The sequence below is a fragment of the Sapajus apella genome, unplaced genomic scaffold (genome assembly GCF_009761245.1).
Source record: "Sapajus apella isolate SASKATOON/1434 unplaced genomic scaffold, GSC_monkey_1.0 scaffold22, whole genome shotgun sequence".
Taxonomy (NCBI): Eukaryota; Metazoa; Chordata; class Mammalia; order Primates; family Cebidae; genus Sapajus; species Sapajus apella.
The window spans coordinates 7,396,627-7,467,700 of record NW_022436962.1 but is presented as its reverse complement, the minus strand read 5'-3'; the positions used below and the strand labels follow the sequence as shown (position 1 = coordinate 7,467,700).

Here is a 71,074-nt window from a genome sequence, read left to right as displayed (position 1 = left end):
GGCTGAGGCAGGAGAATTGCCTGAACCCAGGAGGTGGAGGTTACAGTGAGCCAAGATCGTGCCACTGCGTTCCAGCCTGGCAACAGAGTGAGACTCTGTCTCCAAAAAAAAAAAAAAAAAATTACTAAGGGTATCCTGCTATCCCCAGGAGCCTTATTTAACTAATCCCACTGAGCTCTATTCAGGCACCACCTAACCCACAACAAATAACTCCATTAGTCCCCGCCCTCCCTAATTTCATTTCTTTTGTCCCCTCTCTCTATACTAACATTGTTGCTCAAATTATGTTTTTTCAAATAATTTTTACAAGTTAGTTTTCAGCCAGGCATTGTGGCTCATGCCTGTAATCCCAAGACTTTGAGAGGCTGAGGCTGGAGAATCATTTGAGCCTAGGAGTTTCAGACCCGCTTGGGCAACACAGTGAAAACTCATCTCTATAAAAAAATCAAAATTTAGTGGGCTGTGATGGTGCACACTTGTGGTCCTAGCTACTTGTGAGGCTGAGGCAGGAGGACTGCCTGAGCCCATGAGGTCGAGGCCTCAATGAGCCATGATTGTACAATTGCACTCCAGCCTGAGCAACAGAACAAGACCCTCTCAAAAAATAAATACAAAATCTCTTCTCAACATAGACAGAGGAAAGAAAATGAATTAAAAGTTAATTTTCCCTGTCTTTTTAAAATTACCCAAAATTAAATTACTTTCTGTGAAGTCTTTTTCTATGACCAAACTGCTATGCGATACAATTGCCTGTATACTCACAATGATACAGCCTTCTATCCGCATATTCACTTGCTCATAGAGCCACACCTGAATCCGAGATCTCTGAAATAATCATAAAAATGGAAACATTAACAAAAGAAAAATAGGGCCAGACACGATGGCTCAAGCCTGTAATCTCAGCACTTTGGAAGGCCGAGGCAGGTGGATCACGAGGTCAAGAGATTGAGACCACCCTGGCCAACATGGTGAAACCCCGTCTTTCCTAAAAATACAAAAAAAAAAAACAAAAAACTTAGCGGGGCATGGTGGCACGCGCCTGTAGTTCCAGCTACTCAGGAGGCTGAGGCAGAAGAATTGCTTGAACCTGAGAGGTGGAGGTTGCACTGAGGTGAAATCGCGCCACTGCACACTCCAGCCTGGTGACAGAGCGAGACTCTGTCTCAAGGAGAAAAAAAAAGAAAAGAAAAACAGGCCAGGTGCCTTGATTCTCACCTGTAATTCCAGTACTTTGGGATGCCAAAGTGGAATAATTTGTTTGAGGCCAGGTGTTCAAGATAAACCTGCACAACATTAAGCAAGATCTTGTCTCCAAAAAAAAAAAAAAAAAAAACTTGAAACAAAACCTAACCATTATGGTAAAATGACAGAGAAATATGGCTCCTAAAAAAACTGTAATAAATGTAAGTCAAGAGTTTTAATTAGCCCATATCTAAGAATTATTCACCAAGAACAATTACCTCAAAGAAAATTCTCTTTTTTCTTTTTTTTAAAGATGGGGTTTTGCCATGATGGCCAGGCTGGTCTTGAACTCCTGACCTCAGGTGATCCACCCACCTCGGCCTCCCAAAGTGCTAGGATTACAGGCGTGAGCCACCGCGCCCGGCCTAGAAAATTTTCATTTAATAAGTGCTATATTGGAACTGTAAAAGCTAATAATTTTCCTGTGATCTTGGGACTCAATATTTCCTACTGCTTCTGGTCTCAATATATTTAGAGTGAAAGTTTTTGACAGTATAGCACAAAGCTGTAATTTCCAATGACCAAGGGCTTATCTCCTTCAGCAAAATCCAGCTCCAAAACAAAGCTTTCCTATATCACACACCTAACAACGAGGATAGGAACCCTCAATTCAGGTGGTTAAAAATTATAATCACTTGAAATTAATGTTTTTCAGTTGCGTTGTCACAGTATAAAATTTAAGTTGCTAAAAATTCCCTGAAATGAAAGCAGCTGCCACTAAACTCCTCTGAAGCTACACGTTCTCTCTTCCTTTATTCGTGTCTTTTAGTTTTCCCACAGGTACTAAACACAAAACCTCTTGACATGGTTTAAGTTGGGTTTTTCTTCCAATGTTTCATCCTAAAGGGGAGAGATTCCAATGTTCTAGCCATAATCACTACTAACAAAAGTACTGATGCCCAAATACCATGGTCAAGTCTGCTAATAATACTTTTTGGAAATAAAAAGGACTTTTGATCTTGCAAAGTAATGATACAATTCTTTGCATGCTGGGAAGTGGCATGGATAACACTACTTCATCACATTAGTGCTTTCTCTGTACTCCTTCCCCTCAATTACTCTCCAATCTCCAGTTCCATCTGTTTTTAAACTCTAGAACATAGCGATCGCTCGGGTTAACACAAAACTAAATCAATTCACCTCTTATTTAAAAACCAGTTACGAAACAATTAACAAGCAACTTACGTACATTTTGTAAGTATCTGAAGATGAGGTTCTGCACCGCAGTGGTTAAGGAAAAAATACAAAAGCAGCATAGACTCTATTCCCTAAAACAACTGGACGACTGTGCGCCGGTCTCACCTTTTTTTACTGAACACGAAGTCTGGTGCTTACATAAAGAAGAAGTGCCCAGCTGGGCACTCATTAGGGGTCTTGAACATCCCTCCCACTCTCATTCCCCTGGAGTTTCCCGAAACCATTAACTCCCGTTTTCATTCAGCACCTACTTGAAGTTCTCTTCCCTCCTTTCGCCGCCTCCACTCCAGCATTCCCCACTGCAGGGGTCCACCCAAGACCCCCTCCCCACCATCACGGTTCTTCAACTACCCGCGCTTTCTTCCCGTCTTGATCGCCCCGGGGGCTCATGGGATGTGGGTCCGTAGTCCGCTCCCCCAGGCCTGCTCTCAGCCTGCGCCTTGGCCCCCCCTATTCTGGCCCGACCCTCCTAGTCCTGACATCCTGCGTAGGATACGATGGGCTGCACCATAACCTTCTGCACTTTCTGGCCCTGGCCACGGTACGCCATGGTGGAATTTCACAAAGAGCACACCCGCACGCTGCCTCTGAGAGCAACTTCCGGAATAAAGAACAGGAAGCGGAAGTGCGTGAGGTCACGTGGCGATCTGGGCGGCTCTTGGGAAATGCCCCACTAGCCAAGAAGTCTCTTTTCTCCACTGCACACCTCCGAGGGAGGCTAAACTGAGGCTTCCGCGCTGTGGAAATTGGGCCGGTCCTACAGCGCCACCTGGAGGGAGGCTGGCGGAGGCGCCTTCGGTTGTAGGGTGGCCGTGGCGGGAGGAGTGCCGTTGTGTCTCCATTTTCTTTTCTTTTTTTTTTGAGAGTCTCGCTCTGTCGCCCAGGCTGGAGCAGTGGCGCGTGCAACCTCCGACTCCCGGGTTCAAGCGTTTCTCCGGCCTCAGCCTCCCAAGTAGCTGGGACTACAGGCGTGCCCGCCACCACGCCTGGCTAATTTTTGTGTTTTTAGTAGAGACGGGGTGTCACCGTGTTACCCAGGCTGGTCTCGATCTGCTGACCTCGTGATCCGCCCGCCTCGGCCTCCCAAAGTGCTGGTATTAACCGGCGTGAGCCACCGCGCCCGGCCCGGGTCTCCATTTTCTGAGTTAAAGAGCCAAAATTAGGCCGGGCGCGGTGGCTCACGCCTGTAATCCCAGCACTTTGGGAGGCTGAGGCGGGTGGATCACGAGGTCAAGAGATCGAGACCATCCTAGTCAACATGGTGAAACCCCGTCTCTACTAAAAATACAAAAAAAATTAGCTGAGCATGGTGGCGCGTGCCTGTAATCCCAGCTACTCAGGAGGCTGAGGCAGGAGAATTGCTTGAACCCAGGAGGCGGAGGTTGCGGTGAGCCGAGATCGCGCCATTGCACTCCAGCCTGGGTAACAAGAGCGAAACTCCGTCTCAAAATAAATAAATAAATAAATAAATAAATAAAGAGCCAAAATTGTCCCACTGCATCTCTGTGTGTAAAATGAGTTAATTTCGTGCCTTTCCTGAAGCCTGTTTTGCTGGAGTTTAGGCTTGATAGCAGCGTTGTGGTGGAAAGGGTAGGGCAGCAAGAAGCCCAAACGTCAGGCCTCCCACTTCTGGCAGTCGGCCAGGGGCAGCCTGCATTCCAAAGCCAAACGCCTGGTTCGCTCCAGTGACGGATTCAAGATTCAATTCTCAGCCACTTCGTGGACAGGTGTTCAGGTGGCAGCTGAGGGTGGCCATTTTCCATGAAGACGCTGAAATCCACATGCTGGGCGTAAATCCAGCTCTTTTAGAGTTGTGTGACCAAGGATAAATTACTCAGCTCCCCGTGTCTTCGCTTAGTTTCCAAAACGAAGATTAAGATGTATTTTCCTCAGGGTCTTGAAGATTCAACGAAAGAATTGTCTGTGTGTGCACACAGGCGTCAGCCAGTGTCAGAACATGTCCATCCCTGGGTAACACAGCTACTAAGTGGAGGAGCTGGAATTGGTAGGCGTGCGTGACCCCCGAGCCCACCTCCTTCCCATTGTGTCATAGCTTGTGGCCTGGCAGAGATTTCATTTAGTTGGCATACCCATTTTTTGGAGGAAGAAACTTAAGTTCGGAGTTTTGAAAGCACTTGCCTACGGGAGCACGGATTGGGGCAAATGGCAGAATCAAAATTAGCTTTTCTGAGGTCTTCTGTTTAATGGGGATAATAGTAATAACGACCTCAAAAAGGGGTTGGGTTGAAAGTGATTTTTAAACTACACAAAGCGGCCGGGGGCAGTGGCTCACGCCTATAATCCCAGCATTTTGGGAGGCTGAGGCAGGTGGATCACCTGAGGTCAGGAGTTCAAGACCAGCCTGGCCAACATGGTGAAACTCCATCTCGACTAAAAATACAAAACTTAGCCAGGTGTGGTAGCACACACGAATGTAATCCCAGCTACTCGGGAGGCTGAGACAGGAGGATCCCTTGAACCGTGGAGGCAGAGGTTGTAGCGAGCCACGATCGCACTCCAGCCTGGGCAACAGAGTGAGACTCTCTCCAAAAAAAATAAATAAATAAAAATAAATAAACTACACAAAGCTAGCAAATGCTTGGGTTAACTATTTCCTTTAAAAAATTTCAGCTGGGTGTGCTAGCTCATGCCTGTAATCCCAGCATTTTGAGAGGCAGTCAGTAGGCTTGCTTGAGCCCGGGAGTTCAAGACCAGCCTGAGCAATATAATGAGACCTTGGCCCTACAAAAAAAAATTTTTAAATTAGCCAAGCATGGTGGTGCCCATCTGTAGTCCCAGCTACTCTGGAGGCTGTGGCAGGAGAATCGCTTAAACCCAGGAGGTAGACGTTGCAGTGAGCAGAAATCATGCCACTGCACTCCAGCCTGAGCAACAGAACTAGACCCTGTCAAAAAAAAAAAAAAAAAAAAATTCCCTAGTTAGGCTTGGTGGCATGGCCTGTAGTCCCAAGTACTAGGGGAGGCTGAGGTGGCAGGACTGCTTGAGCCCAGCAGTTCAAGAGTGCAATGAGCTGTAATGGCACCTATAAATAGCCACTGCACTCCAGCCTGGGAAACATAGTGAGACCTAGTCTTAAAAAAAAAGTTCCCCCACCCAAACCCAGTAGAGTGTCATGTTGTCTGACTTCAAGACAGCATGTTTATTTATCCCGCCCCCCTTTTTTTAGACAGGATCTCCTACTGTGGCCCAGGCTGACGTGCAGTGTGCGGTGGTCCAATCTTGGCTCACTGCAACCTCCCCACCAGGGCTCAAGTGATTCTCCCACCTCAGCCTCCTGAATAGCTAGGACCACAAGTGTGCATCACCACACCTGGCTAGTTTTTTTGTATTTTTAGTAGAGACAAGGTTTTGCCATGTTCGCCAGGCTGGTCTTGAACTCCCAGCCTCAAGTGATCCTCCTGCCTCAGCCTCCCAAAGTGCTAGGATTACAGGCATTAGCTGCACCCGGCCAGGATTACTTTTTTTTTTTTTTTTTTTTTTTTTTTTTTGAGACGGAGTTTCACTCATGTTACCCAGGCTGGAGTGCAATGGCGCGATCTCGGCTCACCGCAACCTCCGCCTCCTGGGTTTAGGCAATTCTCCTGCCTCAGCCTCCTGAGTAGCTGGGATTACAGGCACGCGCCACCATGCCCAGCTGATTTTTTGTATTTTTAGTAGAGACAGGGTTTCACCATGTTGACCAGGATGGTCTCGATCTCTTGACCTGGTGATCCACCCGCCTCGGTCTCCCAAAGTGCTGGGATTACAGGCTTGAGCCACCGCGCCCGGCCATGTGATGTCTTTTTATTTGTTCAAACTTTCCTTTGACTTTTTCCTAAGTTTTTGGTTTTCTTCATATAGGCCTTGTGATTTCTTAAGTTTAACCCTAGACATTTCATCTCTCTTCTTCTCAAAAATTGTATCTTTTCCTGAATTGTATGCACCAGCTGGTTTTTAGGGGAAAAAAGAATGATAAATGAAACTACATAAAAATGATAAAATTCTGCATGACTAACAAGTGAAAATAACAAGTCAAAGGATCTGGGAAAAATATGTTTGCATTCCATCTGAAAAATGACTAGTTTTTATGTAAAGAGTTCCTGAAAAAGAATGCTATTCTGGTTCTCTACTGATGTGTAAGAAATATTCCAAAACTTAGTAGCTTAAAACCACCACCATTTTAATTCGTGACTTCATGGGTCAGGAGTTTGGGCCGGCTCTCAGCTGAGTGATTCTTCTACTCCACAAGACATATCTAAGGCTTTGGTGTTTATCTTTGGAAGACTAGCCTCAGCTAGGTTACTATCTCTATGTAGCCTCAGCCCTCACCACATGGTCTCTCTAGAAGGGTAGTATGCTTTCTTATATGGGGGATTAAGGGTCTAGGAAACCAAGGTTGAAGCTACTAGCACTTTTAAAAGCCAAGCCTAGACAGGCGTGGTGGCTCACGCCTGTAATCCCAGAACTTTGGGAGGCCAAGGTGGGCAGATCATCTGAGGTCAGGAGTTTGAGACCAGCCTGACCAACATGGTGAAACCCCATGTCTACTAAAAATACAAAAACTAGCCGAGCGTGGTGGCGGGCACCTATAATCCCAGCTACTTGGGGGGCTGAGGCAGGAGAATTGCTTGAACCTGGGAGGCAGAGGTTGCAGTGAGCGGAAATCACACCACTGCACTCCGGTCTGGGTGACAGAGTGAGACACCATCTCAAAAAAAAAAAAAAAAAAAAAGACCGAAAATTGGTGATGGATGATGTGAACAATTAGTTTGTAACAAAGGAAAGAGGAATGGTCTTTAAACGCCCAGCTTCACTCATAAGAGAAAGGCTACATTCAGAATGTCTGTCATAAAAGAAAAAAAGAGAAAGGCAAACCAAACTCTACTGAAGTACTATGTCCCTTATTAGATTGGCAATGATGAAAACATAGTGGTAAATTATGAAGCTCTATTTCTAGGTACTTATCCTCCATATAAACTTACATATGTGGTATAACGTAATCATTACAGCATTGTTTAAAACACCAGGATGGGAAGCAACCTAAATGTCTATCAGTAGGGATTAGCTATTGTAAATCACTCCATCTTCATAGGGTGTAATTCTATGCAAATGTTAAGAAGATTAAAGGTCTTTGTGTCCTGATATGAAATGATATTGAATATACATTATGAGAAAAAAGCAAGTTATAATATGCTTGAGATTTACTTCAGAATAACTCAGTGGAGCCAGCAGGGCCAGATCTCAGATAAGGTAAGCCTAAGGATTCAGCATTTTAGGAATCCCAATCACAGGTTCAAGTACAATCCTTGAAAGTTAGTGCCTCCTTAAATTGTGCCCAAGTACCTTGCTTGCCTCACCGTCGGCCCAGCCAAGGTCAGAATAGTGGGTGATGGATAGTTGGTATGGTAAAGATGAAATAGGATTTGCCATGAATTTGTAATTGTTGAAGATGGGTGACTACGTGGAGTTTATTATACTTTATTCTAAATATATTTGATATTTTCTTTAATAAAAAAGGCAGGGTTCAGAATGTCATGTGTTTTACTAATGATATTGCATGGAAGTGTATTCACTTTTACATGCCTAAGTATCTCTTGAAGAATACCTGAGACATTGATAGGGGAAGTAAAATGAAACATTTGTTTCCTTTTGTTACTGCAACTACTCATAACGTTCTCCTAAAACTCATGACACCCCTAAGGTATCCGCAAACTGGGCTTGAGAATCACTGCCCCAAATAAACATACCCCTGAGAAAGGAGTCTGCCAAGCATCCCAAATATTTCAGAACATTCTTCCTCTCAGCTTGAAGTTTCTTTCTTCCCAACCAGAAGCTTCACAACTTACTGAATGGCTGTGATGATTCTTTACCATGCCATAGATTCAGACTCTGCAACATTTTAGCAGTAAAATCCAACCAACTCTAAATCTTTTGGTAAAAAATACAAAGAATACTTTAGTAATAGACTTTGGTAAATATGAATCCAAAATGATTATTTTTTGAGATGGAGTCTTGCTCTGTTGATCAAACTGGAGCGCAGAACTGTGATCTCGGCATCTCAGCTCACTGCAACTTCCGCCTTGAGGGTTCACATGATTCTCCTGCTTCAGCCTCCCAAGTAGCTGGGATTACAGGTGCATGCTGCCATGCCTGGTTAATTCTTTGCATTTTTAGTAAAGATGGGGCTTTGCCATGTTGGCCAGGCTGGCAGGTGATCCACCCACCTCAGCCTTCCAAAGTGCTGGGATTACAGGTGTGAGCCGCTGTGCCCAGCCAAAATTACACTTTAATGTAAAATTAAATTCTGGATTGCTGTTCTTATTTAGGGTCATTACGGGTTTTTTTCCCCCATTTTATTGTACAATGTTAAGAGAATAGTCAAGGATTTTCATTGTGCTCAAGCCCCCTTAATATCATTTTGCAAATCCAAAATAAATTGCAGTTTGGAGATTCATGCAGTTAAATGTCTGGACTGTAGGAATTTTCAGATTTATTGAGCAGCTTCATAACATCAGGTTAAAAAAAACTCTTGAAAAGATCTACTAATCAAGACCAATGGCGCATAATACATAAACATACTGACCTTGAAACTACAGTGCGGGGATAAAGTAGTCATCTTTAATGTACTGCAGAATTTAGTGTCAAAATGAGTCTGTGAATTAAAGGTACACAATAAGTACTCAATAAATGTTAGCTAATTTAAAAGTGTTACCTACTAAGCAGTTACAACTGGAGACCAGGTATTTACTGTTGCTACAGCCAAATTCAAAGCAATCAGATACTTTACAGAACTGCAGGCTTGTTGGCTGGGCATGGTGGTTCACACCTGTAATCCCAGCACTTTGGGGGACCAGGGCAGGCAGATCATTTGAGTTTTTTTTTTTTGTTTGTTTGTTTGTTTGTTTTTGAGACGGAGTTTCGCTCGTTACCCAGGCTGGAGTGCAATGGCGCGATCTCGGCTCACCGCAACCTCCGTCTCCTGGGTTCAAGCAATTCTCCTGCCTCAGCCTCCCGAGTAGCTGGGACTACAGGCGTGCGCCACCATGCCCAGCTAATTTTTGTATTTTTAGTAGAGACGGGGTTTCACCATGTTGACCAGGATGGTCTTGATCTCTTGACCTTGTGATCCACCCGCCTCGGCCTCCCAAAGTGCTGGGATTACAGGCGTGAGCCACTGCGCCCGGCTCATTTGAGGTTAATGGGTTCTAGACCAGCCTGGCCAACATGGTGAAATCCTGTCTACTAAAAATACAAAAATTAGGCCAGGCGCAGTGGCTCATGCTTGTAATCCCAGCACTTTGGGAGGTTGAGGGGGGAGGATCACCTGAGATCAAGAGTTCAAGACCAGCCTGGCCAACATGGTGAAACGTTGTCTCTACTAAAAATACAAAAAATGAGCCAGGCATGGTGCCAGGTGCCTGTAATCCCACCTACTTGGGAGGCTGAGGCAGGAGAATCACTTGAACCTGGGAGGCGGAGGTTGCAGTGAGCCGAGATTTATTGCATCACTGCACTCCAGCTTGGGCAACAGTAAGACCATCTCAATAAAAACAAAAACAAACAAAATATATATATATAAATTAGCCAGATTTGGTGGTGCACCCCTGTAATCCCAACTACTGCAAATGCTGAGGTAAAAGAATCACTTAAAACAGGGAGGCAGAGGTTGCAGTGAGCCGAGATCATGCCATTCACTGCATTCCAGCCTGGGCAACAGAGTAAGACTCTCTCAAACAAAAAACGAACAAAAAAACACCCTGCAGAATTATTCTGACAAAATAAAGTCACCATTTTAGAAAAGGATCATGGAACTCTGGATCAATATACTAATAAATCGAACTCTGTTCCTGCAAATGCAATTATTAAACATTAGTCTTATCTTTCAAATACTGATCAAGATGAAAACACACTATGTTCTGGCTTTATAATACGAACCACTGAGATTTAGGGTAAGGCCAGAACTTTAGGAATTACTCATGTTGAGATAAAATATATGGCCAAGTGTGGTGGCTCATGCCTGTCATCCCAGCACTTTGGAAGGCCAAGGCAGGTGGATCATCTGAGGTCAGGGTTCAAGATCAGCCTGACCAATATGGTGAAACCTGATCTCTACTAAAAATACAAATATTAGCTGGGTGTGGTGGCGGGTGCCTGCAGTCCCTGCTACTCAGGAGGCAGAGACAGGAGAATTGTTTGAACCTGGGAGGCAAAGGTTGCAGTGAGCCGAGATTGTGCCATTGCACTCCAGCCTGGGCGACAGAGCAAGACTGCATCTCAAAAAAACAAACAAACAACAAAATAATATATATATAAACGTAAAACTATCTTCCTATTTCTGGCTATAACCAAGCTGGAGCATTTGGGCCTTTTTCTTACTGTTAAAATGAAAAACCATCACTCAAAACTATAGTCTTTTGCTTTTTGTGAAAAGTTGACTCAACTTGTTGGGATGACTTTTAGACTAATACAAAAAATCTATGTTCTTTGGTAGCTAACGAAGATATGTATTCCCACAACAATTTTAAAAATTGGCACACATATTAAGAAACCTGGACTTCTGTAAATTCAATTTCTTATCTGCTGCATCTTCATGCTTGAAAATTCTAAATCATTGACTCTAAAGATCACGTTTATTCATTTATTTTTTATCAGCCTCTTGAGCCACAGTAGGCCCAGAGAGACTCTCTAAAATCACTTTTAAACCCTCCCTCCTTTGAAAAAATTAATGGCATTGCCTGAGTTACAACACTAAGGATAAGTATATGTCAGAAAAAAATCCTCACATATAACAATATGAATTCTTACCTAAAGCATATGCAGCTAAAACTGAGCACACCTGTAAATTTGGCAGTATGTCCAGGTGGAAGGTTTCTAAGCCAAATAACTGAAATTGGGGCACTTACATGAAAGGCCAACAGCATTCTGATTGGGGTCTCAAGGTGGATCCTAGGCTGATATGATGATGTACAATGACTCAGCTCACAACATCAAGACTTTCCTACATCAGTTTTATTTAAAACACAAACAAGTATTTCTCTTTCTGTAAGGGCAAATGGTTCAAATAATGCGGAACACGAAACACTGACTAATACAAGTGCTTTAAATACGAACAAAATTATTTTTTTTTTTTAAAAAAAGCAAAAGAATAAAGAATATATACAAAAGGGACCTGGAATCTGTAAGCTGATTCCAAAAATGAAATAAGTAGAAAATCTGTGGTGAAACCTGAACACTCTACTCCTGCTTTGGAGAAGGGCTATCATACAACATTCAGTCAGCTGAAGATGGATTGGCAGAGGTGTGTCTATACATGAATTTCAAGTCTTTTTTGCTGTGCAGAATCATCCAGGTCTTCCCAAGACTGAATGGGCAGTCCTGTGGCTTTCTTCCTTTTCCATATTCCCAACAAAGCTACGTGAAGTTCAACTCTTGATGAGCCGCTTACAACAGCAGTTCCTTAGGAGCCAACATGACAGGTGGGTCAGATTTCCCTATGAGAAACAAAACTGGCCACCTAGAGCAAAATATCAAAACGGACAAGTCCTTCCTTCCTCCTTCTTCTGATTATATACAACATATCTCCTTTCAAGACTATTATTCCCGTCGTGCTTATTCCTTCACAAATCTAAACCTTGAGGTGATATGAAGGAAACCAACATCAAGAAAAGAAAACTCAATTCAGAAATGAAGAAAACTGGCAGGTATACAATACACCCCCAGAACATCTCAATATCCCTGGCACAGTACAATTCAGTGTACTGCTACAGCCCACAGATAAATATTGGCAGCTTGAATAAGCTCATTTTTTCCCTCAGGTGGTCAAAGGCCACCAAATAAATACTGGGCAACAGGAGTTTGTTGGGAGAGTTAGAAATAAAAAATTAACCAAATTTTGTCCCTGTGTTAATTCAATGCCAGTAAGGAGGCAGTACTGAAGAGGGGACAAGGAATACTAAAAAAGAATTCCTCTAATCATGTCACCATCTCATATAATGAATCCAGGGAATCCCAGAAATAGAAAATTAGTTTCAGGGGACCCCTGAGGCACTTTAAAGCCTTTTAAAAAATTACAGTAATAATAAATTAGATATTGCTCTTCAGAGGCTAAGAGAGCAGCAGAAGCATCAAAATCAGGTCCAAAGAGTTATGCCCACATTATAGGCTTCCTGAGCTGCTCAGCCCTCTTTAAAGCTTAGTTGAATCTCTAAATACCTTTAAAAAGACATACAATTTCACACAGACTGAGTGGGTATTTTTGTTTAGTGGTAGCATAAAATTTGGTCCTTAATGGTAGCAGCCGTCTTCATCCATTTCAAACTCAGGTAATATTAAGTACATCAAGACAATACATAAAGAATACAACAAAGGAGAAAAAAGCCAAAACTGACAAACACCTCAAGGAGTCACTAAATTCGCTTGTACCCTTTCACGTGGATCTCCTTCTCAGTCTCTTTTTTGTGGAGAGAAGGGTATGACAGAACTTTTTTCTCAAAAGATGATAAACAATGGCATCAAATGGACAAAATGGTTATAAAGTAACTTTAAAAATCTGACCCCAAGGAATCCAGGACACGTACAGATAATTCAGAGGTATACTTCTGATTTGGGGCAAATTCTAGACTAAAGAAATGATCATCTCAGGTAAATGTTATAATAGAGGAAACTAAGTCCAGTTTTTTGGTGAGTTTTTTTTTTTTTTTTAAGTGTCCTCACTGCCACCTTCAGCTATCAATCATTTCTGAAAGCTCAAGCAGAAGGTCATCTTCATCCTTCCCAGGATCCAGGTCAATCTCGGCTTCCAATTTGCCTCCTGAAATCTCCCATATTAGTTTCTCAAAATCATCCTCCACAGAGAGTGGGGGCTTTCCTGTTGAGGCAGAGCTGAGTCGGCGAGTTTTCATGCTCATTTGGGATGAGGAAGGGCCAGATACCTCCGGGGGCGAGGGATCTGAAGAGGACTGGGTTGGAGGCCGCGCAAGACTGTAAAAAAAAAAAAAAAAGATTAGAAAACTGCCCTTTTTTCAATAGTTGGCTGAATTACCTAGTCTCATGGACACAAAGAGGGAGCAAAAAACTGTTTCTAAGAACATACATAAAGAAAGAATTCTTGCTCTTTTTCTTCAGCAAGGCAGCTGAGTTGGTTGGTGGCGGAAGTCATGAGGCAGATGCAGAAGCAGATCTTTGTGAAGACCCTCACGGGCAAGACTATCACCCTTGAGGTCAAGCCCAGTGACATCGCTGAGAATGTCAAAGCCAAAATTCAAGACAAGGAGGAACCTGACCAGCAGCGTCTGATATGTGCTAGCAAACAACTGGAGGATGGCCGCACTCTCTCAGACTAAAACATCCTGCAACAGTCCACCTTGCACCTGGTGCTGCGCCTGGGAGGTGGCATTATTGAGCCTTCCCTCCACCAGCTTGCCCAGAAATATAACTGTGACAAGATGATCTGCCAAAAGTGCTATGATCACCTGTACCCCGTGCTGTCAACTGCTGCAAGAAGTGTGGCCACACCAACAACCTACTCCCCCAAGAAAGTCAAATAAGCCTCTGCCTTCCTCAAAGGACAGCCTCCTGCCCAGGACCCATGGCCCTGGAGCCTCAATAAAGTGTCCCTTTTGTTAAACATATAAATAGTTATTTTACTGATTTGGGACCAAGCATTTTTTTTTTTTTTTGAGGCAGGGTTTCCCTTTGTTACCCAGGCTGGAGTGCAGTGGTACAATGACGGGTCACTGCAGCCTTGACCTCCTGGGCTCAACTGATCATTCCGCCTCAGCCTCCCAAGTAGCCGGGTCTACAGGTGTGTCACCATGCCAGGCTAACTTTTTGGATTTCTATTAGAGAGAAGATCTCACTATGTTGTCCAGGCTGGTCCTGAACTCCTGAGCTCAAGCGATTCTCCAGCCTCAGTCTCCTAAAGTGTTAGGACTACAGGCATAAGCCACCTTGCCAGGCCAGCACCAAGCATTTTTATAACTCAAAGTAGGTGTTAAATCTTTTAGGGGCTGGGCATGGTAGCTAACACCTGTAATCCCAGCACTTTGGGAGGCTGAGGAAGGCAGATCACTTGAGATCAGGAGTTTGAGACCACCCTGAACAATGTGGCAAAACCCTGTCACTACTAAAAATATAAAAATTAGCCAGGCCTCATGGCAGGCACCTGTAATCCCAGCTACTTGGGAGGCTGAGGCAGGAGAATCACGTGAACCCAGGAGGCAGAGGTTGCAGTGAGCCGAGATTGCGTCACTGCACTCCAGTCTGGGTGACACAGTGAGACCCTGTCTCAAACAAAAAAACAAAAAACATCTTTTAGGTAATATAGACAAATGTAAACAGTAGCGCCAAAGGAGAAAAGCAACCCTGTATTTTCATACTTTTTTGCAATTAATTTTAAGTGCAGCAGATTTATTTAGATGTTGCTAAACTGTTTAAAGTTATTTGTCAGTGTTATTCTCTAGAGAGCCTAAACTGTAACAGGGACCTGGAGTTTGTTTACAAAGAATTAAAAAGTATTACCTGTCTCTAGGATTTTCTGCTTCAGGCACAGTGGCTGATTTGTCCTCAGAGACGAGCGGGACAACAGCCTACAAAAGGAAGAGTCAGGTAATTCAGCGAGAGTCAGCCTTTTTAATTTCAGCATATTCATTTTCTTTTGCTGCCTTCTTAGAATCAAGGCTATCCTTCTTAGATTCAGAATCAATAATCTTAGGCTGAGTGTATAAATAAGCAAAACATCTTGCCACCTAAAACTTGGCTTTCAAAAAATCCTGCCCTGCTACTTTACAAACATCCAACTTTAAGTGTAAAATACAGTAATGACCCAAACTACTAAAATGCTAGGAAATGCCAGGAAGTGATATACACAGGTATAGAGTGCTAGTAGAGAGTTACAGTCTTTCCTGCTTTTCTACCACATAGAATAAAGCACCATGGAAGTGAATATACTTCTTACCACAGCTGCTTTTTTGGCTGGGATTTCCTGTAGGACACTGCTAGAGCTCAGTGGCTTCACAGCGGCAATGACAGCAGGGTGCATCTCCACTGCCTTACGTTTTGGGGCCAATTTGGGGGATGACACAACTTTAACCACAGATGGCTTCACATTCACTTTGGGTTTAGCTACAAGGGCAGAAAACACCTGATTAACAGCTAAACTCTCTTTTACATGGAGAATAATTTAGAATAAAATACCAAAACTCTTTCAGTACTTGAAATACCACAAATAATTTATTAAAAAAGAGACTGAAAATGATCCTAAGGCAATTTGTGGTCACCACGGTGGTCACTATGTAGACATAATCCCTCTTAAATTTGTTACCATTCCTTTATTCCTTTTCTTCAATACCAGCGGAAAGATGCAACACGAAGTTTTACATTAAGCTTTTTAAACAGCAATTTAAAATCCTGAGAAAGGAACTTATCTAGCTTTGCCTTTGTAAAATAATATCAGAAACATTACTATCTACTTGTGGACATAAGGCAAATGAAACTCAAACCAATCGTTGCCAGTAACTTCCTGGCAATGATTGGTTTGAATTTGGTAATTTTGATAAGCTAAAGCAATATAGAGTATAGCAAATACTTGCCTTTACCCCTTTTTTCCAAGGTCTGTGCTGCACATTTCACATTCAATACTGAGTCTCCAATCCCTGAGGTTTCTACCTCTACCTTCTGGGATGACTTTGTGGGAAGCCGCTTGGTCAGGTGCCGTGTGACTCCCGGCATAGCAGTGAGCACTGGTTTCTCTGCCACTTGTGTATTGCAAGAGGCTACATCTCCCCAAAGAGGCGTCAAGACGGATTTTTCCCTCTCCTGCTGTTTCTGTATGTGCTTCTCCCTCACGGTCTCACATCTCTTGACTTGAATTTTAGTAATGTCAACTCCTGTGGTCTCACCTGAAGGCTGTAAATAAATTTAAATGACAGAATTAAAATATGGTACCTCTAATAACCTGTATGATGTAAGTACCAGACTACATCTAAGTTAAGCAGAGTCTGCCATGACTTAGAAACTGAGAGAAAAGCTCTTTATTTGATGCTACACGATACCATTAAAGAGGAAAGATCATAAAAAAACCCAGATTCTACGAACTAGACAACCATGACTCTAAGTCAAATACTAATGATTCCTAAATAATCAAATACTTGCACAAAGATTTACATACAAAGATACTTTATTTATAATTGTGTAAAACTAAATCTAAATGTCCAGAAAAAGACTATATTTATATAATGGAGAATCATATGGAATCATATGGCCAGTAAAAACAAACTTCTTCTTTTTTTTTTTTTTTGAAATGGATTCTCACTCTGACGCCCAGGCTGAAGTACAGTGGCATGATCATGGCTCACTGCAACCTCCGCCTCCTGGGTTCAAGCGATTTTCCTGCCTCAGCCTCCTGAGTAGCTAGGACTACAAGCGCACAGCACCACATCCGGCTAATTCTGTTTCACCATATTGGTCAGGCTGGTCTTGAACTCCTGGCCTCGTGATCCACTGGCCTCAGCCTCCCAAAGTGCTGGGATTACAGGTGTGGGCCACCATGCCCAGTCAAAGCAAACTTCTTGAAGGATTATTAACATGGTAAAGTTAAAGCAGGCTGTAAAGTTCTCAATTATGTTCTAAACATGGGTTTAACGTTAAACAAGTTCACATGCATGCATATATAAACAAAACGGTTGAAGAAGGCCAGGTGCGGTGGCTCACACATGTAATCCCAGCACTTTGGGCAGCCAAGGCAGGTGGATCACTTGAGGCCAGAAGTTGGAGACCACTCTGGACAACATGGCAAAACCCTGTCTCTACTGAAAAAATACAAAAATTAGCCAGGTGTGGTGGTGCATGCCTGTGATCCCAGCTATGTAGGAGGCTGAGGCATAAGAATAGTTTGAAGCGCCGGGCGCGGTGGCTCACGCCTGTAATCCCAGCACTTTGGGAGGCCGAGGCAGGTGGATCACGAAGTCAAGAGATCGAGACCATCCTTGTCAACATGGTGAAACCCCGTCTCTACTAAAAATACAAAAAATTAGCTGGGCATGGTGGCGCGTGCCTGTAATCCCAGCTACTCGGGAGGCTGAGGCAGGAGAATTGCCTGAACCCAGGAGGCGGAGGTTGCGGTGAGCCGAGATCCCGCCATTGCACTCCAGCCTGGGTAACATGAGTGAAACTCCGTCTCAAAAAAAAAAAAAAAAAAAAGAATAGTTTGAAGCTAGGAGGCAAAGGTTGCAGTGAACCGATATTGTGCCACTGTACTCCAGCCTGGGCAACAGAGAAAGACTGAAAAAGCTCAAAGCAATCCATGAAAAGGATAATGATGGTTACATCTGAGTTGTACATTTTTAGGGTTTGTTCATTTTTTAAAAAATAAAATTTCCAACTTTTACATGATGGATAGCATTAGGAAAACTCAGTTTAAAAAATTAATGGCCAATTAGACCGGGCACAGTGGCTCACACCTGTAATCCCAGCACTTTGGGAGGCTGAGGCAGGCAGATCACCTGAGGTCGGGAGTTCGAGACCAACCTGACCAACATGGTGAAACCCCTGTCTCTACTAAAAACACAAAAAAATTAGCCAAGCGTGGTGGTGCGTGCCTGTAATCCCAGCTACTCAGGAGGCTAAGAAAGGAGAATCATTTGAACCCGGGAGGTGGAGGTTGTGGTGAGCTGAGATTGTGCCATTGCACTCCAGCCTGGGCAACAAGAGCAAATCTCTGTCTCAAAAAAAAAAAAAAAAAGCCAATTAAACAAAAAACTTTAAAAGGGCAGTGTATACTGATATACGCAGAACTACAGGAAATTCTCATAAGAAATTATAAGTAGGCTGGGCACAGTGGCTCACACCTGTAATCCCAGCACTTCAGGAGGCCAAGGCGGGCGGATCACAAGGTGAAGAGATTGAGACCATCCTGGCCAACATGGTGAAACGCCATCTCTACTAAAAATACAAAAACTAGCTGGGTGTGGTGGTGTGCGCCTGTAGTCCCAGCTACTTGGGAGGCTGTGGCAGGGGAACCACTGGACCGGGGAGGTGGAGGTTGCAATGAGCCGAGATAGCACCACTGCACTCCAGCCTGGCAACTGAGTGAGACTTTGTCTCAAAAAAAAAAAAAAAAAAAAGAAATTATTATAAGTAAAAAGAAAGACTGTTTACCTAATATATCAGTGAAGTATTTAGAAATTTACTGATTTACTGTAAGGTAAAACTAGCAATTATCTAGCCTTTGTTTGCCATGAACAAAACCATACAATGATCTTAAACAAATTTACCTCTTTAACTTCTGTTCTAATACTGCTCTGAGAATCAGCTTCATTTCCTTCCTGAAATTTCTTCTCTTCTTTTATTCCTGTATTCACATTAAAGACATCATTAGTTTACTTTATTTAAGCTGCAACTTCATGATAGAGATGTTAAACAAAACTTTATTTAATGAAAGTAGTAAGACAGGACAAATAAAATTATAGACAAAGCCCACTTGTGCTAATTAAGTCTCAAAATACACATTAAAATAACAAAGATTTGGCCAGTCGTGGTGGCTCACGCCTGTAATCCCAGCACTTTGGTCTGAGGTCAGGAGCTTAAGTCTAGTTTGGCCAACATGGTGAATGAAATCCCATCTCTGCTAAAAATACAAAAATTTGCTGGGTGTGGTGGTGCATGCCTGTGGTCCCAGCTACTTGGGAGGCTGAGGCAGGAGAATTGCTTGAACCCAGGAGGTGGAGGCTACAGTGAGCCAAGATCACGCCACTGCACTCTAGCCTGGGTTACAAGAGTGAGACTCTATCTCAAAAATAAAATAAAATAGCAGAGGTCTACATAGCGCTGCTGAAAAGCTTCATTTAATTCAGTGTTTTCAATGTTATCTGAGTAAAGAAAAGTTGTCCAAGAACTCCTATGAAGACCCCATGGAACACTCCTCTAGAATATTATTTGGGGACGTGGTACTAGGGACCAAGTTCTCTTGTTACCTGTTTTTTTGGTGATTCGCAGCAGCCGCCTTGCCCCTGGAGTGGCCTCATGTTGAGACGGAGAGCTGGTGCTGCCCTCAGAGCTCTGCTGCACCCTCAGTGCCTTCTCCAGTTTAATTTCCTCCAGCGTCTTGATGTGCACCTCCTGCATAGACTTTGTTTTACCTGCAGGCTCCTCTGATTGTCCTTTGCTGGCAACAATGGGTGGGAAAACTACTGTTTTTTTAATTTCATTATCAGTCTTTAGCTTGATGCAAGTTGCATCCTTTTTGCTTTTTTGTCTCTCTGCTTCCTGCTGCCGATGTTTTTTTTCAGCCAGGACCTCAGAGAAGGTTTTGATACGGACAGTGGAGGAGCTTCTTGTACCTGAAGTAGAATCATCAGTTTTTGAAGGTCCTTCTGTCTTGAGTTTAGTTTGCAATTCTCCACGTTTCTGACTGGCTCTTTCAAGAAGAATTTCTTCTAATGTCTTCACATGGATCTCACCAACTTTATTAACTTTCTCTGTTTTCATAAGAGAAAAACATCTCATTATATTTGAAGTTCATCTCTTACTGACTTATGATCTCTCTAGTCTTGGATCAAGACGGTCCAATAGAGAGCTATCATTCAAGCAGGCAATTAAAAGGATCAAAAGGGTAACATTCATTTCTTCTTTTTTTTTTTGAGACAGAGTCTCACTCTGTCACCCAGGGTGGAGTGCAGTGGTACAATCTCAGCTCACTACAACCTCCGCTTCCCAGGGTTCAAGTGATTCTCTCACCTGAGCCTCCCGAGTAGCTGGGACTACAGGAACCCGCCACCAAACCCAGATAACTGTTTCTACTTCAATTTTAGATTACTGCCAGTTTCAGGCAGTGGTCCTCAAGGAAAACCTTTTGCAGGCAAAAATTGATTTGCAGGCTATTCAGAAACTGAAAGCCATTTACTATAGTTGGATAAATCTGTCATTATAAATCTTAACAGAAATAGCAATAAATTCTTCCATTCACTTATGGCTATAAATGTGATAAACACTGTGCTAGAGATACAATGGGAGGCAAAAATACAATCTCTGTCCACAAGTAGTTTACAGTCTAACAGATAAGCTATCGCAGAGTATAGTAATGATGACTGCTTTGATAAGGAAGCATAATGCTATAAAAGGATACAGCAGAAACCCCTACCCTTGTCTACAAGGAAGTGATATTAAAGATACTTAAAGGATAAAAAGAGGGTAAAACAGGTGACAAAGCAGAAGAAAAATGCAAAAGGCACAGAAATTGGCATGCCACTGAAGAGCTATTTTCAATGATAACACCATTCTGTATCTGTCTAAACTGAAGAGCAAATGTCACACTTCAGATAGAACCAATCTCATGACTGAAGGGTTAAGAAAAATGAGAGAGTGCCATGAAATGAACGATAATTTGGAGATCATACACATATGTATGTAATCACTGAAAAGCAGCTTTTAATGAAATCCCCCACACCCCAAAAAATATCCTTTAAAAAATCTTTCTTTTTTTTGGTAGAGACAAGATCTTGCTATGTGGCCCAGACTGATCTCTCAACTCCTGGCTTGAAGCAATCCTTCTGCTCCAGCCTCCCAAAGCGCTGGAATTATAGGTATGAGCCACCATACCCAGTCTGATATCTTAAACAATATACCATGTTCTGTCTCACTTTCTGAACTCCAGTACGCTATCCCTCTCCTTGGAATATTCCCTGCTGATCTCTTTTCTCTTGCTACCTGGCATTTTTTTTTTCTTTTTCTGAGACAGAGTCTTGCTCTGTCGCCCAGGCTGGAGTATACAGTGGTCGTCCTGACTCACTGCAACCTCCACCTCTCAGGTTCAAGTGATTCTCTGCTTCAGCCTCCTGAGTAGCTGTGCCTAAGGTGCCCACCACCGCAACTGGCTAATTTTTGCATTTTTCGTAGAGACAGAGTTTTGCCATGTTGGCCAGGCTGGTCTCAAACTCCTGGCTTCAAGAGATTTGCCTGCCTTGGCCTCCCAAAGTCCTGGGATTACAGGAGTGAGCCACCACCCCGGGCCTGGCTAGTTTCAGCTGAGTTCAGCTTAGAACCTGATTTAGTTTTTTGGATCACAGCCCTGAATATATCATTACTTTTTTGGATCACAGCCCTCAATATGCAGTACTGTAATTGCCTGTATCTTCAACCACACTAAAAACTTCATGAGACCAATGACTATATTGAGTTACCTGCGATATTACAAAGAAAGTACTCACTTATGGAATATTTCTTCAAGCTCTTTAATAAAAATTGCAAATACTTGCTGGGTGCAGTGGCTTACGCCTGTAATCCCAGCACTTTGGGAGGCTGAGGCATTGCCTGAGGGTGGGAGTTTGAGACCATCCTGGCCAATATGGTGAAACCCCATCTCTACTAAAAATATAAAAATTAGCCGGGCATGGTGGCGGGCACCTGTAATCCCAGCTACTCGGGAAGCTGAGGCAGGAAAATCGCTTGAACCCGGGAGGTGGAGGTTGCAGTGAGCCAAGATCGCACCATTGTAGCCCGGGCAAAAGAGCAAAATTTCACCTCCAGATGTATGAAAAAAAAAAAAAAAAAAAGCAAATTCTTTCAATCCAAGGTGGCAAACATCCAAAATTACCACTTCAAGAAAGTACAACATGAATAGTGACATGGAGGCCCTGTTTCCCTCCCCTATCAAAATCTCATTGAAATGGTAAAATATTAAAAATAAAATCCACACCAGCAATTAGAAATAAGGATGTCACTGGCAGAGCATACACCTTGAAGACAGAAATCAGATGTCTGAATTTACAGAAAAATGGAAAAAGAACAGTTAAAACCTTAGGTGTGAGATCTGTTCCTCCCAATACGGTCAGAGGAAAATGCCAAACTTGGGTTAAGTAGTATCAAAAGCAACACTGGGGGGCCCAGGCAGGCTAATCACCTGAGATCAGGAGTTTGAGACCAGCCTGGCCAACATGGTGAAACCCCATCTCTACTAAAAATACAAAAATTAGCTGGGCATGATTGCAAACACCTGTAATCCCAGTTACTCGGGAGGCTGAGACAGGAGAATTGCTTTAACCCAGGAGACAGAGGTTGCAGAGAGCTGCTGAGATCACGCCACTGAGGCTCAGTCTCCAAAAAAAAAACAAAACAAAACAAAACAAAAAAAAAAAACAAGAAATCCAAGAGCAGCCTAAAGTCAGGCTGATAATAAAGGAAAAAAAAATCAGAGAACAAAGAAAGTTCTTGAAAAATAAAAATACAAGTGCCAAAATACATTCATGTGAAGGACTGAATAATAAAAGTCATCATCAGCCATCTAAAAAGGCATAGGCAAATCAGCCACAAACTGTATATGGCCTATAAGCCAAATTGGGCCATCACCTAATTTTGTAATTGAAATTTTGCTGGAACACAGCCACAGTCATTCATTTACTTATTACATACATATGCATATAGCTGCTTTCACGATACAATAGCAGAGTTGAGTAGCTGCCATACTATGGACTGCAAAGTTATTTACTATCTGACTCTTTACAGAAAACATCTACAATTCCTTATCTAAAAAAATAAAGTTGAACAAAGCTAACAGAAGGTTAGGCAAAAACAAAGAAACAGAAAGTATAAAGAGACACATGCAGGCATATATCCCAAAGTTCTGACATCTGTCTAGTACAAATTTCACAAGGATAAAACAAAAAGAAATGTGGAGAGGTTATACTCAAAAGAAATGAATGTTTCCTAGAGCTAAAAAAGACAAATTGCTAGATTCAAAGGGCCAACTGAATCAGTATTTATGTATTTATGATAAATATTGATTTAGCAGAATGAACACAAGTGATTCATGTTTAGATCAGTAACAGTGAACCGGCAGCGTACTAGAGAGATAAAAGCCTAGAAATCTCTGAATAATTCAGGTTGTATACAACAGAGTAAGAATGTCCAACACCAGACTCACTTTTTATGATGCTAATGTAACTTTAAAAATCCAAACCCGATAAGGATGGGGGATTAAAAAGTAACTAAGAAGGCTAACATAATTCATAAATATAGATGTAAAAATTTTAAATTTTTAAAAGCCTCAAATTTAATCCAGCAAGGTATTAAAAAAAAAAAGATGGAAAGTTGAATACATGGATGTTCATTTTATTATTCCTTAAATTCTACATACATATACTTATTTTAAAAATTAAAAAATTTTAACACAGGAAGAATATAAAGAAAACTCAAAAACCCAGATAACGCCAATTATACTTACATTCTGGGGTATTTTTGTGGATTTTTAAAAGCATATGTTTATATCTTTACAAAATTAGAATAATTTAATCTCATATATATATGGATGTTTTCCCTAAGAATAAGTTTCTATAATAAGAAAATAAACTTAAAAAAAAAAAAAAAAGAGCCGGGCGCGGTGGCTCAAGCCTGTAATCCCAGCACTTTGGGAGGCTGAGGCGGGTGGATCACGAGGTCAAGAGATCGAGACCATCCTGGTCAACATGGCGAAACCCCGTCTCTACTAAAATTACAAAAAAATCAGCTGGGCATGGTGGTGTGTGCCTGTAATCCCAGCGACTCAGGAGGCTGAGGCAGGAGAATTGCCTGAACCCAGGAGGCGGAGGTTGCGGTGAGCCGAGATCGCGCCATTGCACTCCAGCCTGGGTAACATGAGTGAAACTCCGTCTCAAAAAAAAAAAAAAAAAAAAAAAAACTCTTGAACACATGGACACAGGGAGGGGAGCATCAACACACTGAGGTCTGTGGTGAGGGACTAGGGGAGGACTGTGGGGATAGGGAGGTGGGGAGATACGCCAGATACAGGTGATAGAGATGGAGGCAGCAAACCACATTGCCATGTATGTACCTATGCAACAATCCTGCATGTTCTTCGCATGTACCCCAGAACCTAAAGTGCAATAAAATATATATACTTAAAAAAAAAGACTCTTATGCTGCCCTAAATCAGGAGATCAAAAGTGGTATGTACTCTTTTGTTATCTTTCTTCACTTGATACAACGCAATTTGATTTTTCCTATCATTGTTGTTCAGCATTTGACTTTTCATGACAGCAATTATTTTAGCATATAACTACCACAATTTTATCTAAACCCTTTCTGTTTATATTTAGGTTATTTCTAATTTCCTACTATTTGGCCGGGCACAGTGGCTCATGCCTGTAATTCCAAAACTTTGGGAGGCCAAGGCAGGCGGATCACTTGAGGTCAGGAGTTTGAGATCAATATGGTGAAACCCCTATCTCTATTAAAAATACAAAAATTAGCCAGGCGTGGTGGCACATGCCTGTAATCCCAGTTAGTTGGGAGGCTGAGGCAAGAGGATCGCTTGAACCCAGGAGGCGGAAGTTGAAGTGGGCTGAGACCACGCCACTGCACTCCAGCCAGGGCAACATGAGCAAAACTCCCTCTCAAAAATAAATAAGTAATAAATAAATAAGTAATAATTTCCTACCATTAATGCTATGATGAACAATCATTTTACCATCTCTTAACACAAAAAAGGAATTGATCTCAGGTGAGTTTGAAATGAATTGATCAATTAGTTAAAAAACAAACAGAGGGCCGGGCGCGGTGGCTCAAGCCTGTAATCCCAGTACTTAGGGAGGCCGAGGCGGGTGGATCACGAGGTCAAGAGATCGAAACTATCCTGGTCAACATGGTGAAACCCCGTCTCTACTAAAAATACAAAAAATTAGCTGGGCATGGTGGCGCGTGCCTGTAATCCCAGCTACTCAGGAGGCTGAGGCAGGAGAATTGCCTGAACCCAGGAGGCGGAGGTTGCGGTGAGCCGAGATCACGCCATTGCACTCCAGCCTGGGTAACAAGAGTGAAACTCCGTCTCAAAAAAAAAAAAAAAAACAAAAACAAACAGAACTACAAGAACAAAAAACAAAAGCTCTTAACAAGCAACAGGTAAATCTGAGAAAAAGCAGACTCTTACAGCAAAGAAAAAAATAATCAGGATCCGGTCTTAGGATTTCCTTACCTGTTGCTTCCTCATTATTTGGACCAGCTGACATGCCTAATCGCTCCTTCAGAGACTTGGAAACTTGAGCTGTGAAAAGAAAGATTTTCAAAAATCAAAAGTTGAACGGAAACTTTTTACAGGTTAAATACAGGTTTGCTGGGCATGGTAGCTCACACCTGTAATCCCAGAACTTTGGGAGGCAGAGGCAGACCGATCACTTTGAGGTCAGGAGTTTGAGACCAGTCTGGCCAACATGGTGAAACCCCATCTCTACTAAAATACAAAAATTAGCCGGGTGTGGTGGCATGTGACTGTAATCCCAGCTACTAGGGAGGCTGAGGCAGGAGAATTGCTTGAACCTGGGGGGCAGAGGTTGCAGTGAGCCAAGATCAGACCACTGCACTCTAGCCTGGGCCACAGAGCGAGACTGTCTTTCAAAAAAAAAAAAAAGTTAAATTTTTCTTCTCCACAGAACAGACTTATGTCAATCACAGATTCCCTAAAGTACCCTGGAAAGCTTAAAACATGCCAGGGGTTGTGGCTCACGCCTGTAACCCAGCACTTTAAGAGGCCAAGATGGGTGGATCATCTGAGGTCAGGAGTTCAAGACCACCCTGACCAACATGGTGAAACCCCATCTCTACTAAAAATACAAAAATTAGCCTGGTATGGTGGTGCATGCCTGTAATCCCAGCAACTCTGAAGGCTGAGATAGGAGAAACACTTGAACCCGAGAGGCAGAGGTTGCAGGAGCCAAGATCACTCTACTCCACTTCAGTCTGGGCAACAGAGTGAGACTGCCTCAAAAAACAAAAATACCTGGGGCTGGGCGCGGTGGCTCATGCCTGTAATCCCAGCACTCTGGGAGGCCGAGGCGGGCGGATGACCTGAGGTCAGGAATTTGAGACCAGCCTGGCCAACATGGTGAAACCCTGTCTCTATATCTCTTTAAAAAACACAAAAAACAAAAATACCAAAAGAAACAAAGAAAAACTTAGTTTATATCTGAAAAGCAGAAACTACTGAATTAAAGGAAATAATTTTGTTATTGAGAGCCTTCTAAAACCTTATTGCCATCAAAAGATTTTTTCCTCCAAATAAATTAAAAATATGGTCCTTAGTTATGAAAATCTTCAATATGATACACAAGGAGGAAAGGAATGTAGCAAAGAAAAAGTAACTTTTCCTCTAAGAATGCAAGAAAACCTCCAAACAGGAACATCTACTCATCAAAGCCAACTGGGCTATGGGAAAAATGAAAAGAAGTTTCTTCTTTCGAAGAATGTTAAAACCAAATAAAAGGAGAAGGGAAAAAAGCACTTATTCTTTAATAATTTAACGCCAATGTTTGCAAGTCATACAAGAAGAAACAAAATAAATCCAACCTTGACTTCTTTCTCTCTTTCAACTATAAAGAATTCTAATTCCCTGAGGGGCGCAACGATACATTCCTGTAGTCCTAGCTACTTGGGAGACTGAAGGAGGAGGATGGCTTGAGTCAGAAATTTGAATCCAGCCTAGGCATCCTTGCCCTTAAAAAGCGAAATCTTGTCTTAAAAAAAAAAAAAAAACCCAACTCCCAGATATCTCTTGATTTAGTCCACATATCTCCAAATCAACTTCCGAAATACCAAATCTATGCCACTACCTCCTCTTAATCTATTTTAACAGCCTCCTCACTCATCTCCGGGCTAGCATCCTTGCCCCCTTCTAATCTTTCTCCATATTGCAGGCAAGGTAATGGTTCTAAAATGCACATTTGAGCCTCTGATCCTTGTTTATAACCTATCTTTTTTTTTTTTTTTGAGACGGTGTCTCATTCTGCTGCCAGGCTGGAGTGCAGTGGCGCAATTTCAAGTCAATCTTCAGTCTCATTCTGTTGCCCAGGCTGGAGTGCAGTGGCGAAATCTCAGCTCACTGCAACCTCTGCCACCCGAGTTCAAGCAATTATCCTGCCTCAGTCTCCCGAGTAGCTGGAATTATAAGCAACTGCCACCGCACCCGGCTAATTTTTGTAGTTTTTAGTAGAGACGGGCTTTCACCATCTTGGCCAGGCTGGTCTTGAACTCCTGACCTTGTGATCCACCCACCTCAGCCTCCCACAGTGCTGGGATTACAGGTGTGAGCCACCGTGCACAGACTGTTTATAACTTTTCAATGGGTTGCTGCTATCTCAGAATAAGCCCAAATCTTCATGGCTTAAAGACTCTATATTACGATCTAGTTACCACGCTTTTCAGCCCATTTCTACATTTTAGCCATATGCAGTTCCTTGAGCATACCACTCTTACTTAGCTCTGTGCCTTTGCAGGAGTTATTCTCTCTGCCTAAGACACAGTCCCTTGCTTTCCAACTTCACCTGTCTAATTTCTAACTCATGTCTTAGTCTAAACTTCAACATAACCTCTTCTGTGCCAGGCACGGTGGCTCACGCCTGTAATCCCAGCACTTTGGGAGGCTGAAGTGGGCGGATCATGAGGTCAGAAGATTGAACCCATCCTGGCCAACATGGTGAAACCCTGTCTTTTTTTTTTTTTTTTTTAAAGACGGGGTTTCACCATGTTGGTCAGGCTGGTCTTGAAACTCCTGACCTCATGTGATCTGCCCGCCTTGGCCTCCAAAGTGCTTGGATTACAGGCGTGAGCCACCACGCCCGGATGAAACCCTGTCTTTAAAAAAAAAAAAAAAAAAATTAAAAAAAAAATAAATTCTTCTGTGAACCCTCCCCTAACAGATGGTTAACAATAGGTGCCTCTCCTACATGCTCCCATAACACTGTGTACTTTTCTCTGTTACAAAACTTATCGCATTTATAAGTATTCCTATTTGCCATTAAACTATAAGCTACTGAGGAGTGTGATGATGTTTTTTTCAATGGTGTCTACCCAGAATCTAGCAGAGTAAGGATTAGATGTTTGTTGAGCGAATAATACAGCAGATACAAGATAACCTATTTACCTGAACAAAAGAAGGACAAACCATAGCTGTTAGCATTAGAAGAAACAAGTGCCACAAAGTATATGAGAACACAGGTTACCTTTCTTTGGTGTTTTGTCAGTGTTAGTTTCTGGAGCTTCAACTTTCTTCCCAAGCCTCTGTGCCAGGCTACGCTTTAATGGAGGATCACTGTCACCACCTGTAAAGAGGGAGAACTTAGTTTAAGATTTCAAGTCAATCTTCAGCAAGGTCAAGAAATACAAACAAAATCAGACAACACAGCACAATTCTGTTAAGTGTTCTGCATACATATGGCGTGTTTGTCAGCTTCCTTACAGCTCAATGTTAGAGACATAAAAATAGGGCCAGGCGCGGTGGCTCACGCCTGCAATCCCAGAACTTTGGGAGGCTGAGGTGGGTGGATCACAAGGTCAAGAGATCGAGACCATCCTGGCCAAGATGGTGAAATCCCGTCTCTACTAAAAATACAAAAAAATTAGCCGGTCGTGGTGGCACGTGCCTGTGGTCCCAGCTACTACGGAGGCTGAGGCAGAAGAATCACTTGAACCCAGGAGGTTGCAGTGAGCCGAGATTGAGCCACTGCACTCCAGCCTGGTGACAGAGCAAGACTCCGTCTCAAAAAAACGAAAAAAAAATAAGAGAGACATAAAAATATCCTAGAAAAGGCCGGGCGCAGTGGCTCACGCCTATAATCCCAGCACTTTGGGAGGCCGAGGCGGGTGGATCACGAGGTCAAGAGATCGAGACCATCCTGGTCAACATGGTGAAACCCCGTCTCTACTAAAAATACAAAAAATTAGCTGGGCATGGTGGCGCGTGCCTGTAATCCCAGCTACTCAGGAGGCTGAGGCAGGAGAATTGCCTGAACCCAGGAGGCGGAGGTTGCGGTGAGCCGAGATCGCGCCGAGCCGAGATCGCGCCATTGCACTCCAGCCTGCGTAACAAGAGCGAAACTCTGTCTCAAAAAAAAAAAAAAAATATCCTAGAAAGAAGAAGGAAGGCAAGGTGCAGTGGCTCAGGCCTGTAATCCAGCACTTTGGGAGGTCAAGGCTGGAGGATCACTTAAGGCCAGGAGTTTGAGACCAGACTGGGCAACACAGGAAGACCCTATCTCTAAAAAATGAAAAAAAAAAAAAAAAAAAATACCCAAGCATGATGGCACATATTTGTGGTCCCAGCTACTTAGGAGGCTAAAGCAGGAAGGTCACTTGAGCCCAGGAGGTAGAAGGGCTACAGTGAGCTATGATCCTAATACTATACTCCAGCCTGAGTGATATAGCAAGACCCCATTCTCAAGGAAAAAAAAAAAAAAAAAAAAAAAAAAGGGGAAAGGAAAAAAAAAAAAAAAAAAAAATTAGAATGCACAAACATTTATCAAATAAAAAAACTGATTAAACCTACAAATTAAAGATCATAAACCCTGGTTGAGATTAAAGTTCAGCATTAGAAATGTGAAAAATCTTCATATACAAAAGAATCTTTTTTTTTGAGACAATATCTCGCTCCGTCACCCAGGCTGGAGTACAGTGGCACAATCTCGGCTCACTGCAACTTTCACCTCCCCGGCTCAAGTGATCCTCCCACCTTAGCCTCCCAAGCACCTGGACTATAAGCACACACCATGCCTGGTTATTTTTTGTATTTATTTTTAGTAGAGACAAGGTTTTGCCATGTTGCCCAAGCTGTTTCTTGAACTCCTGAGCTCAGATGATCCACCCACTTCAGCCTCTAAAGGGACAGGATTACAGGCATGAGCCTCTATGCCAGGCCCCCCAAAATATCTTAACTGGTCAGCTGCTGAATTAAGTAAATGCATCTGGGATAAGGAGGACAGGTTAAGAATTATAAAATTTTAAGATTTTTAGTATGAAGACTCAGGGTGACATCTTCAATTCTAGAAAAGAAATCTAAGGTTCTGAAAGATTCTGTATCTTACCCAAGTCATGAGCTAGTTAAGTTAGTGATACAGCCAAGACCTAAATCAAGTTTCCTAATTCTAGGTTTTTCTTTTTCTTTTTTTTTTGAGACAGTCTCGCTCTGGCGCCCCAGCTGGAGTGCAGTGGCCTGATCTCGGCTTACTGCAACCTCTGCCTCCCGGGTTCAAGCGATTCTCCTGCCTCAGCTTCCAGAGTAGGTGGGACTACAGGCAGGCGCCACCACACCCAGCTGATTTTTGTATTTTTAGTAGAGACAGGGTTTCACCATGTTGGCCAGGCTGGTCTCCAACTCCTGACCTCAAGTGAATAGCCCGACTCGGCCTCCCAAAGTGCTGGGATTACAGGCATGAGCCACCATGCCCAGCCTTCTAGCTTTATTACACTGTTCAATACAAGTTGTTTAAAAGTTTTTAAAAACTACTTTTTGGATTACTTGTCTGAAGTTACATTCTTGCAAGGTCTCATTAAAAACTTCAAAAGACCCTACACAAAGTATGATTGTCTCTCTCCCCTCACTTATAATTTAAATATAAAACAATCACAAAGTTTATATGTATGCTGATGTTAAAACAGCTCAATTTTATATTTTAAAAACTTCAAATTATTTTTAGAGACAGGGTCTTGCTATGTTGCGCAGACTGGACCTTAAACTCCCAGACTCAAGTGGTCCTCTAACCTCAGCCGCCCGAGTAGCTGGGACTACAGGCATACACCACCATACCTTGCTTATTATTTTTTTTTTCTACCTAAAATTTCTAGATCAGCTTTATTCAAACCGAAAGTCTTGTTATTTTGGAAACCTAGTTTGGTTTGTACTCTAAACACACGCTGAGATAATAAAACACTGCTCTTAGCTCTTCGCACCATCTTGGATCCTGCAGAGGCCTGCTGGAAACAGGACTTCTTAAAGGAAGAAGTGTATCTGGAAGGCTGTGGTCCAAGGCCATTTTTGCTGGCTGTAAGTGGGGTCTCCGGGAAAAAAGAGAGCACGCAGCTTTTCTTAAAATTGAAAGTTTTTATGCCCCAGATGAAACTGAATTCTATTTGGGCAAGAGATGTGCTCATGTACAAAAAGCAAAGAACAACACAGTGACCCCTGGTGGCAAACCAAACAAAACCAGAGTAATCTGAGGAACGCTAACTCAGGTCCATGGAAACAGTGGTGCAGTTTGTGCCAAATTCCAAAGCAATCTTCCGGCTAACACTACTGGACACAGAATCTGAGCGACACTGTACCCCTCAAGCATTTAAACTAATGAAAAGTCAGTAAAAGTGGATCTGTGCTCTTGTAAAATAAATAAATGAAAAAAATACTGCTCTTAAAATCTAGAATTCATATGTTTCTTGATTTACAGCCAGAAGAGATTTCTAAAAACTGCCTCATTTCTGTCTCTTCTACGCTCTTTTTGTAAATGCCTGTGTAATGTGTAATACATTCATTTGACTCTAACCTTGGGCAAGTTATTTGACCCTTCCTGAGTTTGAGCTCAGTGTAGAAAATATTTACTGATATCAAGTGCCAAGCATGGTACACGGTTTGCTCATGATTGCCAAGGATTAAATGAGAATTTACATAATGCTCTTTGATACACAGCAAAGCCACAACAAATATTAATTTCATTCATGGGTGTTATTTCATCATTGAAAGTTTTTGATTCAATAATATATTCCCATTTTTTCACTGTCTGAAAACTTAAATGTTACTAAGTTCAGAACAGTCCTGAAGATAGGGCAGTGAGAACTGCATTAAAGGAAACACAAAATAGAGATAAGATTTCCTGTTCAGCACATGTAAAACAGTATGAAGAAAACTCTGACGTCAGAAAAAATGTTCAAAATAATTTTTTGGAGGCTAGGCGCAGTGGCTCACACCTATAACCTCAGCATTTTGTGAGGCCGAAGCGGGTGGATCACCTGAGGGCAGGAATTCAAGACCAGCCTGGCCAACCTGGTGGCAATCCCATCTCTACTAAAAATACAAAAATTAGCCAGGAGTGGTACCTGTATTCCCACCTACTCGGGAGGCTGAGGCAGGAGAACTACTTGAACCCAGGAGGTGGAGGCTGCAGTGAGCCGAGATCACACCACTGCACTCCAGTATGTGCGAAAGAGTGAGACTCCATTTCAAAAAATAGTAATTTTTTAAAGTCAGACACATTAGGGTAGGTATATAATAATTTACTAATATGGTAAAGTACTTCCCTAAAAATAAAATAGTAGCCAAGCATGGTGGCTCATGCCTGTAATCACAGTACTTTGGGAGGTCAAGGACAGCAGATCACATAAGCCCAGGAGTTGGAGACCAGCCTGGGCAACGTGGTGAAACCCCACTGCTATAAAAAAATGTAAGAATTAACCAAGTGTGGTGGTGCATGCCTATGGTCCCAGCTACTTGGGAGGCTGGGGCAGGAGGATCACTTGAGCCCAGGAGGTGGAGGCTGCAGTGGGCTGAGATTGCACCACTGCACTCCAGCCTGGGGAACAAAAAACAAGACTCTGTCTCAAAATAAATACACAAAACAGCACCAATAGACTCAAGGACTCAAATTTTATATACCTATATTTTCTTCTTTCTTCTTAGGGATTCCTATATTCTAAGAGACACACATTATATTAACGATTTTTTCCCCTCTAAAAAACGCACATTTAAGTTTGTCCAGAGAAATAGAGGTGTTCTTTGCCATTTTCAAAATCTAGTTCCTTCTAAAATGTTAGTCATGGTCATAATCCAATTCAACTGTTAACACTGTAAATCTCTGTAACTTCAATGAAAGGTATAATGTACACACGAAAACATGAGGAAATTTCTAAGTGCTTTCAGCTAATACAGGGGCACTGATAATAATGATGAGATCTGTATAAAGACGGTTTGGAGAAGCTATCATGTTAATGCACAAACAACCAGAAAAGAAGAGATATGCATAAAACTTTTCTTACCTGCTGAAAATTTTCGTTTCCCCAGTCTCTCAGTAAGACTCAATCTAACCAAGGGTTCTTCTCCTGCAATGGCAAAAGCAAAATTTCTCGATCCTTAATCAATTTTTCTGTATTCAGTAACCACTTATGTGTACAAAGTATGTTCTGATATTAGCATGAACCCACCCAGAAAGTCTCTTGAAAATCAGGTCTTAGTCTTAAGGCCATCACATAAAAAAAGAGAAAAACCCCAAAATCTATTAATAATAAACAGCCAAATATACAGCCCAAATAGAAGCAACAGCATAGTACTACTACTACTACTACTAATAATAATAATAATTATTATTATTATTATTTTGAGACGGAGTTTCGCTCTTGTTGCCCAGCCTGGAGCGCAATGGCGCGATCTTGGCTCACTGCAACCTCCACCTCCCAGGTTCAAGTGATTCTCCTGCCTCAGCCTCCTGAGTAGCTGGATTACAGGCATGCATCACCACGCCCAGCTAATTTTGTATTTTTAGTAGAGATGGGGTTTCCTCATATTGGTCAGGCTTATCTGAAACTGCCGACCTCAGGTGATCTGCCTGCCCTGGCCTCTGCCTCCCAAAGTGCTGGGATTACAGGCGTGAGCCACCATGCCAGCCTAATTATTATTAATATTATTATTATTTTTTGAGACAGAGTCTCACTCTGTCACCCAGGCTGGAGCAGAGTGGCTCCATCTGAGCTCACTGCAACCTCTACCTCCTGGGTTCAAGCAATTCTCCTGTCTGAGCCTCCCAAGTAGCTGGGATTACAGGTGCACAGTACCACACCTGGCTAATTTTTTTTTTTCTGAATTGTACAAAGTACGATTATCTTTTGACACATGATCTAAGACAGTCATGTACCACATTACAATGTTTCAGTCAATATATAGCCTACAAACAGTGGTCCTATGAGATAAGAGCTGAAAATTAATGATTATTTTAATGTTATTATTTCTAATATTGAAAAGTCAACATTTTTCTCCTATATATTTTACTCATAAGCATAGCAAAATGTTACAGGTCTCACTGTCACCACTGCAATATGCATACTGTGCTGGAAGCATAACCTGTCTCAGTTTAGCCACATTAACTATTTTTGGATACCATGATCAACAATGCCCATTCTCATCTGGAATGAGGCTTTTTTTTTTTTTTGAGATGGAGTCTTACACTGTCACCCAGGCTGGAGCACCTCGGCTCCCTGCAACCTCTGCCTCCTGGGTTCAAACAATTCTGCTGCCTCAGCCTCCTGAGTAGCTGGGATTACAGATGCACACCACCACACCTGGCTAATTTTTCTATTTTTGGTAGAGATGGGGCTTCGCCATATTGGCCAGGCTGGTCTTGAACTCCTGGCCTCAAGCGATCCACCCGCCTTGGCCTCCCAAAGTGCTGGGATTATACATATGAGCCATTGCACCCAGCCTAGCATAGTACTAATTATTAATAGCAGTCAAGTAGAAGACAGATTGTATTCTTTTTTTTTTTTTTTTTTGAGACAGAGTTTCGCTCTTGTTACCCAGGCTGGAGTGCAATGGCACGATCTCGGCTCACCGCAACCTCCGCCTCCCGGGTTCAGGCAATTCTCCTGCCTCAGCCTCCTGAGTAGCTGGGATTACAGGCACGCGTCACCATGCCCAGCTAATTTTTTGTAGTTTTAGTAGAGACGGGGTTTCACCATGTTGACCAGGATGGTCTCGATCTCTTGACCTCGTGATCCACCCGCCTCGGCCTCCCACAGTGCTGGGATTACAGGCTTGAGCCACTGCGCCCGGCGACAGATTGTATTCTTAACCAATTGGTTATAAAACTGAAACAATAATTTGCTTATGCACTTTCATGTGTTAAATGAAATCATACTCTATGCCAATGCTAACTCTCCAATATAACTTTCTTTAAAGGTCACCTCAGGAAGAAGTGAGCTCTCTTTCTTCTAACTTCGTTGTTTGAATTGCACATTTAAATGTATCTGTATCTATAATTCCTTATTAGGCTTAAAATTATCAAGTGAAAATACTTTATTACGGGCCAGGTGCAGTGGCTAACATCTGTAATACTAGCATTTTGGGAGGCCAAGGCAGGAGGATCGTTTGAGGTCGGCAGTTCGAGACCAACACCCATCTCTATCAAAAATACAAAAATTAGCTGGGCGTCGTGGCGGGTGCCTGTAATCCCAGCTACTGGGGAGGTTGAACCCAGGAGGTGGAGGTTGCAGTGAGAGGGGATCATGCCACTGCATTCCAGCCTGGGAGACAGAGCAAGATTCCATCTAAAAAAAAAATTTTTTTTTAACAAAAAAACTTTATAACAGTTCTTTATAGTCACTTTAGTCACATGGCAAGCCAATAAATGTATTGAGTGGACATAAACAGTAAATGGAAAAATGTGAGGGCTGCTTGGAAAAGAATTTCAATCTTTTAAATATCAGAGCTGAATGTACCAACCTTTCATCTTTATATCTTATCAACATACTAACAACTTCCTGAAAATTCATCAAAGGTAAAAGATACCCAAAAATGTTGCATTCCTTATTATATAAAAGTAGAGGCTTGACAGACTAAGACCTACCTATACCTTACCTTGTTTGCTGGAGAGAGTTACTGTCCTCACCACAGTCCTAACATTTTCCTTTTCAGGACCTGGAATGGGCTCAGGGTGGAGTAAAAGACTGGAAACTCCTGAAGAACCCTCTAAATAAAGCAAGTCAAGAAAAGCAAATAATTTAGGAAAATAATGCTACTACAAGTCAAGAAATTTGTTTTTGTAACCAGTGCAGTCCAATACAGACTGCTATTATGACTATACGCCAATCAGCCTTTCTGTATCTGTTTGTCTACAGTCAAACAGAGTAGTGGTGAGGGGAGCCTTGGGCATGATGTGAAAACATAATATAAAATTATTTTGAGTGACTTAGGTACCCAACCTGCTTTTGTTTACCAATAAAGCTAATATTATCCTAAAATTAACTTCGGAGATACATTAGCCATCAGGTGTATCAATCCAACCTATTCTATTTAAATTTAATCATCTGAAAAATACAACTCCAAGGTTCCTATAAAGCAAGCCTTAAAACAATGTTCTTAGAACCATTTCTCTCTACATGTACTATACTTCACATTATAAATTTTAGGATTGGAGGCTGGCTCATACCTGTAATCCCAGCACTTTGGGAGGCCAAAGTGGGAGAATCATCTGAGGTCAGGAGTCCAGACCAGCCTGACCAACATGGAGAAAATCTCTACTAAAAATACAAAATGTGGCACATGCCTGTAATCTCAGCTACTCGGGAGGCTGAGGCAGGAGAATCGCTAGAACCTGGGAGGTAGAGGTTGTGGTGAGCCGAGATGGCACCATTGCACTCCAGCCTGGACAACAAGAGCAAAACTCCCATCTCAAAAAAAAAAAAAATTTTAGGGTTGGAAACACAGATCAATCAGGCTGAGGTAAGATCCAAAAGAAAATCCTAGCAGCTCTTGAGGAAGAACTCTTCTACTAGAAAATGAAGTTTTTCCTCTCTTAATTTTTTTTTAAATCACTGCAAGAACTCACAGAATGAATATAATTATTTTTCTTTTATTTTTTATTTTATTTTATTTTTTTTAAAGATGGGGTTTCACCATGATGGCTAGGCTGGTCTTGATCCTGACCTCAGGTGATCCACCCACCTCAGCCTCCCACAAAGTGCTAGGATTACAGGCGTGAGCCACTGCACCCAGCTATGAATATAGTTCTTATATGATGTTCTTTAGAGCTATATTGTTCAAGATATACAGGTTCTTTCATTCTTTATGTACCCAGCTCTGAAGAGTTAGGGACTGAAACACAGCTGCAATGAATTAAAAACAACTACAATTTAAATAAATCTGTGTTTCACTTCAAACTGGCCATGGAAATCAAAATTTATTTGTTTATTTTGGCTGCTGCGTCTAGAGGTGTCTTTAGTATTCTTCCCTAGCAACATACAACTATTCATGCCAAAACTTATGATGACTTACCACCTTGCTTCTTAGATTTTTCCTTCATTTTCTTTGACTTAATTTCCTCAAGAGTTTTTATTCCAAAATTCAAACATTCACCTGAAAAATCCAAATAGAAATTATATGAGAAACTAGAGCCTTTTCATCTTTGTATTTTATCTGTACGTAGCAGGCATTTATTTTTTGAATAAATAATCGACAGAAACTAAGTATAGGTATGTATGTGTGTAGCATAGGAAAATGAAGAGGGAGGTGAATGATTGTGAACTAAATTTTAAAGGCAGTTTTTAAAGTTTGGACACATTCGAAAGTGCTTAAGATGTGGCACCAATATAGCCTTTTCTTACCTTGCTTTAAATTGACTGCAGGTTTCCGGGCAGAAGTTACTCGTAATCCATTGTGAACTTCAGGAGTCGGTTGCAGGGTAGGTGTTTTGGTTTCATCACCTTCCTCAGAAAACTGATCTACGTGTCAACATTTAAGGCAAATTCACAATTAAAAATAAGCCTACAGCTTTAATCTTGATTCTGCCCAATTCATGATGTGACCCTATTTATTTGCCTTAAAGAAGGAGTCAGACAGAACTTACCATCATCATCTTCATCATCATCTGCAGCATTAATTACAACAGGTGGATGCGTGGGGCTAGGAACATTTTCCGAACTTTCTACTTTCATAACACTCCGCAGCTGGGGGGAAGGATTGGACTGGACAGACAATTTGTTCTGCTGAACTGAAAGTTGGTTAGCCTTCACTTCCTCTTCTGGTGACTCAGGCACAGTGGGCAACACAGCTAAACACACAAAATCAGTCATAAATTAAAAACAGAATATACAGCCCCAATTTACCAAAAATTCCTGACCACCTATGAAAACTATGGTGCATTTGCCCTATGAGCATTTATGTCTTTCTTTTTTTTTTTTTTTTTTTTTTTAAGAGACAGGGTTTCACCATGTTGATCAGGCTGGTCTCAAACTCCTGACCTCAGGTGATCCATCCACCTCTGCTTCCCAAAGTGCTGGGATTATAGGCATGAGCCACTGAGCCTGGCCGCATTTCTGTCTTTTAACCTAATTTCCTCGTTTAAGTTCTAAAGTCCCAGGGAGGGGAAAAAAAAAATGTGCATTTAGTTAATTAACTCTCCACTGTAGATAAACACAAAGTGGGCACTCAAAACAGAATAAACAGAAGACTAGAAACACAGTACCTGTTCACAAATTCTAACCTTTAATTTTAATAGTGCAATTCTAGGCTTTTTGCTCAGCAAAGAAGTAGCTTCTAAGACAAAGCACTCACACTTATTTGAACCAAACCAGAAAGAAATATGTCTACCTTTTTCCCTTAAACTGAGGCGAAAAGATGTAGCCATCAAATTTTAATTGCACAGCAAATGGGGTTTTTAAATGGCTAATTCCACTTTAAATTACTTTAAAAAGGACTTTGGGAATAACTACTGGCTTTTTAGTTTTATTTTAGATTATAATCTACAGAGTAGGGTTGGCAAATATTTTCTGTAAAGAACCAGACAATTAATATTTTAGGCTTTGTGGGCCATATGGTTTCTGTCTCAACTACTCAGTTCTACAGCACTAGCACAAAACTGGCAATAAAAAATATGTAAATGAATGGGCAAGGCTGCATTCCAACAAAACTTTATTTTACAAAATAGGCAGAGGACCAGTTTTGCCAATCTTTGGCCTAGAAAATCAAATTTATTTTGAAAAAGGTTTATGAGTCTGATAAGAACATGAGAAATGGGCTGGGCACAGTGGCTCACGCCTATAATCCCAGCACTTTAGGAGGCCGAGGCGGGTGGATCACGAGGTCAAGAGATCGAGACCATCCTGGTCAACATGGTGAAACCCCGTCTCTACTAAAAATACAAAAAATTAGTGGGGCATGGTGGCGCGTGCCTGTAATCCCAGCTACTCAGGAGGCTGAGGCAGGAGAATTGCTTGAACCCAGGAGGCAGAGATTGCGGTGAGCTGAGATCACACCACTGCACTCCAGCCTGGGTAACAACAGCGAAACTCTGTCTCAAAAAAAAAAAAAGAACATGAGAAATGAAGTAAGCATAGTAACTTAAATGGCATGCCAAGATATACTGGTTCTACAGTCATGGATATATCATTTAGCCTTAATAAGATTCAGTTCACTCATCTGTAAAGTGGAAATAATTCTGCTATCTCACAAGACTGAAAGAAGCCAATGTCTAAAAAGTACTGTTGTACAGGGTGCATAATAAGTATCTATTTGATAGTGTTCTTTTAAAATTAAAAACTGATCTCACTTTTGCTGGGAGGTAGGAAAAGGCCATCAACATATCGTCCTCTATTGTGATGAAAAGCGCAGTTTAATTTTTGACATCCCGTTGGCTGATTTTCCCAATAACAAGGAATTTCACTGCGTTTTTTCTGTAGGAGGGAAAAACACATGATTTTCAAATAAAAAAGTGATACATGTATTAATGTGGTAATTTGTTTTCTTTTTTTTAATATAAAATATGGAACGCTTCATGAATTTTCGTGTTATCCTTGCACAAGGGCCATGCTAATCTTCTCTGTATCATTCCAATTTTAGTATATGTGCTGCCGAAGCGAGCACAGGTAATTTGTTTTCTAAACAAAGTTCATACAGGGTTCAAAAATCCGAGGCATGTGAGATGATTTTTAGAAGGAAGAGAGGTTGCTGAAAATAACATAACTTGAGGCATGATGGAGAGATGAAAGGAGCAGGAGAGTAGTTTATGTGTTATTCTTCCCTTTTTTACCCTCATCCTGGAACCCCTAAAATGTCTAGTTAATTTAGAGCAGCAGGATGATATAGTAGTTTATGAAATCAAAGATAACAGGGTTTGAATCTCTATTATGCTACTTATTGGCCAGGTGGCTTTGGACAATTTATGCCTCTAATCCTCACTTCCCTTAGCGATAAAACGGGAATAACTGGTTTCTTATGAAGATTATATAAAAATAATGTATATAAAGCACTAAGCACATAGGCCAAACTCAACACACTGCAGTTACTACTTGAAGCTGAGAGTTCAAGGCTTTGAGAAAATTTTTCCCATTCATGAATTCTCAAAGTAACGCACAAATAACAACATACTGAGGATGTGACGTATCCTTCTCAAGTCACCTCACTTTTATAAAGGAAAATTGGGAGGAAAAAAAAAAAACACCTGTGCATCTAGAATAAACTGCTGCATCATAAGATATATGTCCAAGAAAACATACACATTAGTTCTCCAAAAGATGTGTATAAGCAATGTTCACAACAATATTATTTTCAATAGCTCTATAATTTTGCAAACCCACATGTACATCAATACTAGAACAGATAAAGAAACTAAGTGCCAGGTGCAGTGGCTCACGCCTGTAATCCCGGCACTTTGGGAGGCTGAGGTGGGTGGATCACCTAAGGTCAAGAGTTCAAGACCAGCCTGGCCAACATGGTGAAACCCTGTCTCTACTAAAAAGACAAAAATTAGCCAGGTATGGTGGCGGGCACCTGTAATTCCAGCTACTTGGGAGGCTGAGTCATGAGAATCATTTGAACCCAGGAGACAGAGGTTGCAGTGAAACAAGATTGTGCCACTGCACTCCAGTAAGTGACAGGAGGGAAAAAAAAAAAGGAACCATAAAGTATTCATACAACAGAATGTCATCTAGTAATAAGAAGGAATAAATCACTGCTATACTCAATGCCGCAGATGTAGAATGAAGAAGCCAGACACGAGAGTGCATACCACGTGATTCTGTTTATGAAAAGATCAAAACAGTCGAAACTTCTCCATGGTAGAGTAGTTGGGATGGTGATCAGCTTTGGGGATGTGGTTATTAATGAGCAAATGAAGGGGAAGTTAGATTACTGCTAATACTCTATTTCTTTTTTTTTTTTTTTAAAGACGGGGTTTCACCATGTTGGTCAGGCTGGTCTTGAACTCCCAACCTCAGGTGATCCGCCCGCCTTGGCCTCCGAAGTGCTTGGATTACAGGTGTGAGCCACCACCTGGCCAATACTCTATTTCTTGAACTAGGTGCTGATCAAATAAGCATGTTCACTTTGTGAAAATTCTTCAGGTTGTAAGGTTATGATTTGTGCACTTTTCTGTATACATTTTAATAGTTCAAAAAAGGGAGAAAATACATGAGAAGCACTTCCAAAAAGTAACCTCTGATGAACTTCATTATGTCGAATCTCTATTCATAATAAACAGCGTAAGGTTTAAAATTCCAGGAAAACACACCAGCATTACTTCAGAAATTTTAGAACATGGAGAAGAGAAAAAGAAACAATGACCATTACAAAAAGACGCTTAAATGTATCAAATGTATCAAAGGCCAAAATCTACTACATTGAGAGACTGAAAATTCAATTATACACTGTTTTTAGGGATGTGGAACAATCAGACAGTCTCAAACACATAATAGAAATGTAAATTAGCTCCACATCTCTAAAGGTGACTTGGCAAAAACAATTTTTTAAAAGTATGTTCTAAGTTTATGTCATATGCATAATTACCTATTAATATTTTTTAAAAGTATAGGCTACTCTGGGAACACCATCTATAGAGCAGCCCTGCTCCACAAGAAGCATCAAAAATAAATATATAAACTAAGTGAGTAAAAATAAAAGTACAGCAAATGCCAAATATTGTTACCTTTCAAAGAACTAGACAGAAATTATTAGTCCTGTGTCATACCCAAAAGGTAGATGTAATAGTTATCACTGTTTTTTAGACAGGAATAACAACAATTATTCAAAGTCTTCCTTTCTCAAGGCAGAACCTAATGCTAATCTTCCTTGTTGCTAAGCCCACCTTTGCTTAAATTTCTACATCTTTCCTGGAAGCAATTTTCAAATTGCTGAATGATTTCTGTAACAGTATCTTCTATATACAGAAGTCACATGAAATTTATTTGATCTGTTTAATACATTTACTAGATTTTGTTTCTAATTGAAAAGTAATATATGTGTAATGAAGACAACTTGGAAAATAGAAATAAATGCTAATTATGCTATTACTCAAAGAGAATCACTTATTTTGGTATGAATTCTTTTTACTTGTAAAAAAAAAAAAATCACAAGTGACTATATCCATACTAAAAAGAAAGGTATTCTATATAATTCTGTACCTTTTTCCTAAGTAACATCCTTTACATGCCGGGCACACTGGCTTATGCCTGTAATCCCAGTACTTTGGCAGGCTGAGGTGCACGGATCACCTGAGGTCAGGAGTTCAAGACCAGCCTGACCAATATGGTAAAACCCCATCTCTACTAAAAATTACAAAAATTAGCTGGTTGTAGTGGCGGGCACTTGTAGTCCCAGCTACCCAAGAGGCTAAGATAGGAGAATCACCTGAACCCAGAAGGCAGAGGTTGCAGTGAGCCAAGACTGCACCACTGCACTCCAGCCTGGGCAACAGAGTAAGACCCTGTCTCAAAAAGAAAAAAAAAAAAATCCTCCACAGGAATACTTCTCCTACGTTAACTATGTCTTGACATTTTTAATAGTAATACAGCATATGATCCAAAGATAAAACAGTTGACTCTCATTGTTTGCAGTAGTTATGTTCTATAAAGTCACCAGGAACACTGAGTTAGTAAATACTAAAACATTTTCCCTAAGGGAAATAGAGTTGGGTTGCAGTGAGCCTCTGGTCACATTTTCATCAACTAATCAATACACAACTTTGGTTTTGGGTGTGTCTGATATTGTTAATTCGTTAATCTGAAACTCAAGACCAACAACACTGTAACTCACACCTGAACAAGGCTTACCTAACAATCTCTGTTCTCTATAAGACATATCATAGCCTTCTTCTACTCGGGAATACTATAAAGTATTTCAGCAATACACGTGGCAGCCATTTTAGCAGCACCACCACCAACCAAAAGCACAAAAATGGAAAAAACGTGGCACTAAACAGACCATGAAAAGGATACTTGTAGGCCGGGCACGGTGGCTCACGCTTGTAATCCCAGCACTTTGGGAGGCCGAGGCGGGTGGATCACGAGGTCAAGAGATCGAGACCATCCTGGTCAACATGGTGAAACCCCATCTCTACTAAAAATACAAGAAATTAGCTGGGCATGGTGGCGCGTGCCTGTAGTCCCAGCTACTCAGGAGGCTGAGGCAGGAGAATTGCTTGAACCCAGGAGGCGGAGGTTGCGGTGAGCCGAGATCGCGCCATTGCACCCCAGCCTGGGTAACAAGAGCAAAAACTCCGTCTCCAAAAAAAAAAAAAAAAAAAAAAAGGATACTTGTTTACAGTATCAGATGTGAAACAAGAAGGCAGAGAGAGCTCTGTTCTACCTTGCCTGGAAATGTGACTCAATTTGTCAATCAACATGACACGTCAGATGACTCAAATTTTTTGCTGCTCTGAACGTGTCTGCAAATGACCAGGTACTGATTTGGGGGTTATAAATTTTAGTAAGCAGGCAAATTCACAAATATGGCACCCATGAATAATGAAAATGAACTGCAACAGAAGGGGTACACAGTAAAAAGACTCCTTCTCATCCCTGTCACTTTCCCATAGCTACTGTTGTTAAGTTTCATCTTTAGCTGGTCTCAGTGGCTCACACCTGTAATCCCAGCACTTTGGGAGGCCGAGGTGGGTGGATCAACTGAGATCAGAAATTCAAAACCCCATCTCTACTAAAAATATAAAAATTAACTGGGCGTAGTGGCGGGCGCCTGTAATCCCAACTACTTGTGAGGCTGAGGGAGAACTGCTCGAACCCGGGAGGCGGAGGTTGCAGTGAGCTGAGATTGTGCCATTGCACTCCAGCCTGGGCAACAGAGCGAGACTCTGTCTCAAAAAAAGAAGGAAATTCACCTTTATACTTTCAGAGATTTAAAAAATTCATATGCAGGCCAGGAGCGGTGGCTCACACCTGTAATCCTGGCACTTTGGGAGGCTGAGGTGGATGGATCACGAGGTCAGGACTTCGAGACAAGCCTGGCCCACACTGTGAAACCTCATCTCTACTAAAAATACAAAAATTAGCTGGGCATGATGGCTGGCACCTGTAATCCCAGCTACTTGGGAGGCCGAGGCAGGAGAATGGCTTGAAACAGCCAAAGGTTACAGCGAGCCAAGATCGTGCCCACTGCACTCCAGCCTGGGTGAGACTCCATCTCAATAACTAAAAAAAAAAATTCATATGCAAGTGAAAAACAAATACAAATTATTTTCCCTCTCCTTTTTTTTTTTTTTAAATTTTGAGATGGGAGTCTCACTGTGTCACGCAGGCTGGAGTGCAGCGGTGCAGTCTCAGCTTACTGCAATCTCTGCCTCCAGGGTTCAAGCGATTCTCTTGCCTCAGCCTCCCAAGTGTCTGGGATTTCAGGTGTGCCCCACCACGCCTGGCTAATTTTTCTTTTTCTTTCTTTTTTTTTTTTTTGAGACGGAGTTTCGCTCTTGTTACCCAGGCTGGAGTGCAATGGCGCGATCTTGGCTCACCGCAATCTCCGCCTCCTGGGTTTAAGCAATTCTTCTGCCTCAGCCTCCTGAGTAGCTGGGACTACAGGCACGCGCCACCATGCCCAGCTAATTTTTTGTAGTTTTAGTAGAGACGGGGTTTCACCATGTTGACCAGGATGGTCTCGATCTCTTGACCTCGTGATCCACCCACCTCGGCCTCCCAAAGTGCTGGGATTACAGGCGTGAGCCACCATGCCCGGCCGGCTAATTTTTATATTTTTAGTAGAGACAGGGTCTGTGCTGGCCAGTTGGTCTCAAACTCCTGACCTTAGGTGATCCACCTGCCTCAGCCTCCCAAAGTATTGGGATTACAGAAGTGAGCCACTGTGCCCGGCTTGTCTCTCCTTTTTTAACACACCTTGCTCCTCACCTTACATTTTTCACTTGGCAATATACCCTGATTATTTCCATATCAATAAATTAGTTTCCCCTTTAAAATTTTTATTAACAGCTGCCCAGCACTACAATGTATGAATGTAGCAAAGCTTTATTTTAAATGAAGGACAGTTAGGTTATTTCCAATATTTTACTATTACAAATTACAATAAGTAATTCTGCACACATCTTATTTTGCAGGTGAATACATATGTGTAAAAAATATAAGCATTTAGTTCTTTCAAGCAATACAGCCAATAAGCCTCTGTGCAAAAAAGAGTTAACATAGTAGCTCTGAGACTGCTATGCTTAGAAACACCTGCTTGCAAGGCATGCTCTTAGCTAGCCTCTGGGAACTGGCTTTTATAACACTCCTAACTAAGTTAATTGGAAGTGGAGAAGGGAAAAGGCTCAGTATGTCTAGACTGTTTGTGCAAACACTATGGTTAATGCTGAACATCTGCCTTCCTTCTGGGAGTCTAGAATTTGGGTACATGTTTGGTAAAGGGTGCCTACGTGGCCAGCACCAATGAAAATTCTGAATGCTGAAACTCTAATGGATTTCCCTGGGCAGAAACACCATATATGCACTGCTGCATTTTCAGCACTGGGAGAAGTGTGTGCTCTTTGTCACCCCTAAAGGGATTGAGCATAAAAAAACAGGCACATGGATTCTTCCAGACTCTTCCTGTATCTTTTTCTTTTATGATCTGACAGTGAATCCTTACTCTATTGCCGTAATATATCTCAACTCTGGGTACATGCTAGAGAATCTATAAATAAAGAGGTGCTCCTGGAGACACTGACATACCCTTCATAGGTGTTTTGCCAATATATACACTCCACTAACAATGTTATAATATGATTTCTCATGTTATAACATAAAACATAAAAGTTGCAGAGTACTCCTTTATCAATTGGATATTTGCTGCTATTTGCAAGATAGGTAGCTTAGAATGTAGTTAAGAGACAAGAAGGCTGAAGCCAGATTGGAGTAGCTGACCCCAGGCATATGAACTGCATTTAGTCTTGCCCTAACAATTCAGTCCAAAGTCATTAGATGGTGCTGAGGGAGGCAGGCATTCACACGGGAGGAGGAAAGGACATGGTGGCCCAGAGCAGGGAATTGAAGCCTGACTGAGATGAGGAAGGCAACCACATGACTGTGTAGAACTGGCATAGGGTGCCGGAACCCATGGAGGGTTGAGGACATGTGCGTGAGAGGGTACCCTGACAAGTGCTGAGCCTCAGCAGGGTTAGCAATGTTTTGTGCAGAAAAGATCCCAATGCAGGATGAAGAAGATATACTTACGTAGGGTCAGCCTAGAATGGGCAACAAAGACAAAGTGGGGTGAGGAAGGCAGGGTGCTCCCAAGGGAGTAGAGTTGGAGTATGTGAGCAGGATCAGGACAGCATCTCACATGGGAGGGCTGCCCAGCACAAAGTATCACAGCCCAAGGATGTGAAAACAGTATCCATTATAGGGATAGGGTTGGGGGTCAAAAGTAGGATGCTGGAGTCCAAGAAGGGTGAGGAAAAGGCTCCTATGGTTAAGCAAGAAAGGAGGCTTAGCACAGGGTACTAGAGCTGAAACATGGTGAGAAAGGTATCCCTGTGGCGAAGCTTCGTGTGTCATGTCAGGGCCTGAGAGGAAGGAAGGGTCTGTGACACAATATTAGTTTTTCTACTAGGAGACTGATTAAATAAATAAAACTATTATGAACAATGGAAACCAAGTTTTTTACTTCTGGAGAAGAGTTACAAGTATGAAAAAGGAGAAGTCTAGACTAAGTCCTGTGGTATTGATGAACTGGATGCATCTATATGAATCCATAATTTCTAACACTATGTATCTATTGTTAAATACCTAATGATGTAAATGTCTGTAAGTGTATACATTTATATATTCCTTAGCTCCTTCCACTGAGAGGACCTGAAAGTGATGAAACTCTAGGAGCAACCCAAATCTTAACCTCTATATACCATTCTTCACTAAAAGAAACCAGGGTATCTTGGATCAATGGCTGAATCCAGGGCTGAAGTAAGAAAGGTACTGGATGAGCCTGGAGAATCTTGTCAGGCTAAAAAGCAGAGATGCTCAAAGAAAGATGTAAAGCATCAAAAGGACACAAAAATCAGCTTGAAAGGCTCCTACTAGCCAAATCTGGGTCAACTTGAGCATAAAAAATCAGTAATGAAAGTAACAGAGTACGACACACTGATTAAAATAGAAAACCACATATATTAGTCTATTTTCACACTGCTATGAAGAACTACCTGAGACTGAATAACTTATAAAGAAAAAAGGTTACACTAACTCACAGTTCTGCATGGCTGGGGAGGCCTCAGGAAACTTACAGAGGATGCAAGGCACAAACAAGTCTTACACAGCAGCAGGAGAGCACAAGCAAAGGGACTGCCATACTTTTAAACCATCAGATCTTGGGAGAATTCACTCACTATCACAAGAACAGCATGGGGGAAACTGCTCCCATGATACGATCACCTCCCACCAGGTCCCTCCCTTAACACATGGGGATTACAATCGAGATGAGATTGGGGTGGGGATGCAGACCCAAACCACAACACCACAAGTTTGCAATAATTCACATAAATAACTAAGAAAAAGTTGAAGTTTGATGAAAAGTGGAGTAAAGGATCTAAAAGTACCTCTCCACAAAATATTTCTTAATTATAAAAAGAAAACCTTTATAATGAAGCAATCTGGCAGATACCATCTTAATCAAGTGATCAAAGTTAACATGACCAGTAATGAGAAAATTAAAACTGTGTGCCACAGGATCATACACAACAAAAACATCATTCGCCGGACACGGCGGCTCACATCTGTACTCCATCACTTTGGGAGGCTGGGATTATAGCTCATTGCTGTACATATACAACCTCCACCTCCATGTTCAAGCGATTCTCCGGCTTAGCCTCCTGAGTAGCTGGGATTACAGGCACACATGACCACGCCTGGCTAATTCTTGTATTTTTAGTAGAGAAGGGGTTTCACCATGTTAGTCAGGCTGGTCTCAAACTCCTGACCTCATAATTTGCCCACCCCGGCCTCCCAAAGTGATGGGATTACAGGCATGAGCCACTGCGCCCGGCCTAATATATTTTTTTTAAAGTCACTTTTGTACCTATATTTTTTATTGGTCCACCATGACCCTAAGCTACTTATTATAACAGAAATAAAAAACTTACATCAATCTCCATGTGGCGAAACCTGCACACCTGTCGAAAACAGCGCCCTTCTTGCCATAATGTGCAAACAGTTTCATTTCCTAATGCAGCTTCACAGTGACGGAATGGGCAGCTGTCACCCTATAAACAAAAAGAGAACACAGAAAAGAACTGTAGCATCGAAATACATCCCAGGTAAAATATCCGTAACAAGAACTCCTGGAGTTTAGACAAGCACAAATGAGTAAGAAAAGAAAGGTGTGGTAGAAAACAACGGAGATGGAATGACAGGAACAAACTGAGAGCGACGAATGTATTATTTCCCATAACCTATTTCTAGACAGTATCCTTCATTTGATCTGACATGAGTGACACAAGATGAGAGAAAGGGTTGAAAAAGACAAGTAGGAGTGTTAGGTATTCTTTAAAAATAGATTTTAAGCCAGGGGCTGTGGATCACGCCTGTAATCTCAGCACTTTGGAAGGCTGAGGCAGGCAGATCACGAGTTCAGGAGATTGAGATCATCATGGCCAACATGATGAAACCCCATCTTTACGGAAAATACAAAAATTGGCTGGGCGTGGTGATGTACCTGTAGTCTCAGCTACTTGGAAAACTGAGGCAGGAGAACTGCTTGAACCCAGGAGGTAGAGGTTGCAGTGAGCCAAGATTGAGCCACTGCATTCCAGCCTGGGCAACAGAGTGAGATTTTGTCTCAGAAAACAAAACAAAACAAAAAATACATATTTTACAGTTCATCTTCACAACTGACGTCTCGACTTCTGTAACTTTAGCTTTTGATGGAAAATCAGAAAGCAAATAAAATTTAAATATAATTAACATACTGTGCTTCACTGCATACTTTATGCAATGGAAATATCTGAAATAAAATGCCACTGTTGTGCAAACTGCTATAGGTAACATAAAATTATCATTGCTGGGCGCGGTGGCTCAAGCCTGTAATCCCAGCACTTTGGGAGGCCGAGGCGGGTGGATCACGAGGTCAAGAGATCGAGACCATCCTGGTCAACATGGTGAAACTCCGTCTCTACTAAAACTACAAAAAAAATTAGCTGGGCATGGTGGTGCGTGCCTGTAATCCCAGCTACTCAGGAGGCTGAGGCAGGAGAATTGCCTGAACCCAGGAGGCGGAGGTTGCGGTGAGCCGAGATCACGCCATTGCACTCCACCCTGGGTAACATGAGTGAAACTCCGTCTCAAAAAAAAAATTATCATTGCTTTGCTCAAAACTCATCATTTAAGACAGAATATTGCCAGGCGCGGTGGTTCCAACCTGTAATGCCTGCACTTTGGAAGGCCGAGGCAGGAAGATCACGAGGTTAGGAGTTTGAGAACAGCCTGACCAACATGGCGAAACCCCGTCTCTACTGAAAATACAAAAATTAGCTGGGTATAGTGGCACATGCCTGTAATCCCAGCTATTCAGGAGGTTGACCAGGAGAATCACATGAACTTGGAAGCAGAGGCTGCAGTAAGCCGAGATCGCATCACTGCACTCCAGCCTGGGTGACAGACCAAGACGCTGTCTCAAAAAAAAAAAAAAAAAAAAAAAAAAAAAAAAAAAAAACCCACAATATCAAGAAGACTGAAGAGCAAGTTTTTCTAACAACGTAAAATTACAGAAAGCAGTAGATATATGCAAATAGAGCTGCAAAAGAATCAAGCAGAAAAACAGAAGTTCTGACAAAGATAAAGCAAAAAAAACTGTAAAAGCATATTTAGAACGATGGCTCCATATTCTTAGTACTCAGCAAGAAATCTAGGAAAAGAAAGAAGTCAAATTCAACCCATGACAGTTTCTGGAAGTACAATACAATCCACTCACTCATTTACTACGAAGTATATAAAATCAAAGTTTGTAAGGCATATGTCAAAGTGCCCCCATTTCCATAGGCGCCCTGAACAGATTAATTCTGAGCACTGAATGATGCCTACATGTCACATATCTTTTCACTTTTGTAGAACATTGAAAAATTTATTATACATAAAATGAAGGGAAAAAAACAAAGAATTCTTCTAAATATATTATTCATTTAAAAACTGACAGCCAACAATAAACACCTGGGCAAAACAAAATATATAATAAAAACAACTTAAAATGTTGGGAAAATATTACCAAATTCTATTACGTTGTAGAAAGAAGTGGTTTAAAGATGTCAATTCTTACTTTGGTACATGTAGAATAGAAAAAAAAATAGCAGTCTTCTCCTTGATTAGGCATGCCGGGTAGAGTCTAAGATCAGAAGTGGCTTTTGGTAACAAGCCACTGCTTCCTCAAAGCAAAGACCAGGCTCCAAGTCCTCGTGAAATGGGTTTAATCTTCCAAATGACAACTCAATCACAGAAATTGTCTTTCAACTGTAATCCTAAAGTGAGGAGACAACGGATTAAAACATTTCAGGTAAATTCTTCCTCCTTCAAATCACTATGGCTAATGAGATCATACTGTTAAAATCAAATTTTATTAATACAAACTTGCTTATACAGAGCCTTGTAAACACACTGATTGTGAATACTATACTTTCCCATCTACAATGTAAAATTTAGGCTAGAAAGGCCATGCCCTTCTTTCTTTTACATTCTCTATGACGCTTTTTACACGGTTTCAGCATTGTAAATTAAATAAGCATTGTTAACTAAAGATCTACATTTTATTTTTAATTATTTTTAGAGACAGTGTCTCACTCTGCTGCCCAGGCTGGAGTGCAATGATGGGATCACAGCTCACTGCAACATTGATCTCCTGGGCTCAAGTGATTCCCCCATGTAGCTAGGACTTTAGGCACAACCCACTATGCCCAGCTAATTTAAAAAAAATTTTTTTTGTAAAGACAGGATCTTGTTATGTTGTTCAGTCTGGTCTTGAACTCCTGCCTCAAGCAATCCTCCTCCCTTGGCCTCCCATCATCTTGCCTAGCCTCATCTACGGGGTGGGGGTGGGGGGGTGGGGTGTGTGTGTGTGTGTGTGTGTGTGTGTATTTACCTATCAATTTGAGTCTCATGACTCTACATACATTTTAGATTATTAATGGAACTTAGATTATTAACACAAGATACTTGCTAACAAAATCTGATAAAGTAGAATGCTTCAGCTAAATGAAAAAGTTCAAATATTTTTGCAAGTATTTTTGTTATTTCAAAAGTATATAATCGGCCGGGCGCGGTGGCTCAAGCCTGTAATCCCAGCACTGTGGGAGGCCGAGGCGGGTAGATCACGAGGTCAAGAGATCGAGACCATCCTGGTCAACATGGTGAAACCCCGTCTCTACTAAAAATACAAAACATTAGCTGGGCATGGTGGCACGTGCCTGTAATCCCAGCGACTCAGGAGGCTGGGGCAGGAGAATTGCCTGAACCCGGGAGGCGGAGGTTGCGGTGAGCCGAGATCGCGCCATTGCACTCCAGCCTGGATAACAAGAGCAAAACTCCGTCTCAAAAAAAAAAAAAAAGAAGTGGAGACCTTTTTTTTTTTTGCCCCCAGATAGAATCTCGCTCTGTCACCCAGGCTGCAGTGCAATGGTATGATCTTGGCTCACTGTAACCTTTGTCTCCTGGGTTCAAGCAATTCTCCTGCCTCAGTCTAACAAATAGCTTGGATTACAGGCATCTGCCACCATGCCCGGTTAATTATTGCATTTTTAGTAGAGACAGGGTTTCACCATTTTGGTCAGGCCGGTCTCGAACTCTTGACCTCAGGTGATCCACTTGCCTCAGCCTCCCAAAGTGCTGGACTTACAAGTATGAGCCACGAGCCAGGGCAACTATCTTTTAAAAATTATGATATATGGCCAGGCACAGTGGCTTACCTGTAATCCCAGTACTTTGGGAGGTGGAGGCTGGTGGATCACTTGAGGTCAGGAGTTCAAGACCAGCCTGGGCAACAGCACGAAACCCCATCTCAACTAAATTAGCTGGCTATGGTGGTACACACCTGTAGTCCCAGCTACTCGGGAGGCTGAGGCAGGGAAACTACTTGAACCCGGGAGATGGAAATTGCTGAGTGAGCCGAGATCACACATTGCACTCCAGCCTGGGCGACAGTTAAGACTCTGTCTCAAAAATAAATAAATAACAAAAATAATGGTATATTCACATAATGTGACAATATACAGCCATTACAGAGTTTCATACCAAAAAGTGACTGCTGCTGTAAAAAAAACAAAAACATAAACCAAAAAAAATTCTAAAAATATGTAAGTAACTTTGGTATTGGGTTATGGGTGGAGGCTGGAAGAGCTTTGATGTGCTTGATAGAAAAGGCCTGAAGAATGGAAGAAACTGCTGCTAAGTCATACGAACATTTAAAGGTACTTAAGGTATTTATGGTGAGGTCTCAGTCAGAAATGACGATCGTGTTATTGGAAACTGGAGGAAAGTTTATTCTTTTTTTTTTTTTTGAGATGGAGTCTTGCTCTGTCACCCAGGCTGGAGTGCAATGGCATGATCTCGGCTCACTGCAACCTCTGCCTACCAGGTTCAAGAGATTCTCCTGCCTCAGCCTCCCAAGTAGCTGCAATTGCAGGCTTGCACCACCATGTATGGCTAATTTTTGTATTTTTAGTAGAGATAGGGTTTCACGTTGTTGGCCAGGCTGGTCTCAAACACTTGATCTCAGGTGATCCGCCTGCCTCAGACTCCCAAAGTGCTGGGATTACGGGTATGAGGCACCACGCCCAGCCAGAAAGGTTATTCTTTTTATAAAGTGGCAGAGAACTTAGAATTGTGTTCTGTTGGGCAGACAGCAGAATTTGAAAGCAATGAGCTTGGGTTTTAGCCGAGGAGATTTCTCAGCAAAGTGTGGAAGGAATAGTCTAGGCTTTTCCTGCTGCTTATAGTGAAATGCAAGGAAAGGGATATACTGAGGCAAGAACTATTAAGCAAAAAGGGGTAAAGAATCTGAACTTGAAGATTTGGAAAATTCTCAGCGTATGCATATTGCAAAAAAAACAAGAATGTATGCTGTGTAGAGAAAAGGGTATGGGTGGACAACAGTTTGTTGGCAATTAGGTGTGTGCCTAGATTCAGGCAACCATCTTAGCAAAAATGCTGCCAGCTTGAAATGAAAGAGACAGACATGTACAGAGGGAACATGATGAGAAGACATACAAGTAAAAGATGACCATGTGCCTGGAGTGATGTGTCTACAAGCCAAGGAACGCTAAGGATTGTCAGCAAACACCAGAAGCCAGAAGGGGTAAGAAAGGATCATTCCTCTACAGGATTCAGAGGGAGCATGGCCCTGCTGAAATCTTTTTAGACATCTCACCCTCAAAATTATGAGACAATAATTTCTGTAGCCACCCAATTTGTGACACTTTTTTATGGAAGTCCTAAGAAACTAATATAGATTACAAGCATAGTCAAATGACCTTTGACAAAGGAGCAAAGGATAATCTTTTCAACATGTTACTGGAGCAACTGGATATCCACATATAAAAAAACAATTGTAGACACAGATTTTACACTTTTCACAAAAAATAAAATATGTAATAACTTAAACATAAAAGAAAACCAATTTATTTTATTTTTTTGAGACGGAGTTTCACTCATGTTACCCAAGCTGGAATGCAATGGCGCGATCTTGGCTCACCGCAACCTCCGCCTCCTGGGTTCAGGCAACTCTACTGCCTCAACCTCCTGAGTAGCTGGGATTACAGGCATGCACCACCATGCCCAGCTAATGTTTTGTATTTTAGTAGAGACGGGGTTTCACCATGTTGACCAGGATGGTCTCGATCTCTTGACCTCGTGATCCACCCACCTCAGCCTCCCAAAGTGCTGGGATTACAGGCTTGAGCCACCATACCTGGCAATAAATTGGTTTTCAATAAAAACCATCAAAATTTAGGCAGGCGTGGAGGTGCATGCCTATAATCCCAGCTACTTGAGAGGCTGAGGCAGGAGAACTGCTTGAACCCGGGAGGTAAAGGTTGCAGTGATCTGAGATCATGCCATTGCACTCCAGCCTGGACAATAAAAGCGAAACTACGTCTCAAAATAAAACAAAAAAAAAGGGGAAAAAAACCATTAAATTGGAGTTCATTAAAATTAAAAAGCTCTGCTCTGTGAATGCTCTGTTAAAACAATGAAAAAGCCACAGGCTGGGAGAAAACCTTTGCAAAACATAACTGATAAGGTCTGATAAATAAAATATGTAACTCTTAAAGACTCAAAAATAAGAAAAAAGCCCCCAATTCAAAAAGGCAAAAGATCTGAACAAGTACCTCACCAAAGAAGATATATAGATGGAAAACAAGCATCTGAAAACTTGCCCAACAAAACATATCATTAGGAATTGTAAAATCCTTTTTTTTTTCTTTCCGAGATGGAATTTCACTTTTGTTGCCCAAACTGGAGTGCAATGGCACAATCTCGGCTCACCACAACCTCTGCCTCCCAGGTTCAAGTGATAATCCTACCTCATCTTCCCAAGTAGCTGGGATTACAGGCTTGTGCCATCATGCCAGGCCAATTTTTTATATTTTTAGTAGAGATGGGGTTTCTCCATGTTGGTCAGGCTGGTCTCGAACTCCTGTCCTCAGGTGATCCGCCTACCTCGGCCTCCCAAAGTGCTGGGATTGCAGGCATGAGTCACCACGCCTAGCGGCGAATTCCTTTTCTAATGGCTAAAATCCATTCAGAAACAGTGGCTCACACCTGTAATCCCAGCACTTTGGGAGGCTGAGGCGGGTGGATCATTTGAGGTCAGGAGTTTGAGACTAGCTTGGCAAACATGGTGAGACCCCGTCTCTACTAAAAATACAAAAATTAGCTGGGCGTGGTGGCACATGCCTGTAAACCAGCTACTCAGGAGGTGGAGACAGGAGAATCATTTGAACCCGGGGCAGAGGCTGCAGTGAGTAGAAATCATGCCACTCTACTCCAGCCTGGGCAACAGAGTGAGACTCCGTCTCAAAAAAAACAAAAAAAATTACAAAGGCTAAAATCCGAAATACTGACTGCCCTAAATGCTGGTGAGGATGGGAAGCAACAAAATAGAAGTCTGAAAAAAGAAAAACAATGGAATAGCATGCAACCAATAAAAAGGAAAAAGATCATGTCCTCTGCAGGGACATGAATGGAGCTGGAGGCTATTATCCTCAGCAAACTAATGCAGAAACAGAAAACCAAATACAGCATGTTCTCCCTTACAAGTGGGAGCTAAATGCTGAGAACACATGGACACACAGAGGGGAGCAACACACATTGGGGCCTATCAGAAGATAGAAGGTGGGAGGAAGGAAAGGATCAGGAAAAATTACTAACGGATACTAGGCTTAATACGTGGGTGATGAAATAATCTGTACAATAAACCCCCATGACACACATTTAGCTGCACATCCTTCACGTGTATCCCTGAATTTAAAATAAAAGTTAAGGTCCAGTGCAGTGGCTCATGCTTGTAATCCCAGCACTTAGGGAGGCGGAGGTGGATGGATCACTTGAGGTCAGAAGTTTGAGACCAGCCTGGCCAGCATAGTGAAATCTCGTCTCTAATAAAATGTACAAAAATTAGCCAGACATGGTGGTATGCATCTGTAGTCCCAGCTACTCAGGAGGCTGAGGTGGGAGAATCACTTGAACGTGGGAAGTGGAGGTTACAGTGAACTAAGATTGCACCACTGCACTACAGACTGGGTGACAGTGAGACTGTGCCTTTAAAAAATAAATAAATAAATAAATAGATATCTGAATAATTTTAAGACATACATGCAACAAAGGAAAAAGTTTAATAAAAAAAAAAGTCACTTGAGGTCAGGAGTTCAAGACCAGCCTGGGCAAAAGAGAGACCTCATTTTTTAGGAAAAAACAAACAAACAAACAAAAACAAAAAAAAACCCACTTCAGCCTTGAAATGATGTTCCAGTGACTTTATAATAAATACAACCTCATGCAAAAATACAAAACAAAGACGCATATCCATAATTTTTTTAAGTTTTAAAAGGAAAAACAGTATGCAGGTTTTCAAGAAAAACCTGGTTACTTTTATTTTATTTGTTTTTGAGATGTTGAATTGCTCTGTTGCCCAGGCTGAAGTACAGTGGCACGATCTCGGCCCACTGCAACCTCCACCTCCTGGGTTCCAAGCGATTCTCCTGCCTCAGCCTCCCGAGTAGTTGGGATTGCAGGCATCTGGCACCACGCTGGCTAATTTTCTTTTTCTTTTCTTTTCTTTTCTTTCTTTTTATTTTTCTTTTTTCTTTGCTCCTTTAGCATTTGAAGTGGCTTCAAAATAATTTTTGTATTTTTAGTAGAGACAGAGTTTCACCATGCCGGCCCACTTGGTCTCAAACTCCTGACCACAAGTGATCCACTGGTCTCAGCCTCCCAAAGTGCTGGAATTACAGGTATGAGCCACCATGACCTGTCAACAGAAAATAACTGAAAATATGAAGCCAAGAAAAACAATTGGACCTTTCTCAACCCACATTCTAGAAGTTAATGTAGGAAAAGGGAGACATTATTTTAAAATCTTCATGCTTTCAGCAAGTTTTAAAGGATATAGCATTGCTACAAATAACATGCCACTATGAAAAAAAGAGTGGGAAGAAAACAAAGCTTAAAAAATAAGTAAACTTGGGCTGGGTGTGGTGGCCCATGACTGTAATCCCACCATTTTGGGAGGCCGAGGCTGAGCTTAAGAGCTCAAGACCAGCCTGACCAACATGGTAAAACCCCATCTCTACTAAAAATACAAAAGTAGCTGGCACGGTGGCATGTGCCTGTAATCCTAGCTACTTGGGAGACTGAGCAGGAGAATTGCTTGAACCCAGGAAGTAGAGGTTGCAATGAGCCAAGATTGTGCCATTGCATTCCAGTCTGGGCAACAACAGCAAACACTGACTCAAAAACTAAGAAGGCATTAGGCAGATGTGGTGGTGCATGCCTGTCATCCCAGCTACTCAGGAGGCTGAGGCAGGAGAATCGTCTGAACTCGGGAGGCAGAGGTTGCAGTGAGCCAAGATCACGTCATTGCACTCCAGCCTGGGGAACAAGAGCAAAACACCATCTTAAAAAAAAAAAAAAAAAAAAAGGCCGGCTGCAGTGGCTCATGCCTGCAATCCAAGCACTCTGGAGGCCAAGGCAGGCGGATCACCTGAGGTCGGGAGTTCAAGACCTGCCTGACCAACATGGTGAAACCCCCATCTTAAAAAAATAAAAAAAAAAAAGAAGAAGAAGAAAAAAAACTCAGATTTCCAGCTCCTACCCTCAACAACAGATATCAGTAGAGCAAAGAGCAGGATAAACACCAACGAAAAACATAACAACTGAATTACAAGCTATCACTGATGGGACATCTCCAAGAATCCAAAGCAACACACGTCACTATGAGGGAAACTGTAAATGAAATGAAAATAATTCCACAAAACTCAATTTCTATAAATAGAATTCTAAAAAGGAATGGAATTTGTAGAGACTATGAAAGAAACAATATAAGAACATTTCCCTAAATTTGATGAACTCGAGTCTTTAAAGCGATCATCAAATGCCAGGCAGAACTTTTCTTTAAAGGCATCTCTACTATACAGACATGGTGAAATTTTTGAATACCAATGGTAAAAACAAAATACACAAACTTCCAGGAAAAATAGGACTGACAACAAAGGAAAGAAAATCACACCTGACATTATTAGACTTTTCATCTGAAACTCTAAATGGCAAAAGACAAAATGCTATTCATCCAGAATTTAAAGATTATGACCTTAGATTTAGAATTTCAAACTACATTTCATGAATAGCTCAGAATTTAGAAGTTTTTAAGACACAAAAATTCTCAAAAGGTACACTACCTATATACTTGTACTTCTGAAAAATATTCAAAGTAATATTCTAACTTCAGAAAAAGAATTTACAAAAAACACACACAATAAAAGTAGAAAAAGAGGCCAGGAGCAGTGGCTATGCCTGTAATCCCAGCACTTTGGGATGCCGAGGTGGGCGAATCACCTGAGGTCAGGAGTCCGAGACCAGCCTGACCAATATGGGGAAACCCCATCTCTACTAAAAATACAAAAAATTAGCTGGGCATGGTGGCACATGCTTGTAATCCCAGCTACTCAGAGGGCTGAGGCAGGAGAAGCTCTTGAACCCGGGAGGTGAAGGCTGCAGTGAGCCGAGATTGCGCCACTGTACTCCCACCTGGGCAACAACAGCAAAACTCTGTCTCAAAAAAAAAAGTGGAAAAAGAACAAAACAAGCCAAGTATGTGAGCCACCTGTAATCCCAGCACTTTGGGAGGCCGAGGCAGGAGGACTGCTTGAGCCCAGGAATTTGAGACCAGCATGGGTAACATAGTGAGACCCCCATCTCTACAATAATTTAAATAATTAGCCGGGTATGGTGGCACATGCCTTTATTTCCAGTAAAGGAGTGGGAGGCTGAGGCAGAAGGATTGCTTGAGCCCAAGAGGTTGAGGCTGCAGTGAGCCGTGACTACACCACTGCACTCTGATCTGGGCAACAGCAAAACCCACTTTCAAAAAAATAAATAAATAAGTAAGCCTGGACAACATAGTAAGATCATGTCTCCTTCCTAAAAAAAGATTTAAAAAAAAAATTAGCTGGGCATGGTCCATGCATCTGTGATCCTAGCTACTCGGGAGGCTGTGCTGGAAGAATCACTTGAGCCTAGGAGTTTGAGATTGCAGTGAGCTATGATCACATCACTGCACTCCAGCCTGGGAGGCAGAGTGAGACTCTATCTCTACAAAAAAAAAAAAAAAAAAAAACAAGGCAAAACAAAACTTTGTGCCACATATATTACAAACTCAAAAAACAGTCATAATATTTTTACCAATAGCCAGGCACAGTGAGTCACGTTTGTAATCCCAGTTACTCAGGGGGATGAGGCTGGAGGAAGACTTGAGCCCAGGAATAATTGAGGCTACACTGAGCTTTGATCACATCACTGTATTCCAGCCTGGGCAACAGAGCAAGACACTCTCTAAACAAATAAATAAAAATTTTAAAAATGTTTACAACAACTGCTTCAGACACCTGATTTACGATACAGATAAAATCCTAAATAGAGCATTAGCAAATTGAACCAGCTATATATTAAAATAGTAACATGGTCAGGTATGGTAGCTCATGCTTGTAATCCCAGAGCTTTGGAAGGATTACTGACCTGAGGCAAGGAGTTTGAGAGCAGCCTGGGCAACACAGTGAGACCCCATCTCTAAATAAAAATTAAAAATAAATGAAAAGGTCAGGTGCGACAGCTCACACCTGTAATCCCAGCATTTTGGGAGGCCAGGGTGAGCAGATTACAAGGTCATGAGTTCGAGATCAGTCTGGCCAACATAGTGAAACCATGTCTCTACTAAAAATATAAAAATTAGCTGGGTGTGACAGCACACGCCTGTAGCCCCAGCTACTCGGGAGGGTGAGGCAGGAAAACTGCTTGAACCTGGGAGGCAGAGGTTGCAGTCAGCTGAGACCACACCATTGCACTACAGTCTGGGTGACAGAGTGAGACTCCATCTCAAAAAATAAATAATAAACAAAACACTACATAATCAAAAAGGTTTATTCTAGAACTAGAAATGAGTTAACATCAGGAAACTCATTATATTTAATAGCGTAAAAGGGGTAAAGAACAAAAAAAATCCTGTAGTAACTTTTGAAAGATTTCAAAAAAGAAAAAATGGTTAAAAAGTGAAGAAAAGAAGCTGGGCACATGCCTGTAATCCCAGCACTTTGGGAGGCTGAGGTGGGTGGATCACAGTCGGGAGATCGACACCAGCCTGACCGACATGGAGACACCCCATCTCTACTATAAATACAAAATTAGCTGGGTGTGGTGGCACATGCCTGCAATCCCAGCTACTCGGGAGGCTGAGGCAGGAGAATCACTTGAATCTGGGAGGCAGAGGTTGCGGTGAGCCAAGATCGTGCCACTGCACTCCGGCCTGGGTGACAGAGCGAGACTCCATCTCAAAAAAAAAAAAAAAATCTCTATTATATCATATTTTGATTCTGAGGTTTCCTCAATATCACATCTTATAATCAATAATGAATATTTCTTCATATTTAATGAATAGGACATTTACTCAATTTTTTCAAAAGGAAAAAAAGGCATAAATTACAAACATATATTTAAAAAGATGAGACAGATCAGGCACAGTGGCTCATGTCTGTAATCCCAGTACTTCGGGAGGCTGAAGCAGGTGGATCACCTGAGGTCAGGAGTTTGAGACAAGCCTGACCAATACGATGAAACTCTATCTCTACTAAAAATACAAAATTAGCCAGGCGTGGTAGCACATGGCTGTAATCCCAGCTATTCAGGAGGCTGAGACAGGAGCGTCACTTAGACCTAGGAGGCAGAGGTTCCAGTGAGCTGAGATTGCACCACTGCACACCAGCCTGGGCAGCAAGAGTGAAACTCCATCTCAAAAAAAAAAAAAAAAAAAGAAAAAGAAAACCAACTAAAACAAATTGAAAATAATAAAAATATAAAATCTACAAGAAGCAGTAAATTTCCTTCATGCCAGCAGCAATTATTCAGATGATGGCAGAGTACCATTCACAAAAAAAAAATAAAAATAAAAATAAAAATACATGCAGGAAGAAAATGAAGAAGTACGTAAGGTCCACATTAAATTAAAAATAAAACCAGAAAACTATGAAACTATTAAGGCACACAAGACCTGGATGATGAATAAATGGAACAGAGGATTAAATAAGTTACTTCTCCCCAAAATAATGCACATATCGAATGTAATTCAAGTCAAAATCCCAATGAGTTTATTACTGGAACTCGATTATAAAATCATCTAGAGTCATTATTTAAAAAGGAATGGGAGGCCAAGCGTGGTGGCTCATGCCTGTAATTCCAACACTTTGGTTGGTGGAGGCAGGAACACGGTTTGAACTCAGGAGTTTGAGACCAGCCTGGGCAACACAAGAAGACCCCATCTCTACAAAAAGTTTTAAAAAGTAGCTAGGTACAGGGCTGCGCGCCTGTAGTCCCAGCTACTCAGGAGGTTTCGGCAGTAGAATCTCTTGAGCCCTGGAGTTTGATGTTGCAGTGAGCTATGATCATGCCACTGCACTCCAGCCTGGGTGACAGAGCATAAGACCCTGTTTCAAAACAAAACAAAATAATCCAGTGCTTTTCTCCAAGGAGATGAAATTACAGGAGGGTTTAAGTTTGGCTATATTGTTTTCACCTTTTTTACAATATACATATATTATTAAAACAAAGAAAAAATACGGGCCAGGCACAGTGGCTCATGCCTGTAATCTAAGCACTTCGGGAGGCCAAGGCGGGTGGATCACCTTAGGTCAGGAGTTCCAGACCAGCCTGGCCAACAGGGTGAAACTCTCTATACTAATAATACAAAAATTAGCCAGGCGTGGTGGCGCACACATGTAACCCCAGCTGAGGCAGCAGAATCACTTGAGGAGGAAGAGGTTGCAGTAAGCCAAGATTGCACCATTGCACTCCAGCGGCGGGGGGCAGGGAGGGGGGAAAGATATGTTTCCATCCCAATACTAAAAGTTTGTAAACAATTATGTAAAAGCAAAAATGTCTAGACAATGCCCTTTTAATTTCTTACTGATCCATGAAAATTATCCCTTAAATGACAATAATGTTCACTCCTTTCATAAGAAAAATGCCTGCTTCCCCACTTACATTAGCTGGTTGCTCTCAACAGGAACGTCTGTGTCTTCATTGAGTTCCAATCTATTACGCCTGTAGGTCGAACCAACACTCAATCCATGAATTAATAATAATGAGGCAGAAAAAATTTTCCTCCTCACATTGCCAAAAAAACCTCTCAGCCACAATTCAAACACAGCATGTGTTTTTAAAACATCTCCCAACTACTGGAAGATTAAGTCCATTCAAATAACCTTTGTCAGACTGGAGACAGCTAAGGTCAACTATCTCCTCAAAAACAAAAAACAAAAAAAAGAGTTCATTTAAAGATGAACTTGAGAGTCAAAGGATTATGAAAAAAGAAAATCCATCTTCCATAGCTGAACAATTAAAAAAAAAAAAAAAAAAAAAAAACCACCAAAATTCAGTAAGATCCAATCTCTGGTCTTCAAGATTTCTTCACCTATTAAGAAAAAAACAGAAACCTTCCCCCATCTTTATTATCTGTATAATAAAAGCATACTTGTATGTAAAAATATAGTGTTTTATGTAAATATACATAGAGATATATACTAACTGGCTTATACACACACACACACATATACACAAATGTGTAGAAATAAAACATTTGGATAAGTTTCCCCTTTTAAAATACACTATAAAAGACTTTAGATTTGGGTTCATTATAAAAATAAAGAACTTACTCTTATACCAAAGTATCATGAAGTTATTGTTACACTAAATTTTTCCCAGCCCACAAAATAAAGACGAAGGTAAATCCTTACACATATTATCAATATGTATAATATGGATGTATGTATATATATCATCATCATCAGAGAGTATTTAACCAAAAAAGATAGAAACGTATGGTAATAGAGTAACTACAGAGTGGTGCAGCAAGCTGTAGAAGGCAGAGCAGCATTATAGCCATTCTAAATTGGCACTGTCAAAACACAGAAAGCTTTATCTAAGGGAAAATTTATTTCTTATTTTATATCAACACCAGTGTCACTGGTTTGCCATTAAACATTCGCCCTGGAAAGGCTTGCTTATACAGCCTAGGTCCAAATTCTTTTCTACTAATGGCTACAGCTAAAGACTTTATAATTATATATGTACTCCAGTTAGTAAAAGGGTAAACTTTTGGAGTTGAGATTTCATTTCACAATGGCATATTTACCATTTAAGAATTAAAAAAAAAAAAAAAAAATCAAAAACAAAAACAAAAAATCCTATTTTGATACATAGAAATGAGTTCTAAACTCTGAAACCAGCCCAGTAACAAAGCAATTTTGATTCTTATGTAATAAATACTACATAATTTCTAGGCTAAATCTTGCCAAATACTATCCAAGACAAAACTAAAATCAAAACTTAAAAAAAAGTGGACACCTTTTACTCACACTTAATACTAGTCAATTTTCCACGAATTTTTTGGGCAGGGAATATCCCCAAATCTAAAATGAAAAAAAGGAAAAATTGGGATCTTACATTAGTTATTCAGTCTGAAACTTTTAATAGACTTTTACTAAAAGTCATCATTTTCTGGCCTCCTACTCAATCATCGAAACATACTTTCAGAGTAGAAAGGGATTTTAAAGATAATGAGATCCATTCACTCATCTCACCAATGATTCCTAACACATAAAAATATTGACTGCTAGTTTTCATTGAGAATTCAATGGCCAAAACAACTGCATAGTTAATACAGTATTATGGGTCATTAAGTATGCTTTTAAAAAGATTACCTAAAATTACAGAAACGATCTTTGGGAAATATCTACTGGATTCTTCCAAGTATGTTCAAAGGGCTTTCATTACAATTCCCATTCAATCCTTTCCAATTCTTGCAAATGTTTTAGTATGTTTTTACCCATAAATTATTTTAAAGTACCTACACAATCCTTGTTATTTTTATATTATTTTATAAAGGTTTAAAACAGGCATTTCAAAGACTAAAAGTATATTTTCCTACTTGTTTTCTAATATTTCCCTTTTATATAAGATCCAATTCTAAATATAAAGGGTAACACTATCACACTCAACAATTTGAAATTATAAAGCTGACCAGTATGAGGAGCAATTAGAAATTTGCAAATATAAAACAATTTCATGGGTTTTCTTTTTGCCAAGTTGTAATTAAGAATCAGGGCTTTTAAGGAAACAAAAACAGGGGCAGGAGGAATGCCAGCTGAGTGTACTTTTTTTCTCATTTCACTGATTTCAGAGCAATAAAATTTCCCATGGTGGGGAAAACTTTACTTAAAACCAATTACAAGCTCAATCTACCAGGCAGAAAGCCGAAGGCCTCTCAATGCTGCACTATATTTTCTTAAACTAAAAATCTTTTCTCTTTCATTGGTATAAGCAAAATTTTCAAGTGCTAGCTACATTGAGTTATAGCTATGAAATCTTTAAGTTTAATCTTCATTTTATCAAAATTATATTGCCTCTGAGGAATTTTCAGCCCTTTTGTGATTTCAGGTTTCCCCAGATGTGTTTGTTTCTAAACAGTAATGATTATATTTAACAACTATAGCTATTAAGATACAGTAACACAGCAAAAAGTTGCCCATTTTAAATGGAGAAAAAGAAACTAAGGTAGTATTTCTTTTTCATTGCTTTGAACAACTTCATTCTCAGGATCCCAGCTCCGAACCAATGTAGAATAATCGTAGTTAACATTTTTCAAGTTCATTTTCAGAAACATCAGCTGTTCTATATTGTCAAAGTCCAGACTCATGATCTGTTTTGGATGAAAGTGGCTATTTTTAGTAAAGATACATTCAGATTGCCAACTACACATGGGGCAACTTAGATACTGGATGGCAACCTGGGTCAAAGCTGGCCATATGCTTATCTTCCTCTGCCAGTAAATTAAAGGGTCATCACCTTCTGAGAGCTCTGAATACTTCTCTTTGAAGTACTCATCCACAACTGCTATAGCAGAAGGGAACATGAAGCTTTTGCTTCCAAGGGCAACACTGTCTACAGCTGAGCTATCAACGGAACCTGAATTGGAGGTGCCTTCTTTTAGAGACGAGGTAAATGAATCAGCTCCTACTGTAACTGAGGGACAAGAAGCTTCTGAAGTTGGAATTTGGCAGATCTCTGGTGAAGATTCCATATAATTACAAACCTCTTCTGCAAGGATCTGCTTATAAGTTTCTAAATCAGCACCTTGAGGAAAAAAGTCTTCCAAACTGTTTTTAAAGCAAGGATCTAACAAAGTAGCCAAGATACAGGGCTTGGACTTAAGCATGGCACTTAGTAGGGTATCCGTTTCAAGTTTCAGAGATAAACTATCCACCAGATTGAGGGCCTGAGTAATACCTCTGACTTGAAAATCTTCTCTGAGTTTCTGCAGGGAAAGGAGAAGATGATGGATTAGGGGTAGCACCTGATTCAATCCTGCGGTCTTCACACTCACTTTCTGGATAGCCTCCTCAAATGGCTTAAGAATATCACAAACATAAGTCATTAGAGTCCACTGAAGGGAGGTGAGCACAACTCCACTGGCTCTACCAAGACTATGGTGAACTGAGTAGCAATGCTCCAAGAGCCATTTTAACATATAAAAGGTAGAAATCCAATGGCCAGTTTCATCCTGCTTCAAATTCTTCCAGGGAAGTTGGTGATCATTTTGAAACTCTTGCAGTATCTGACGGGCCTTGACCGAATGACTAAAATGATGGCAGGTTTTCCTAGCAGCCACTAACATATTCTCAATGCTTTTATGCTCACAAAAAAAGTCCTGAATGACCACATTTAAACAATGCAGGAAGCATGGCACATGGGTAAAACCACCATCTTTGACTGCATGTACCACATTAGAGGAATTGTCAGAAACAATGAAGCTAGGAATAAGGAAATTTGGAGAAAGCCACAGACCAATCTGGTCATTTAATTCTTGTAAAATATTAGTTATCAAACAGTCTTTAGCCAAACCTGTAACACAAAGCACTGCCCACTTTCTAAAATTGGGGATCCTGCCATTATTGAGAAAAGATGAAGTTTCCAAAGAGACCCAGTGTACAGTCACAATAAAATAGTCAGTGGATGGGTCATGGGTCCATATGTCAACGGTCAGGTGGATCTTTTGGCTTTGAACATTCTCTAAAGTCAAGAAAATTTTTTCTCTGACACAATCATATAACTGAGGTACAGCCTTAGTGAAAAAGTAAGTCTCTGATGGCAACCTATAATCAGGGGCCACAATCTGCATGAACCTCTGAAAGGCTGGGGTTGAGAAGTAGTTGTAAGGATGCATATCTTCCACAATCATTTGGATAATTGCCTGACTTATTTGACTTGAGACTGGATTTCCACAACGTGTTGTTTCTCTCTCCTGCGCACGCATCAAAGTGCTTTGCTCTGCAACAGGAATAGGACTTTCAGATCTATTTTCAACCTCTAACAAAGGAGATTCATCTGAATCAGAGTCACTAAGGTCCTCAGCTGTTAAATCTTGGCTGCCCGTAGACTTTTCTCCATGCAAGGTATCACTCAAGAGATCACTTCTCTCGGTCTCAGCTTCATCCAGTGCATCTGCAACAGCACCACTGTCTTTGTTGGCAACAGCCCAATGGATAGGATGTGTGGCTTGCAGGTGTCGTTGAAGTGTTGAAGTCCCTAAGTGGGACCCTGGCCTACCCCGGCTCACACTTCTTTTACATATATTACACACAGCTCTTGAGATGTGCTGAGGATCAGTATAAAAAAAATTCCAAACTGCAGATGTCTTGGCTCTAGTTCCAGGGATTAAAGCATGCTTGACAATGTTACTTTTGATGAGAAATCTCCCTCTTTCTGCCCTTAGGGCATCAGATGCCGACTTATCACGTTTCTTACCCATTCTATTATCATCTAATGGATCAGTAGGAATATATTCAAAGCTTCCATTGCTTCCAGAAGAGGGAGATAAAGACACATCCAAGGTAAAGTCCTCCTCTCCACTAGTGACTCCAAACTTGTTGGCCCTGGTCCAATGAGGTGAATGCCTTGCTTGCAGATGTCGCTGAAGAGTAGATGTACCAAGATGGCTACCTGGTTTACCCCTGCTGACACTTTTCTCACAGAGGTTACAAATAGCCCGCCAGGTGTACTGGGGGTCAACATGAAAGAAGTGCCACACAATGGAGGTCTTGGCTCTAGTACTGGGTAGATAGATCTGTTTTTCTATATTGCTCTCAAAAAGGCTTTCTTCATCCTGCTCAGAGTCATTGGAAGCTAACAAAGCTGGGGCATCTGCAACAGGCCTCCCAGATCCCAAATCCTTACTAAACTTTTTGGCAAGAATCAGTTTTTTCCGACGCCTTTTCCCCTTAATTCGCAAACCCTTCTTTCTTTTCTTTTTAGCAGGCTGTTTTGCCTCTTTATTCACTCCTTCTGCTACCATCTTTTCCTCTACCACATCTTCATCTGTGTCAGAATTACTAGGAACACATCCCAGAATTCCAGAACCACTAAAAGTGCTGCATCTTCTGCCAGGAGAGAGTGAGGAAACTGGTACACTTAAAGTACATACACTCATTCTCTTTATGTCTCCACAATTCGTACCAGAATCTGTTAGTGGATTTATTACTCAAGCAGAAACACAGCTGTTCTTCTCTCCTTGCATTACCTTTTCTCCAATTTCTACGGGGAATCAAATTCCCATTGGACCAATAACTTCCAAGCCAGGTTATTTTTGGAGGAAAAGTGACAGCAATGGAGAACATTCCCAAACTCTTTCTTAGAGGGCTTTAAAGTCCCTTCCAATTTTCTAAGTTCTGAATTCAAATAGTCCAGTGTCCTCATGTTACAGAAGTGAACCGAGTCCCCTTTTCCCAGAGTCAGAGTTGGTTAGCAGCAGCTAGAAGCCAGGTCTTCCAAATCTCAGATCCATGTTCTTTCTGCTTCATCAAAAGCTGTATCTGTTTGAAATGCCTTCAACTTTTAAAATATATTTTTTTATGATGCCTCATGATAGCGACATCAATTTCCCTGAATTCTGAAATTAACTATTTTCAGGAAATTTCATTTAAACAAAAACATAGTGCACCATTCAACATTCATCATTTAAGACTGTGATTTGCCAATACAACCCAAAAAGTCAATTCTGGAAAGCTAACACAGACTCCGCATACTGGTCACAGCAAATGCTAGTTGAGCCCTTTCAGTTCTAACTAAAGGTAATACAACGTTTTAAAATGTGAGTGGCTGGAAAAAAAATGCTTTGAGAATAAAATTTTAAAACAAGATTAAATGCTGCATTTTCAAAGTACTGTTTGTCTCAAGACTTAATCCAAGTTTCGTTTTCAGATATTTTTAGGCTGGAGAAGCTTTTACAGCCTGTAAGTAACTCACAAGTTGGACGCTATACGGACAGCAAAAAGTGAAATATGAACTTTAAACCACTTCCATTTCTTTTCGATTGATCCCTCCCCTTCCCCCAATACCTACATACATTTACTCTAAAAAGCATCGCTATCTCTAGTTCCACAGCCACCTTCTCAAGGTCCAGAACCAAGGCCTGGAAGATGTCAACAATATAGGCCTTCCCCATAGGAATCCGCACCGATTATGGGAGTTTAGGGGGTGTTCTTCATTACGGTTTCACCAATCCTACAAGGAGAACGGAAGTGTCCCTGTTGCTCTTGACTCCGACGCTGAGGGCCAGGGGTGGGAGTGTAATGAGGGTGGGGAATGGGTGTAGGATACCGGAATAAGGTCGGTGGCTTTCTGTATGTGGAGTTTGAGACAAGCTCCAAAGTAGTGGGACCCTGGAGAGGAATGAGAGTTGGTAAATTCAGCGCCCGGCACTCAGTCTGATTTAGGCAGTGAGGGTCCGCTAAACTAGAGAAACTGTTGCCCGGAAGAAAGCAATCTAGTGTCAGTTCTCTCTCCGGGATTCGGGGGAACAGTCGGCTTTCGGGGGCTCCTCCGGGCTCCCCCAGATTAGCAAAACCGGATGTGGGGGAGGGGAGGAAGGTTGGCTGGGAAAGGAGCAGGCGCCGTGGGGGTGGGGTGAAGGGGGTGGAGGCGGGGAGGATGGGAAAAGTGAGCCGGAGACTGGGGCTCCCAGCCCGCCCCGGCGAGGGCCGCGGCCGGGAGGTGGGGGGAGGGGTTGTTACGGCGAGGCTGAAGGATCCGCTCTGACTTCCCGGGATAGGCCTCGACCGAGGGGCGAGGGGAGGCCGCTGCCACTCCCCTCGCCCTCTCCCCCACCTCCCCGGCCCCAAGCCAACCGGGAATCAAAAAACGGGTCTAGTTACCAGAGAACAGAAACTTTACCGAACCGATGACACTATCCCCGACTCCTGCTTGCTGCCACGTCCTTCTTCTTGCTTGGCCGCTGCCGCCCGTCGTCCTCCCAGCAGCAGCACCACCAGCAGAAAACCAAGACTGCCAGCGTCAAAGATGGCGCCCGGCTACAGGCTCCGATCTAAGGCCCGGCCGGTAAAAGTGCCAGCACGACGCAGGGCGCGAGGGTTCTGGGAGATGTAGTTCCTCTATGAGGCGATGCCTAAGATGGCTGCTCCGGGTCACAGGGTCACGTGGGAGGGGAGGTGCTGGGGAGGGGAGTCCCTTCCTCTCCAGGGAATGCCTGGAAGCCGGCTTTCACAACGTTTTGTTTTTGTTTTTAAATCAAATGCGGTAATAAGCGGGAGGGCCGCAGGAACTGAATCTACCATTCAGTAAGCGCCCAGTTTATTCTTACCAAAGCATTTGGTTAATGAGTAAATCTCCCAAACCATGTATACATTTAATTTAGAAATACGCTACTTTTCCTAAGCATGCAATGTAGAAGGATTTGTTAGTTTTTTACTTGAAGAAGTGAAATTGGGCTTTAGGGACGTTTCTTTGATTTCTTGAAGCAAATTTGTGTATTGGAAAAGTAATTCATGCTCATGACAAAATTCCAGAGGGTTGCTTGGAGATCGCAATTAGCTGTCTCCTCCCTGCTTCATTATTAACATTATCCCGCACTTTCCCTTTGGAATGTTTTTACCTTTTCCCCGAGGCTACAAAAGTAATACGTGTGGCCGGGCGTGGTGGCTCACTCCTGCAATCCCAGCACTTTGGGAGACCGAGGCGGGCGGATCACGAGGTCAAGAGATCAAGACCACGCTTGCCAACCTGGTGAAACCCCATCTCTACTAAAGATACAAAAATTTGCTGGGCATGGTGGCTTGCGCCTGTAGTCCCAGCTACTTGGGAGGCTGAGGCAGGAGAATCTCTTGAACTCTGGAGGCGGAGGTTGCAGTGCGCCTAGACCACACCTGTGCTCTCCAGCCTGCTGACAAAGCGAGACTTCGTCAAAAAAAAAAAAAAAAAAAAAAAAAAGATAATACATGGAAGTGGTTTTTTAGAAACTTAAATAACAGAGAATATATAAAGTAGAATAGAAAGTTAAAATCTATTAATCTCATTCCTGAGAAATAGCTCTCGAACTCAGTATATATTCTTTCTGGCTTTTACAATGCAAACATACTTAAATATATTACACATGTAATAGGAGCCCAAGGTCTCCCTGGGGTAGCAGCTCAGCAGAACTCTAACTACCTGGCAAACATTTTACCTAACTTGGGTAAAGGATATAGTTTTGCTACTAAGAAAGGAAACATTTGTTGATAAAGCAGGTGGGACTCCAGGCACCTTTTATTTCCTCTTGTGCTGCTTCTTCCAGCTGCCAGCTCGGTGGTGTGAGAGTCCCAGGCAGCGCAAGACGAAATTTGTCAGAGCAGAGGGGTCCAGAGTCTCCTCCTATCTGGGCTTTTTATCTCCTTTCAAAGTGAAGAACCTTAGAATCTTAGCTCCAGCCTCCGCCTTCCATGACAATGCTCTGTGATTACCATGTCAACAAACCTAATAAGCAAGTTCCTCGTAGCCAATTTCTTCTTTTCGTTTTCTTTTTTTTTTTTTAAGACAGAGTCTCACTCTGTCACTCAAGCTGGAGTGCAGTGACACAATTTCGACTCACTGCAACCTCCACCTCCCGGGCTCAAGCGACTGTCCTGCCTCAGCCTCCCAAGTAGCTAAGACTACAGGCACCCGCCACCATGCGTGGCTAATTTTTTTTGTATTTTCAGTAGAGATGGGGTTAACCTGTATTGGCCAGGCTGGTCTCAAACTCCTGACCTTGTGATTTGCCCACCTCGGCCTCCCAAAGTGCTGGGATTACAGTGTGAGC

At 41.7% G+C, this 71,074-nt stretch overlaps 3 protein-coding genes, 2 non-coding genes and 2 pseudogenes across 21 annotated transcripts in view; 2 read left to right on the top strand and 5 right to left on the bottom strand.

The window, feature by feature from the left end:
- SNRPE (small nuclear ribonucleoprotein polypeptide E) overlaps positions 1-3,073 on the bottom strand; it is an 8,615-nt gene extending 5,542 nt beyond the window's left edge. Inside the window, exons 1-3 of one of the 2 annotated variants that reach the window (XM_032288844.1) lie at positions 2,936-3,073; positions 2,432-2,458; positions 763-825 (exon numbers count right to left, since the gene is read on the bottom strand). In XM_032288844.1, coding sequence (XP_032144735.1) covers positions 763-825; positions 2,432-2,458; positions 2,936-2,989 — 144 coding nt within the window. In that variant the 5' untranslated portion in view covers positions 2,990-3,073. Of the gene's footprint in view, positions 1-762; positions 826-2,431; positions 2,459-2,690; positions 2,893-2,935 lie in introns of those variants that run through there. The other variant, XM_032288845.1, reaches the window with a different exon arrangement.
- Positions 3,074-11,430: 8,357 nt separating this feature from the next.
- Positions 11,431-69,327, bottom strand: ZC3H11A (zinc finger CCCH-type containing 11A). 16 transcript variants are annotated; one of them, XM_032288840.1, is made up of 20 exons: positions 69,175-69,322; positions 68,459-68,663; positions 63,303-63,356; positions 61,930-61,989; positions 50,456-50,654; positions 48,288-48,407; positions 39,492-39,615; positions 37,791-37,994; positions 37,549-37,665; positions 37,220-37,300; positions 35,804-35,914; positions 33,214-33,276; positions 28,419-28,517; positions 25,400-25,468; positions 19,410-19,913; positions 18,711-18,787; positions 16,029-16,344; positions 15,395-15,561; positions 14,959-15,026; positions 11,431-13,419 (listed from the first exon to the last, which is right to left on the bottom strand). In XM_032288840.1, the coding sequence occupies exons 5-20, from the start codon at positions 50,507-50,509 to the stop codon at positions 13,161-13,163; spliced, it is 2,433 nt and encodes an 810-aa protein (XP_032144731.1). In that variant the 5' UTR covers positions 50,510-50,654; positions 61,930-61,989; positions 63,303-63,356; positions 68,459-68,663; positions 69,175-69,322; the 3' UTR covers positions 11,431-13,160. The 16 variants fall into 16 exon arrangements, with proteins under 16 accessions (XP_032144731.1, XP_032144721.1, XP_032144720.1 ...); XM_032288831.1 differs by having other exon boundaries at positions 11,434-13,419; positions 61,930-62,359; positions 69,156-69,327; XM_032288837.1 differs by having other exon boundaries at positions 11,434-13,419; positions 69,156-69,327.
- LOC116558747 lies at positions 13,556-14,151 on the top strand (annotated as a pseudogene).
- LOC116558625 lies at positions 30,100-31,587 on the top strand (annotated as a pseudogene).
- LOC116559147 lies at positions 34,234-34,366 on the bottom strand. The gene has a single exon (XR_004272340.1). It is a non-coding gene; the product is annotated as a small nucleolar RNA SNORA1 (small nucleolar RNA).
- LOC116559122 lies at positions 39,699-39,805 on the bottom strand. The gene has a single exon (XR_004272319.1). It is a non-coding gene; the product is annotated as a U6 spliceosomal RNA (small nuclear RNA).
- Positions 63,060-67,619, bottom strand: ZBED6 (zinc finger BED-type containing 6). The gene has a single exon (XM_032288825.1). The coding sequence runs from the start codon at positions 67,430-67,432 to the stop codon at positions 64,496-64,498; it is 2,937 nt and encodes a 978-aa protein (XP_032144716.1). The 5' UTR covers positions 67,433-67,619; the 3' UTR covers positions 63,060-64,495.
- Positions 69,328-71,074: the final 1,747 nt, after the last annotated feature.

Excerpts from the sequence above, each read along its gene's own strand:
- ZBED6 (XM_032288825.1), bottom strand. The coding sequence starts at position 67,432 with ATGAGTGTATGTACTTTAAGTGTACCAGTTTCCTCACTCTCTCCTGGC.
- ZC3H11A (XM_032288827.1), bottom strand. The coding sequence starts at position 50,509 with ATGCCTAATCAAGGAGAAGACTGCTATTTTTTTTTCTATTCTACATGT. Across the intron at positions 33,277-35,803 it reads AACTCTCTCCAGCAAACAAG|GAGAAGAACCCTTGGTTAGA; the intron begins GTAAGGTATAGG and ends TTGCCATTGCAG. Across the intron at positions 15,562-16,028 it reads CTTGGAAAAAAGGGGTAAAG|CTAAACCCAAAGTGAATGTG; the intron begins GCAAGTATTTGC and ends CTGCCCTTGTAG.